The following is a 70,020-nucleotide window of genomic DNA, read 5'->3' on the forward strand; positions in this document are numbered from 1 at the left end:
GTTGAAGTCTTTCATGTGTCTGGCATGTGTGCCTAAAATGGGTGCCCCTTATTTATATTTTACTTAATATTTTTCATAAGAAACCCATTAAGAATAAATATAACCTCCAATTCTCGATGAACTTATGTTTGCAACCCTTTTGGCCCATGTATTATTCTAGTTAAGAAATTTAGTGGCCCAATAAAAATTATTATCCAACCTTAATAATTAACTATATTAACATACAGATTAGTTAACTAAGGATCGATTCAATACAATCGATAGGTTAAGTTTCAACCCCGTGGGGTGCCAAGCTATAACTCGGGCTCTGATGAACTGATTTTGAGTCATGAAAACATACACATCTTAGAGTCACTCCATGCATCATTTTATTGTTCTTATCTCTATTTTTGTATAAATTCCCATTTCATACATTTATTTAGGAGTAAGATTAAAATAACCCTTTTTAATAAAAATTTCTACCCAATTGTAGAAATCCATTTATCCCATTTAAAACATGTTTCAAACTATTGTCTTTGATGGAACTAATTCTCGCACAAGTGGGCATTGTACGTTTTTTAGGGACAAAATTTGATGAATAATAATAATAATAATAAGTTTTTTAAGAGGCCAACAGCCAACACCTGAGCACGACGCTAGCAGTGCTCACACCAGCCACAAGTCGGTGAGCGTGGAGGGCTCAAGCCAGCCTGTAGTTGGTGTGCAATGCCATGCCCAAGGAGCCACATTAGGGTTCCTTGAAAGACCTGCACAAAGAGGCCACAAAAGCCCAACACAAAGATAGCTCGCACGTGCACATGGGGAAGATGATATTTTAATTCAAAGGTTATAGAAAAATGGAATTTATATAGTAACACTACTTTTTAATGTTTCGATACGGAATTATTACCAACCAGTTCTATTCAGCTGCACACAATCCATGCCACTCTAGGCCAAGTTTAAGTTGCCCACACAATCTCGATCGTCTAATCCCCTTAAGGAAGATTGGATGGTGAGATCTAAAGAAGAATATTGAATTTTTATTTTATTTCTTTCTTTTATTTTCACGCTCTTGATTGGTCGTGACCACAAACACACAAGATGTGTGACGCGATGGATGAAAAAGAAGCAAGAAACGGGATGACATAGATAATGACATGGCTAATGATATGGTTGGGGTACACCAAATTTAAAGGGGTCCACATCTGTAATTTAATCGCAGCTGTGAACCCCCACTTGTATGAGATCCAAGGGCCAAGGGGCAGATATGTCCTCCACCCCTTTGGTCATTATCCTCCTTCGACTGAATCATGGTTTCTGGCCAACGGGGGCTAGAAAGAAGAGAGAGAGAGGAGAGAGAAAAGACCGAGGGGCCTTGATCTAGATGAACATAAGTATTCCATGCATCAAGAGACTTGTAATGAAATCACAATGACATCAACAAAACCATGAACAAGATCACATTTGTGATTTCTTGGATCTTGGAGTGAGATGAATCAAGCTGCTTATGTGTACAACCTCTAGATGTATCCATGCAGTCCAAGGCATGTCGAATGACCTCCTTTGCCTTGATGAGCTCTGTTCACCCTCTGTCATTGTCGTTATGCCATCACGGTCATATCAAGAGCGGAGTGGAGGTAACGGGAGAAGGAAGAAGAAGGGGAAAGCCCCTTAACCATTCTGGCCTAGATCATTTTCGTTCAGGGCCTTTCCCAATCTATACTAAGTGGGTGTCTTTTTTCAAAGCTGATAACACCCTAAATTTGGTATTTAAATCAATAAATTAGCGTAATTTTATGCTTTTAAAGAGTTTAAAATAGGATTGTTATCATATATTTACATGTTAATTAATATTTCCAAGTAATTTCTGATTATTCAGTAATTTATGAAGTTTATTGAATTTATTTAAGCTTGGAATAATTATATTTAAATGGAAATGGCAGGTTTAAAAATTAATTTTAATGTTAATTAATGTGGGGACAAATTACTGGATTTTCTAGATTTTTCAAGAATTTTATTGGATTCTTTGTGAATTTATTTGAGGAAGAAATGAATTTTTAAATAGAAAAAGGTTATATTTATAAGAAAAAAAGAGTTTTAAACCAATTTCTGAAGTCAAAGGGGTTTATCTTAAATTTTTGTTGCAATTATGCCCTTAAAACAGCTCTCGGTCATCCATTGCAGGCATAAATATAGAATTAAAATGGTTGCAGGGTTTTATTGAAATAAATCAAGATTTTTCAATGGTTTTTTGAGGAAAAAATGGAAGAGAGAGAAACTGGAGGGGCATATACATAAATACTTTTGGGTAGCATCAAATTGCGCATGCAAACTATAGGAGGGACCTAAGCGCAAAACTCCAAGACAAATTTTCAGGTGCCCAAGTGGAAAAATCTCAGCCGTCGGATGTGAATCCTACGGTTTAAATACTACCAGATTTTATTTATCTAGAGGGCGGAAAGTTGACCGCCCATGACATGCATACAATACGTGTGCACGGGGGGTGACATGGCGCATTCTGATTGGGCAGCGCTAGGAAAAAAACTAGGTAAGTGTGTTTTAAATGTATTGTGATTATTTTTTTGATCTTTTTTTTCTTTATTTTGATTTCAGGACAGGGGATACGTGGCGCGCCGAGAATGAGCCCACCATTTGAAGTTCAAAATGCATCAGCCAATCAGCAAGTGACATGACATTGCGTGTAGACAAAAATTATATTAAATAAATGAAAATTGATCCAACGGCTTAGTTTGGTCAATTTTCATTTATTAATAACTTTTGATCCTAAAGTCTGATTGAGGTGATTTTTTATGGATTTTCTGGTATTAACTTCCTATTTATAATGTACAATTGGATCATTCAGATCAATCCTACATTGATGGATAAAAATTAATTACTGATTGGGGATAAAATGGTAGTTTTTACCATTTAACCTAAGTATAAAAGCTGAATTTCGAGAGGAAGAGGTCATTCTGGAGGTGGATCTTTCACAGCTTCAAGATAGAGAGGAGCTTCATCCTGGATCACTTGTATTTGGTACTGTTTTACTCCATTGTATTTGATTTTTACTGTGATTTGGATTAAGTTTAGTGAAACTTTTGATTATTCTTCTTGATCTTGGTCTTAATTTCCAAAATCGCTAGACGTGAGTGGAATGTACAAGTCCTTACTAGGATCAAGAGGAGTGAGCATTGAGTTGATCTTCTTATTCTAATTACAAATTAAGAACTAGAAAAAATTATTAAAAAAGTAAAAATTCTAGGAAGATTAAGGTGTGTCTATGAGATAGTAGTTAGTGAATTTGGTTTCCAAATCCCCCCAAAATAAATTAAGGCCAAATATCCTTGTTATCCCTCTAGTTGACCCCTTTGATCCTTTTTATTGGATAGAAGAAGTCAATCTAGAGCTCCTCACTTCTTCTAATCTTCCAATCTCTTCTACCCCCTGTCTGAATCTTTCATCTAATTAGGGTGATTTAATCTTCATCGAAGATTAAATTAACTCTAATTAGGATCGAATTATCCAAGGGGATGATTAATTGAATGTCTTACTAGCTAGCTTCTCTTAGACGATAACCATACTTATCACTATACATCTTAAGTTAGGGTTTTACAAATTTTACTGTATAAGCTAAAATCAACAACAACTAGGGATTAAAAATTGCAAAATTCACCCCCATTTTTGGCTTATCAAAGCCCCCCAAACTTAAGGTATATCCTCTGAAGTCCAAAGTTCATTTGTGTGCGACCCTCTAGGCCCATGTATCAATCTAGTGAATAAATCTAATGGCCCAATAACCTTTATTGACCTTCAAAATTAATTAACAATCGATAGGTTGAGTCTCCATCTTGTGGGGTGCCACACCACTACGCGTGCTCTAAAAGATACGGAAAAGTGTGTATTGACTCACTCATAGAACATTTTCATCATTCATTACCATGTATGTTTAGTCCCTCATCCACTTACCACTCCTCGGATAATTTAGGGTGTGGTCAATGATGGATATTATGTGGCCTTCCAGCCAAATCACACCACCATGTTCATTTAAGTTCATTGAATATCATATTATTTCATTGTGATGTTTATAATGAAGTCCATGAATACATGCAATGACATAGTAAATTATAATGAGATCATAATGTAGTGATCACTAGTCGTTAAACATGTATTCTAAAATTCTTATTCGATGGATAGTCGAGATGGACATCAAATTATCCAGATATAATAGCACTAATTGATCCTACTGATACAATAAGTAGAGTTGAACCTATAGATATTAGTGTACACTAAGGACACATAGTGGGTGTTCTTCGGGGAAAGAGTTCATTGAATTGATCTATAGGAATTGCTAAATGGTATTATACCTTATCGTGAATCAGGTTGATTCATGTCATGGGTGTATAAGGGATCCACTGACCTGAGACACCAAGGACATCTCATAGATCGACAACTATGTTTTGACCACGTCTTATGACTCTTTAACCATGTGATTCAAACAAGTCTTAGCTCGGTTGTAGTAATAAGTACACATAGATGATTGAGTGGTAAAGATGATATCATACGCCCTCGATATAAGAGTAGACTGATCTGAAGGAAGACATTTAACTTCTTTAACTAACAATATTATCATACTAAATTCCCCATCATCCTAACTCAATTATTAAATTCACCTTTGAAGGTCAGTCTCTGTAGTGCATTCCTACTATACATTTGGAGCGAGTTTTTTATTTTATCAAATTTATTTGATTGAGGTGAATTAAAAGTACAACAACACTAAAATTAAATAATTAATTTGCTGCCATCAACAATCACATCCGTTCTGTGATTTCCATCACACCTTATGCCCCTTATATCAGTGTATTACATCATCCTGCCATTATCCCATTTAATTAAATATCTATATTCTCACATACCTATCTTTCTTTGTAGCTATATTATTATACTGTCATTATCACTTCGTCTTCATTTCTCACACCACAACCTCCAATCTAATCCACTTTATATTCATCATCTGAATCTGATTAAATATTAAGTATCATGATCATCTTCTTAACTGATCATTATGCTTGTCTTTCTACCATATATCTTATAAGTATCTAAGAACACATTTTTACACTTTATCTCAATTTTTAGGACTTCACAAAAAAAATCATTTCAGTTCTTTTGATTCAAGATATTCCGCATAATTTACAGATCAAATTTTGATGTGTTAGTTCAGGAGTTATTTCCGTGAGATGATGAATGTGCCAGACAAAGACTATAGAGAAAACTGACCGAATGGTGGTGCCATGTAAAAAATGACACGTCATAACCTATACTAGTCAACATAAACCATTTACCCTAGTCCTAGATGCCAAATTGTACTACGAGAAGGCATATGCAATTGTCAAGTAAGGTCCTTTAAGATAGTTTGTAGCATTCATATTATACTTTTGTATATATGAATTTATATGAGGAAAATTTGGTACATAAAATTAGTATTTTTTATGCATGTTATCATCTAATTTTACTCATATGCATTCATCATCTGTAATCTTTGTTAAGTTTTAAAGTAATTTATTCAAGTTCGATTTAAACTTTTATTATTATTGATGTTAGGAAAGCCAATTGGATATCTCATTATAGTTTAAATGAGAATGGCCTTGGGAATGGAAAAAATAAAGTTATATTATTGTGAAGTCTCATTGGATTTAGACTTAACGAGTCTAGGGTTAGCAGAAGACTACATTGATATCTTATATGGAATATAGTTGTCTTGCAAGTCAATCATCCACTACATATATTGTTCAATATTCATGTATATAGTACATTCATTAAATCGCATGTGTAATGATTATAGATGAAGTCCATGAATGCATGTAATGACCAATTGAATAATAATGAGATCACATTAAGGTGATTATTATTCTTTAAACATATGTTCTAAAATTTTCAATTCAAATGTTACTCGAGAAGGCCATCAAAATATCCAAAAATAATAGCATTGTATAGTCCTAATATGATAAGTATATTCGATAATGTAGCCATTAGTGTGGAGACACCAATGATAGATAATATGTACTCTTCGGGAAAGAGTCCGCTGAAATAAATCTGTATGAATCTGTGAATGGTATTGTATCTAACATGAATCAGGTTGATTCATATTACAGTTGTGTAAAGGGTCCTTAAACCTGATATACCAAACACATTGTGGACGGACACTTTTATTTTAATTATAGCATTTTTATAAACATAAGATTCAAATCAATTCTAACGTGCATCCAACAAGAAGTCTACGAATCATAGTATAATGGGATTGTATGTCCTTAGTATAACAGAATATTGAGTCATGGAAGAAGATGATCCAAATCTCTGTGCAAGGTAATGCAATATTATAGGTGTTCTCCAATGATTTACTACACATGTCACCACTAACTAGAATAATCGATTAGATTTTGATGGTTAAGTGTACCTTCCAACATTCAAGAGTCTCGCATGCATGAAGGATAATACATACATAGTAATCGGTGATTGTAAAGGTTCCATAAGAGAGTTTAGAGATTCCTTTGTATATTTTAAAGCATGAGGTGTAGCTAATATGTACACTAATGTAGATAATTATTAAGACATGTCAATAAATATTAGTGAGATATTAAAAGTTATTAACTCGACTGATACATGGGTCTCACACATACAAAATTTGGATGTTAGCAAATATAATCAATTATTAGGAATATGCCAAGTCCACCAAAGAGTACAAATAAGGGGCATCCATTTTTGTTAATCATTTAGATCAGGCTTCAGAGCAAGGCCCCCCCACATTCTTGCTTTCTTCTCTTCCTCTATAAAAAATCTCTCTTCTAGTGAGATTAGATGGTGAAAAGATCTTCAAGGATTTCAAGATGTGTTTTTAAAGAGAAAAAAGAGGAGATCCAACATTCTCAATGTTCTATGGACACATCTAGAGGCCGAACATATGAACAACTCAAAGATACTCATATAAGAAACCGATGGAGGGCAGAATATTTTTTGTACTAGGTGATGTGATCATCCATCATTTTTCATTTAATATGGTTTGATTTGTATATTTTTGCTGTGAAAATTTATCATTCACCCGTAATTACCTATAAGTTGTCCATGTTATGGATAGGTTATTGGTCCATCTTGCTCGCAAATATTTTAGGAGTTTAAGTATTCACAGAAAACGTCTTATTTTTTGTTAATATTTTCATCGTAAGGCTGATAAATTTGTCTTGTAATATTTAAATTTGTTGGATCATTTTTATCATATAATTTCATCATAACAATATTTTTAAGATATTTTTTTTGGAAGTATGTCTTAGAAAAATGATCATGATGTTGAAACTTATTCTGGATTGAATGTTGTGGTGGATTATTGTGATGTTATGAGACCTATATTTAAAATGTGGTTGATTTATGTTATTAATATGATACTTACCTTTGAGAAATGTTAAGAGAGAATTGAAAGTATCTATGGCTATGAGCAAATTGAACATTTCATGTCTCATTTAATATTCATTGATACAATGTCATTCATTATTTATCAAGTGCTATGCTTATCAATCAAGTTCATGAATACATAAATGAGTAAGCAAATTAAGATGACTATTAAATGAGACATGCATTCTAAATCTTAGGTCATGAATCGCAAGAATTGAGAATTCCTCTAGGTGGGAAAGAAAGGTTCAAAAATGGCCTAACTGGAAGGAGGTTTTTTTACCTGAAACAAAAGCGCGAGTTTACGAGCGGGAGTGGGTTCTGATTTATTTTAATTAGAAGGTTCGTCTGATGAATCTTCATCTTCATTGACTTTGTAACATTCAGATTCATCTTCATTGAATTTTTATCAGATTAAGATTAATTTCTTGCTCCTACTCATAGCTCCTAAAGTCGCACCTTGAAGAACGTTCTTCGCTCCGTGATTATATTAACTCATAATAAAATGATCACTAGTCTTTAAACATGTGTTATAAATATTAATATTCAAAGAAACTCGAGAAGGACATGAAATATCCAAACATAATAGTAATATATAGTTACTCTCATATGATGAGTACGGCCAATCCCATGGTCATTAGTGTAGAGACAGTTGAGACAAGTAGTGGATGCTCTTTGAAGAAAGAGTTCACTAAATTTATCTGTGTGATTACCTGGATTGAGTTATACCAAATTGAGAGCATGTTGTTTCGTGTTGTGGTTGTATAAATAGTTATTAAGTATGAGACACCAAAGACCTCTTATGGATGGACTGTTGACTTTGGCTATGACCTATCCATCCCTATTCATGGAATTCTAAACTTTCTTCTTTAGATTTTAGCAAGCTCTAGGTTTGGCCCAACTCTATTTAGGCTTTATCGGAATGGGCCTAAAATATTTAGAAGAAATAATATGGATGTTTTCGTACTTAAGCTTCATACTTCCAAACTATTCATCCATATATTCCTTGAGAAACCCTATTTATGACTTCCCACCTTACGAAGTGAGAGAGACCAAAATGCTAAGAGATTTGGGGGAAGGAGAGCAAGAGAGAGATAGAGTGAGAGAGGAATAAGGAGAGAGAGAGAGACTCTAATAGAGTGTGTGTGTGTGTGATAAGGAGAAAGAGAGAGAGAGACACTAAGAGAGATAGATTGTTGCTAAGAGAGTAGTGATAAGGAGAGAGAAAGATGCTAGAAGAGAGAGAGAGAGAGAGAGAGAGAGAGACTATGAGAGAGAAATAGGGGGAGAGAGAGGATAAGGAGTTAGAGGGAGAGAGAAAGGATAAGGAGTTAGAGGGAGAGAGAAAGGATAAGGAGTTAGAGGGATAGAGAGAGAAACGTCAAGACAGAGAGGCTAAGAGAGGAGAGGCTAGAGAAAGAAAGAGAGAGAGAGACTCTGAGAGAGAAAGAGGGGGGGAGAGAGGATAAGGAGTTAGAGGGAGAGAGAGAGAGGCTTGGAGAGAGAAAGAGGGTGAGAGAGGTTAAGATAGAGAGAGGCTAAGAGAGGGAGAGGCTAAGAGAGAGAAAGAGGGAGAGAGAGGTTAAGATAGAGAGAGGCTAAGATAGGGAGAGGCTAAGAGAGAGAAAGAGGGAGAGAGGTTAAGATAGAGAGAGGCTAAGAGAGAGAAAGATGGAGAGAAAAAGAAGCTAAGAGGGAGAGAGATAGAAGTTAAGAAAGAGAGAGATAGACACTAAGAGAGAGAAAGAGAGGAGAGAGAGAGAGAGAGAGAGATCCACAGAGAGAGAGAGAGGTCCACACAGCCCGACAACCAACCAAACGTGATTCCAATAAACGACGTGGAATTTCCCCGTGACGGATCTTATTATTCCCCTGAACGATATCCCACCGGGTCCCACCCCCCCCCCCCCACAACCCGACCCTATCCCAGCCGTCCGATCCAGACCCCTCCCATCCAACGGATCCAAACCCCTCCCCAATGCCCACCTCCCATCGGGAGCAAAAACGATTTTTCGAGAATCCATTCCCTGACGTGGCAGCCACCAGCCAATCACGTCCCGCCATTGCGGGCCCCATCCCCCACCACTATAAATACTGAGCTTTGCCAGTGTGGTTATTCCTCTCTTTCAAAAATCAGACAGGAGATAGAGAGAGAAAGGAGTAATGTAGAGAGAGAGTGGGTCAGAAAAAGAGGCACAGCAACAACCTCCATAACTCTCTCCCGCGCTAGCCCGAGCCATTTGCGACGGCGGGGAGAAATCTGTGGCGTTCTTCGGCCTTGGAAACCCTAGCTGCTCTCGCCAGGCAACTACTCTCTTCTTCTCTTCGTCGATTTTCCGGTTTATAGATCTCTCCGCTTCGTTTTTACCTTCTCAGATCCTTCCTAGTCGTTCATTTTCTTGTGTTTTTTTCTTGTTTCTCCTCCGATCTGCCTTTTCTGTTGATTTTCCAGTCCGCACTGTCTTTCTCTGATGAATGCGGCGAGTTCTGAGTTGAATTTCGTTAAATTTCGGTTAGATTGTGCTTTTTTTATGTGTTTATTAGTTTGTGTTGTTGTGCGCAGAAGTTGTCGAGTGGAGCGGGGTTGGATTGAATGGAGCAGGTAAGTCTGGAGATGTTTTCCGGCGACGTGGCTGAGGAAGTGCCCGTGGTTTAACGTCTTTGTGGATGGGGTTGTATCGCAGTACGAGAAGGTCGAGAAGATTGGAGAGGGGACTTATGGCGTGGTGTACAAGGCCCGGGATCGCCTTACCAATGAGACTATCGCTCTTAAGAAGATCAGGCTGGAGCAGGAAGACGAGGGTGTCCCTAGCACCGCCATCCGAGAGATCTCCCTGCTGAAGGAGATGCAACATTGCAACATAGTCAGGTATGGTTTAAATTGGCCTTAGATTATCCTATATTCTCCCCGGCTAGGGAGTCTCTCACAGGGAGGCGTTCGATTATTGTTATTTTTTGGGCGTTTATCGAGCATATCCGTGGATGTTTAGGAAGGTTCAGTCAAAATGCCGTCAAACTAGCTTGATCCGTGGCTATTAATGTCTGTGTACATGTGATCAAATTTAGAAGTATCAATCATATTTTTGTTAACGATCACGGAATAGCATTTGTGGGTATAATTGAGTTGTTGTCATGGCATAGCGTCCAGTCTATGATAGTCCAGGGGGCGTCTTTGGCGTTAATCCGTTATCCCCCTTGGATACTATGTAATAAAGCTAATTATTTTATTAAATTTTCTAATTGATGTCAATTAGATGTTGTCACTTTGGATGATAATATGCCTTACGGGTGCATTACTTTCCCTGGCTAGAATTATCAGCATGTCCAATTGCAGTCATGTGACACTTGCACTCAAAATGCATAGAGAAAGAGTGGGCAAATGGTCACTATTTTTTATCAACTCTCCTCAGCCAAACCCTAGCCAACAAATGGTGAGGAGGAGAACCAACAGAGAAAGAACAAGACAACAATAACTTTTCTTAGTTCAAACTATGTCCTGCATCTCTTATATAATGGAACACAGGACAGGTTACACGCCATAGGGTTCCAAAATATCTTATTGCATTTCATATAAGAGAAAGTCTAATAAAGGAAAGTATGAGAATGGAAAGTATGATAAAGGAAATTATGAGAAAGGAAAGAATGATAAATGAAATTATTATAAAAGAAGGCTCGCCAGCTAACACCCTCCCACAAGCTGGTAGGTAGATGCTTATAACTCCCAGCTTGGAGATCAACTTCTGGGATATGCTTCTGGCAATGTTTTTGCTGAGGTCTACTACCTGCTTGGTATTGGACAAATACGGCAGCGTGACCAAATTCTAAACTATTTTCTCCATGATGAAATCCTGATTAATTTCAATATGCTTTGTCCTGTCATGATATCCTGTTTCTTACTCTTCCATTATCTGAGATTACTTCATCTATGATGTCAATCAGTTCATTCTGCTCATTAAAGGGTGAAATCCTCAGGTTCCTTGCCTTGTCATAAGCAATTGCTAGTATGCATCCAATATCTTGAACCATACATTCAGGAGAAATTATCTGAGCCTTCAAGCTAGTTACGTGGTGGACATTCTTAAAAGGTGAAGTATCCACCTTTGCATCATCAATACATTTACTGGTAGCACTTCTCCCTCAGCAGTAAAAACTATTCTATCTCCATCATATGAAGCATAGGTGCAGAATTTTGTGCCATGAGGAGTCATATTGTCAGTAGCCTCAGAGTCAAGAATCTAGTTTTAGTATATTTGACTTTCAAAATGTGATAAATTACTTAGTCTGGTTACTGTTCTGGCCATGCAAGTGGAGCTGACCAAGGAATTTAACTTATCAAGTTATTTCCTTAGATTGCTGCCTTCATCAGTGTTGTATTTCGTCACATGCTTCATTCCGCCCTGACCTGATGACTCTCCATCTTCTAGGCCACTTCTTCCAGTATGCACGGATTGAGCTTAAATTCTGGGAGGTGTCGGTGAATATCTGAGCAGTTTTCTTTTGTATGCCCCGGTTGTCTGCAGTAATGACACACAACGTTGTTTCTGTAGACTTTGCCTCCCTGATTCCTAGGTTTATATCAGTCCTCTCCTGCACATTGGCCTTAGTGATGCCTTTGGAGTTGAGATTTGCTGCAATCTTCTGACCCTTCGCCTTAAACATCCATCCCATTCCATTCTCCTATTTTGATACAGTACTGGCCACCTGCAGTCAACCTTCCTCTAACATATTATTAATATCCTGTCCAAGATCAGAATTTTTCCCTATTAAGAATCTGACTTCTTCCTGACAAATATTCTGAATTTAAACCCATCTAGAACATAAAACCTCCTATCCCTGAGTCTATAATCCCACTCATCCAGTGTTTGAATTGGCCTGCAGTGGTCTAATTCTAACCAAATAGCTTGAAATTCATTCACATCATCTGTTACAGTCCTGTCACCTTACTGTAAGCTTCATGTCTTGATGATGAGCATATAGGTCCTCCAAAGATTGCTATTCTTTAGTGCATTCTTCCAAACATAGTCACAAATTTGCTTGGCAGTCTTCTAAAAGGACATTTTTGGAAGCTGGTTCTTTGTGATACTCCCAAGAAGAAATACAAGAATATTTGCTTTGCTTTATCTCACATCCGGACCTTGCATGATGCATCAGATGGATCCGCTTCTACAATCAAGAGCTTCCCTGACTCCCACCCAATTAGAGTAATCTCCACTTTCTGACCCCTGGGGCAAAGGTCGTTCCATTATACAAAAGTGGTTCAGCAACAGGAGGAATTATGTATAGTACAAGACTGTAAAACTCCCCAGAAGCTCCATGAAGTCCACTCTCTCCATTTAACTTCACCAGATGTGTTGAAGACGTTTCTGAGCGCAGATGTAGAGGTCAAAGTGCACGTTGATGGGGTTGGTATATCTTCCCCATATCAATGCAGATGCAGCGTTGACAATATGGATGCAAGACCTGGGTCTGTGTTGACTGTATAAATACAGCAGCTCAAATACGTGCCGACTACATGACTACCAAGCTTCACTCCAAGGTCACGACAGCGACCTTGATGGCGACTTTGACGGCACACATCTTCTTGATTGACAATGTCGCTAGATATGTCAGGATGTGATACTAGGTAGTTGAGAATGGCTTGTAGATTTCAGCGTGGTCCTCAGAGATCCTGCTCTGTTATAATGGTGAATTCTCGGCGAAACCCTAGCCGAGAGGTGGAGAGGAGAACCAACAGAGAAGGAACAAGAAAACAATACCATGTCTTAGCACAAATCTGATCCCATTCACCTCTTATATAATCGGACATACGACAGGTTACCCACCACAGGGTTTGCTAATGAGCCTATGAGATGCCATATAAGAGAAAGTCTAATAATCAGTATTCTTATTTCAACTCGAGCTTTATAATTTGTGCATCTTATATCAATGAACCTCTTAATTTGGTGAGTTTCACACCCTTTTGGTTTGATTACATCGAACTATTTGATTAAAGTTCATTAGCTTCTCTTTTAAATCACTCCACCCACCGTCTTAATACCTCTATTTTCTCTTGAATATTAGTCGGTGACCCTTTTCTGTATACAATTGATACTTAAGTTTCTCAGTTTAATCGATTATCTGTGCCTTATGGTTGTCTGTGCCTTAACGATGCTGTTCTGACAGACTTCAGGACGTGGTGTATAGCGAGAGGCGATTGTACTTGGTTTTTGAGTACCTAGATCTGGACCTGAAGAAGCACATGGATACTTGCCCTGACCTTGCGAAAGATCCTAGGTTGGTGAAAGTAAGTACTTCCTAATATTTCACTATCTTAAAAGGATTATTCTTAAACGGAGTCTTTTCTTCTTCTTTTTAACTTCTTTTTTTTTCTTCTTTTGTTTCCAACGGTCTTTATCTTCTTTTGTAGACATTTCTCTACCAGATTCTCCGGGGTATAGCCTACTGCCACTCGCACAGGGTTCTTCACCGGGACCTGAAGCCGCAAAACCTGTTGATAGATCGACGCACGAATGCTCTAAAACTTGCTGATTTCGGTCTGGCCAGGGCATTTGGCATCCCAGTCCGCACATTTACCCATGAGGTAAACACCCTTCTGGAGACTCTCTCAGTTAATCTTTCACATTGTTGATTTTGAGTTTATTTCTTTGGTCTTTGTAATGCATTTAGAGTCTGGTCCTGATCATTCGTCTTGTATCTATTGGAGGCCTTTTCTTTCTAGATGTTCGGCTAGAGTTTCGAGATCCATTCTAAATGGTCCCATCACAAGCAGATTGTCTGGATAGATCCGATTGTAGATCTATCTAATTATTTCGGTCAGTAAAAATGGTAATCTCTGTATAAATGTCACACTTTTGGTCCTTTTCTCCTTTTTTAAACCACAATTTTATAAATTTTTCTACCGATCTAATTGATTGGTCGGATGGATCAGACTGATGATCTATCAATGACGATTGATGGGTAAAATAAAACTTCAACTCATTTCCATCGGATGGATAGAGAAGGATCAGCAAAAGTCCATCTCGGACTAATAAAGACCAATCAATCAAGATAGGTCAATCGTATACTGATTTTCTGGTCCAAGACTTAATTATTTTGATTGTATTGGACCAGCAGAATGTGCTCTGACTAGCCCTTCTTGACTTCATAGATTGATCAGATCCAATCGACGAGGATCATTGAGAATTGAATCGATCGATCAGGATAAATTGATCAACTACCAGTTTGATCATTATCACGTTGAATCTACGTATGACTGCTTCTTGGTGTGTTTCTTCGTCATGTCCCAGGTGGTGACCCTCTGGTACAGGGCGCCGGAGATCCTTCTCGGATCCCGTCATTACTCAACTCCTGTGGATGTGTGGTCTGTGGGCTGCATCTTCGCCGAAATGGTCAATCAGAGACCGTTGTTTCCTGGCGACTCCGAGATTGACGAGTTGTTCAAGATCTTCAGGTCTGTTGGTGCTCCTGATTTTCATTTTTCTGATTGTTTTATTCATTTTAAAAATGTATTTTTTTTGGAAGAATTACGGGCACGCCAAATGAGGAAGTCTGGCCTGGAGTGACCTCTTTGCCTGACTTTAAGACCACCTTCCCCAAGTGGCCATCAAAGGTATTTCTTTCTATGAAAACCTCATTAAAGAAATTTAATTTTTCTTCCAGAGACCTTATTCCATACTCTCATATTCACTAATTACGGTTATTTCTTATGAAGGATCTCTCCGCCGTCGTCCCAAATCTTGAACCCAAGGGCGTTGACCTCCTTTCCGTAAGTGTGCTCACCCCGTTGGCTGACCTCACTATAAATATCCAGTTTTCTGTGGAAAAATATTTCTCTCAATGTTTACCATATTATGTTAATTATGAAACCCTCACGGTAGGGAACGCCACGTCCGGGACGTGAAGCCCGTGACGTGACGGGACGGATGACGACCCGTGACAAACGGGGACGCGTCAAAATGTTCGTCACGTCACCGTCACGTCACGTGTCCGAGTATTTTCAAAAATATCCATCACGTACCCGTCACGCGTCACCGGTGACGCAAATAATAATATTTATTTTATTATGTTAATAAACATAGTCGAAGCATAATATTATTTATTTTACTATGTTATTATTTGTAATATTTATTTTTTATCTTAATCCATCACGGTCGTGATCCGTGATGGACCTGTCGTCACGTCACGCGTCCGGGGTATCCCGTCATTGTCACGTCACCGTCACGCACAGACCGTCATGCGTCACCGTCACCGTCATGTCCCATGCATTCCGTCACCGTCACGTCATCCGTGACGTGTCCATCACGGTGACGTGTGACCTGATGGATGACGTTTGCCGATCCCTACCTCACGGTTTCATGAAGAAAGTCTTCTACCCAGAGTCTAACTGAAATGTGGCCCTAAGTTCTCCATGTATTTATCTAAGTGCATTTCCTGATAATTGTTGACCTTCTGATCTTGGTTTTCCTTTTATTGCTAGAAAATGCTGTGCCTTGATCCGACCAAAAGGGTTACGGCTCGGACCGCTCTCGAGCACGATTACTTCAAAGACCTCGGCCTGGTGCCCTGACCCTTTCTGCTTCATTCCTCTTCTTGTACAGAGCCACCACTCTCTCTCTCTCTCTACTTTCTCTCTCTAGAATTGGTGTGAGCTGTACCCTCTTGGGCGGTTTCCGGGGGCAGATCGGCATGAAGAAATGAACCTGCATGAGCAGTTGAGCACTCTTCCCTTTTTTCAAACCTACCTGCGCCTTTTTTATGGAATTTATTCGTCTGCTCCCCCCTCTCAATCCACATAGCCAAGCACAAACAGTTTGTGATCGAGGTTAGTCCAACATAAATCAACTCGTCGTCGATTCAGATGATTAAATGATGGATCTGATCTGATCTGATCTTCAAACAAGCTAAAACCCTGTTTGATGGGGGGGGTATGCCTTGAGAGAAAGAAAACTGCAAACGTTGTGAATCAATTGGGATGAGCAAATTGGTTTGGTTAGTCGGATCTTTGATTTGCCAACTTACGCAAGTAATTTTTGACAGCTCAGGTGAATCGATCATTTGACATGGCCAATTTGATCTTTGATCAAGATCATAATCTGATCACTTTGGGACTCGGCCACGAACTGCCTGTTTTGTTGGAGTGATACAATTGATCCCCATCCAATCTAGGGTTAATTTAGTCAAGTTAGCCCACTAGGGGCATTTCGGTCATTTGGACCCAATATATTTCCTTCAAATGGGGATACCCTCCTCGAAGGGGAGGCCAAGAAGAATGAAGCTAGAGTCATCGGACTCATCTCTCAATGTCTAAGCACCCTCCCCATTTGCAATCTCCGTCCTCCGTGATTGTATCTACCTCGCTGTGACTTCAGGCGGCTTATCTCCCGTCGGTACCTGCCTTGTCTGTTTGCCCTCTGATAGGATCCTGGATAGGATCCTCAACCTATCTTGGGGTAGTCTCGTCGTATTAGCCCATAAGGGCATTTTAGTCATTTTGCTATTGTGTAATTCCTTAAGATAGAGATGGCCACCCTTTAGGAGGGCAGCCATGAAGAAGATTGAAGCAAGGTCTCCTGTCTCCCCTCTCCAAGTCTGGGTCCTCTTTCCCTATCCACGATCCCCATTCTCGTGATCGTCTCTAGCTCACCACATCTTCAGGCGGCTGCTGATCCCTACCCCTCTGTTAGGCCCCCTCTCACGTCCTTCCCGTTTCTTCTCTCTACCCTGGGAACTTCTACCCGCCTCGTCCGTTTGCCCTTTCCTCGGATCATTCATGTTTAAAGAATGATCTGGGGAACACCTACAGCTTATTTAGCCCCTTTCCCCGTTACAAGCCTATATCAAAATTCATATCATGGAGCCCTGATTGAAGAACTCTTCAAACTTTGGCAGTTAAACTGGGACAAGACGATTGCCTTATCCAACCCAATTTACTCCAACTGGCCTGAAATCGGCAGTAACAAGAAGATCGCTGCAGATCGCAAAGCAATGATCAGAAAACAGAAGGAGAGAAGCTCCCAATTCACATGGAGACTAACGAGCTGATCTAAAGATGGGGAAATTCAGGGGATTCAGTAGGCTGAGACTCATTCATCACTTGGCTTTCTTCAAGATGGTGGAGATGCGGTACTCCGCGTCCTCCCTGGCGAAAGTCCACCAGAGATAGGTGAGGGGGACGGTGCTGGCGTGCCACGCAGCGTGAGCATCCACGTGCCCCCACAACGGGGGGAAGTCATAAATCTCCAGCAGCATTGCCAGCGCACCTCCAATCACCACTGTCCATACCTTGAACCTTGACGGGTGTTGAGTCATTCCGGCCCATACAGCCCACACCGCCATCTGGGCCAGGCCCATTCCCACGCACACCCGCATATTCAGACCTGGCCAACACAATATAAAAAGATTCATTCTTTTTTTTTGAACAAGATTCATTGTTTATCTTTACTAAGGGCTACACATGTCTGGATGAAGATGACGGCATGAACGGCGGCGTCATCTTCACAAGTCCAATGGAACAAAACAATTCTGTCATCCATGACATTGACGCAATTACCATGTTCAACCAGAATTTAGCAAGGTTTCCATATGACGATGACAGACGGTTTACTTCAACAATGAAGCCAACCATCAATAATTCATCAGTGACATCGTCATTTTCAACAGTTGACGTGGATCAACAGCGTTGACACAACAGTTGACGTGGGTCAACTGCGTTGACAAGCGGTTGACGTGTGCCAAAGGACAGTAAATAAGGAAGAAAGATGAATTGAGTACCATAGTCAAAATCATAAAAATTCAAGTAGAGGATGTGGGTGACGACAAAGGCCAGGAGTGGCGCCGCAACCATGACCCGGGAGGCTTCATCCCTCACGCTGAACGTCCGGAGGACGCTCAGAACCAGGGAAAATCCTAACAAAGCTACGGCTGCAGAGTAGTCCAGCTTTTCTGTTATATCAATGTCCCTGCACACATTTGGAATCGATTTGTTCATGCAGAGAATTATCTCTGATAAATCAAGTCGTCGTGATTCAAGCAGAGGAAATGGAAGAAATAAACGGATTTTTTACCGACTGTGGAAAATGGCGCTCCAGAACCATGCATTCATGGCGAGAAGCCCATACACATGCCATAAACCGGTGTACTCATAGTAGGACCTCTTACTCTGGGTCATGGGAAGCTTGTAGTAGATGTGGAGGAAAAATGACAGCCATCCGTTGAAGTGCATGATCAGATTAAGGGCAGAGAGTGCTGCCGACACTGGCTCCTGCAAATGTCCAGAAAGAGACAGTAAGATGAATGATGCGAAGATGACAAAACTGTGCCGACGAAAGCAGAACAGCTTCTTCGTCCTATAGTTCGTCAGATGGAGAGAAGAACATATGATTAGCTTTTTGTGAAATTTCAATGAAATCTTTCAATTTCTTATTTTACTACAATACAACTTTATGTATTCCTCTATCCATAGAGTACATTGCATACACAGATACACCTATATCACAGTGGCCACAAATTACGCATAAGATCTAGAAACTTTTTTCATGGTTCAGCTCAGGATGCCATCCAGAGATGAATGGATAAATAAACTTTCTGGGATGAAGTTAGTGTGGAACGATCTTGGACGATACAAAAACTAGGATAATGGACGAGGAAGATCCTCGTCCCGAAACATCTTATCATCTCGCCTGGGACATTAGCATACTTTAACAATGACGAGAGGATGAAGGATTTGCCATCGTCATTGCCATCTGTTTTTTGGTACATGACAAAGCAATGACGAGAGGGCAATGTGAAATTGACAAATTCGTCATCATCATCAATATTGTCGGTTGTTTTCATCACAAGACGCATGACGAGACGATGACAATATGATAATGGACTCATCATCAGATGATTCAGATGTAAGATGACACCAAACTCTAGCTGAGAGAACTTAGTACCCTTGTTGAAGAAGAGGGCAGAGGAGAAATCCTTCAAACCTGGAAGACAGATAGACGTATGAAGGGCCATTTCCCATGGTATTTCACGGGTTCGAGGCCGAGAGCCGTCCTCTCGCCTTCTCTTTGCATCATACAGTGGTACCGGCAGTCACTTTTGCAGTTGACCTGCTTCCAGCGGAGGTATAGCGGTTCTTGTGTGTACCAGGGTCCATCAAGGGGGAGGCCGTCAGAAGAAAAATTACAATGGCGAAAGGTGAGGCTTCCGAGTTGACCAGTTTCTTCACATTGGTCCACACAGTTCCTGCCATAATTGAGTTAATACAAAATTCATCAAAAGTCTATCAAAATCACTTTGCTGTCTTCAAAGGTGTTATAACAGGACGTAGAGTAGATCTAGAACACTTCAAACGTTTAAAACCGAAGATATGTAGAGGAGAAAAACCAACATGATTTGAATCGACGAATGGAATTGCAGGGTATCAAAACCTTCTACAAAATGTTCAGATAAGACCCAAAAAAAGTATGCCAAACTGGTCAACGATGAGAATTCAGGCATTAGTTCTTCAACGTTAACTTTTTTTGAAGATTCCTTCCATAACAATGTTTTTCCTATACTTAAACGTAGATAGTTCTGTCTTCATTTATTGTCACAACTACATTTGTTTCTTCATCCAACAAGGTAACAAATATATGATACGAACTTGGACCTTTTGTTTCACCGTAAACAAATATTTTTTTCTTTTTGAATAATATAGAAGATCACCCAGCTTGGTGACCCTCTGTACACATGGACGGGTCTAGGCCAAAAAGCCCATCCTTCCGCCCCTATCCACCCCCTCATCCAGGACCAAACCAACAAAAAACCAGTCTCTCAACATCATTTTTTGCCCTTTCCACCGGCATTGCCGCTACCTTGAAAACGACCTCGTTGCGGTGAGTCCATATAGCCCAAAGCACCGCGAATCTTAGCCCCCACTCCTTGTCAGTCCCCTGCTTGCGCCGCGGCAGTCTGGCCCATAGCTGCGAGCTCGACATAACCTCTGCCAGCCCCTGGCTAGCCCACAGCGCCTGAGCAAGCCGACACTGGAAGAACAGATGCTCGCACTCCTCTTCCTCTTCCGTACACACAAGGCATAGTGAGGATTCAGCAGGGAAGAACCTTCGCCGTCTCACACGGGTCATTGTCCGCTTCCTGGCGAGCAACCATACAAACACCCTAACCTTTAAGGGAATCTTTTGCCTCCAAATTGAGCGACATGCCCTTAAGATGATTGGGTCCTCATAGTGGTGTGGTCTCAAAATCTGGTAAACACCTCGGCTGGAGAACGGACCCGATGCCCATACCCACCCATCTGTCGTCCCCTCCATTGGCCTCCAGTTGCTCAGAGTTTGCTGAAGGCGTAAGAAATCCTCCACCCGTTGACTAGATAAGATGGCCGCAAAAGTTGGACACCACAATCCATCCCAACACTCTTCCACCAAGGCATGCCGGTGACGGGCAAGGGAATATAGGCGAGGGAACAGATCACAGAGTCGTCCATGCGATGACCAATTGTCCGTCCAGAACCTGAAGCCGGTGCCATTCCCCAATTGAGCCCGGAAAAACTCCTTGACCACTGTCCATACCTTCCTCAGCCCTCTCCAAAAAGCCGACTCCCCTCGCACATTACGCATCATCTTCTCCCAATCCAAATTGGATCCGTATCTGTCCCTCACCACCTCCTTAATCAAGTCATCCTCCGGTCCCACAATCCGTCTAACCCATTTCGTCAATAATGCCACATTTAGTGTATTTAGGTCAGGCACCCCAAGTCCCCCCTGTTTAGTTGGCGTGCAGATGTCATTCCATGACACCAGCGCCATGATCCGTCCTTCCCCCGCATTTGCCCCCTTCCAAAAAAATCTCCGCATGATCCCGCTCAGGCGTTTCTCAACACCCATCGGGATTTTAAACACGGATAGATAAAAAGTTGGAATTGCTGATAATCGATTAAAAGTTGTCTCAAAATCTGTCATAATTTTTTGTTTCATCAATTTTTTTTCCTAATTTTGGCAACCAAAGATGCCATTGCCCCCTGAAATGTCTAAATAAAAGAAGGCTATTGGTTGTCTGAAAATGAAATATCTTCTAGATATGTTTGGCAAGAAACAGAAACAGGTCACAAAAATTAACTACTCACGGTCAAGAATTTTGAAAATGAGTTGTGTTCAACCCACAAATGTAAATGACAAAAATCACTAAATCCGATCCAGGGATGAGAAATTTCTAAGTTCCCCACATAATCAAATGAATAAATGTAAAATACGAATGAAGCACAAGATGCACATCCTCAAGGTTCAAGAATCTGCCCCTTCCAGATATATAAATGAAAATTTAAAATCTGCCTTTTTGATCGAGCTCATTGACAAGTCGAAAAACCCAGAAATAAGCTCCGGATAAGAATTACAACATGAGAACCATTTACCAAATTCTATAAATCATCCAGCCCGTAGACACGATCAAGGAAAGAACAGCTCAGATCAGTTAATCGAACTCGATAAATTCATCCCACCCCACAGATGTAAAGAAGGAATCAAAAAGACGAAGAAGAAACTGTAATGTTTCACCTGTAGAGCGGATCGACATCACCAGCGCTGGCGCCAATTCGTCCAAGAAAGCATCCCAACCCAATCAAAACGAGGAAAACAAGACGCCGAGACAGTCCCCGCGACGCCATCTGACAAGGGGAGAAGATAAATTCAGAAAAATTGCTCCTCGGAAGACAATGAGCAGTCTAAGGAGAACTGAGGCAGACCATGGACAACTTCAACCGAGAAAAAACCCTCAATCGCAGCCTCCCCCGCGGCAGACCCGCTTTCTGGACAGGAATTCAAGTCAAGAACAGCAGAAAGAAGAGAAAATCAAAAAACCATTGTGAATTCGGGGATGGAGAGTTGAAGAATCGATAATCTTCCTCGGAAATCGGAGAGAAAATGGGATAAAATCGGGCGATCGCGCTTCGCTTACCTCGGCCTTGTTCTTCTGATTTGCGCTTTAGTCTCATCTTCCCCGGCTACGCCTTTTCATGAGTAGTCGACTTCGCCTGTGTTGGGTCGGGAGCGGACCCGATTACTGTCCGGATTCGGATCCGTAATTTTGGTGAAAGTGGAGGGCTATTTGATTTCATCAAGCTTCTTCTTTGCCTCTCCATTTTGGTCGTCTCCAACGGCTACTTTTCCCCGAGGTCCCCGTTCTCTCTCTTGCTCTCTCTCTCTCTCTTGCTTTCTCTCCCTTTCTCTCTCTTTCTCCTTCTTGCTCCCTCCCTTTCTCTCCACTTCTCTCTCTCCTTCTTGCTCCCTCCCTTTCTCTCCCTTTCTCTCTCTTTCTCCTTCTTGCTCCCTCCCTTTCTCTCCACTTCTCTCTCTCCTTCTTGCTCCCTCCCTTTCTCTCCATTTCTCTCTCTCTCCTTGCTCCCTCCCTTTCTCTCTCTCTCTCTCCTTCTTGCTCCCTCCCTTTCTCTCTCTCTCTCTCTCCTTGTTGCTCCCTCCCTTTCTCTCTCTCTCTCTCTCTCTCTCTCTCTCTCTCTCTTATATCCCCCTTTCTTTCTCTCTCTTTCTCTTTCTCTCTCTCCCTCTTCTATCCCCCTTTCTTTCTTTCTCCCTCTTTCTCTCTCTTCTCTCTCCCTCTTGCTCCCTCCATTTCTCTCTCTTCTCCTCTCCCCCTTTCTTTCTCTCTCTCTCTCCCTCACTCTCTTATTCTCTCTCTTGTTCTCTCCCTTTTTCTCTCTCTCACTCTCTTGTTCTCTCTCTTGTTCTCTCTCTCTCTCACTCTCTTGTTCTCTCCCTTTCTCTCTCTATCTTCCTCTCTCTCTTGCTCCCTCCCTGCTCTCTCTCCTCTCGCTTGTCTCTCCCTTTCTTTCTTTCTCTCTCTCCTCTCCTCTTCTCTCTCTTTCTCCCTCCCTTTCTCTCTCTATTTCTCTCTCTCACTCTCTTCTTCTCTCTCTTGCTCTCTCCCTTTCTCTCTCTTGCTTTCTCTACCATTCTCTCTCTCATACTCTCTTCTTGTCCCTCTTCCTCTCTCTCCTTTCTCTCTCTCTGTCTCTTTCTATCTTTCTCTCTCATTCTTCATCTCTCTCTCTCTCTCTTGCTTAGTCTCATTTTCTCAAGAGCTCTGCCGATCTCTGTCTCGGCATTGTTCTCTCTCTCTTGAACTCCGTCAATATCTCTAGAGCTCTAGAGAGAGAAAGCATATGGATCGCGCGGCGGCGTATAAGTTTTTCATAGGAGCTCGTAGGCCGGCGCCGGAGATCTGCCGGTTAATCTGAACAACATTTCAGGTGCGACAAACTGAGTAACCCGTAGAATGTATTATAATATTCTTCCGAGTTTTTTTTCGATCGATTCGATTATACCTTTGAATGAGAACGATCTAGAATACTGTCGCGCGAAACCTTATTTTAGATCATGATGATGATGGAAAACAAACGGAAAGTTTCTCTGATACGACACGAAAATTACGATCTTATGAAATATTGATTAAATATTGATGATCTTATGAACTATTGATCGAGGTGCAGTATGATTATACGTATGTGATCATTGAAAAGTATCGCCGTACCGACATGAGATCGTTAAACATGAAGAACACCGTCTCGATGCAATTTTTTGTGATAAGTTTTTAGATGCTAATATATGATGATTAATGCGAACGCTATTTTTTATGATCTTTTTTCCTGTGTTGAAGTTATTATTTAGAGGAACTTCCGGTGGAAACAGAAGGAATGTCTTAAAAAAATTTGTGCGTCTAGACTCCTGATGTTGTTTGTTAATTATGAGGCACTAGTGAAGCTTTTTTTGCAATTAGAACGTATTTTTAATCTAGTATCAGAGCTTATATGAGTTAACTTTGATGTTATTTTGACTTTCAGCCGCGTATGTAATGATGGCGACAATGAAGAAATGTATGAACTGGACAATTCTTCATCAGGTTTTCTTCCAGGTAAGAAAGCTTCGTTCAACTTCTTTGACGAGTCGGCATACCTAATGAATCCAATATTTATCATTTTGGACATTTGAAGTTATTCTCTTGTATATTTTTCCTGATCAACCTTATGAAAATTTAGAACTAGTCATTTTTTTTCTTCTTTATTCCACCAGACGGAGTACCATTCATTTAATACCGATTCTTAGTTTTTGTCATCAAACTTTCGTCCCGTGTCTGCATTTTTCGGGTTCCATTTTGGAGTCGCAGGTATTTTATTTTAATTTATGTTCTGGAGGGATCACTTTGATGATCTATTGAAGAATTGAGAAGAAATAGGCGATCTAAAGAACCTGCGATGACTGAGGAGAATTCGCTTCTGTCAGGTCTCTCCTCACAGAATATCGATGGAGAGGGAGATGATGAACAAGATCGATATCACTAACAAGAATCAAGTTTCAATGGAGGAATTGTAGTCAAATAACAGGATGAAGAAAAGTGGAAGAAATGAAAAAAGGAGAAGACCGGACTGGCTCTTCTACTTCGCCGGATCAGGAGAGCTCTCCTGGAGTCCTAGCCCTCCATATATAGGCTCGAAGTCTCAGTCCAAGCATTTCGACCTGCCCAGTCAATGTGTGGTCAAGGTTGTTTGAGTCTTCTTAGCTCGTTTCTTCTGATGAACAAGATTGATATCACTAACAAGAATCAAGTTTCAATGGAGGAATTGTAGTCCAAGAACAGGATGAAGAAAAGTGGAAGAAATGAAAAAAAAAAAGAGAAGACCGGAATGGCTCTTCTACTTCGCCGGATCAGGAGAGATCTCCTAGAGTCCAGCCGTAACCGCCGCAACTGAATTCTTGATGCCTTCGGATCCGAGCCCTCCATATATAGGCTTGAAGTCTCGGTCCAAGCGTTTTGACCCGGCCGGACAATGTGTGGTCAAGGTTGTTTGAGTCTTCTTAGCTCGTTTCTTTTGATAGGACCTAGGAAGGTTCCTATCACGTTGCATCTTATTAGAGCAGCTATTTAAAGGCAGGGAAGTTTAGTGTTCTTAGGCCAGCCGTTGGAGGTCTCAGTAGTCTTTGAATTCGGGCAGAGCAAGATTAAGCAGTGAAATGTCCCATATAGACCCTAACTTTAGATTACACTAAATTTATACAAAAAGTGGATAAATTATGTCGCAAGTGTCCTAGAGCCCCCAGCCGCAGACAGAATCCCTGCAGAAGGGAAAGCTCAAAAATGTTAATTATTTGAGATGAATGCCTTATGGACAAGACAATATTAGCCTCATTGGACTTGGGGCTGACCCAATAAGGTTGTGTAATTGACCGGGATCGTATCGAAGATGGGGTGAACCCTAGCGGAGTGGACGTCGCCGGAGGCCTCGATGGAGTGGACATCGTCGAGGGAGAGAGGAGAAGAGACTACTAGGGGAAACAACTCAATACTTCATGTCCTGCCCTCCAACAAGGAGGGCTACAAACTAAAGGAAACCTCATGGAAATGTAGAAAGACAATAATACCCCTAGTGGGCCCAATGAGTCGTAACAGTAATTGACGGATTGACCTGATTCCCTTGAGCTCAGCATCAATGGCAAAAGTGGAACAAGAGAAGGTAGATAGAACAAGAGAAAAAGACTTTCATTCAAGAAAAAAGATAGATACAAATACATCCCCTATGAAGGGGTTTTTATAGAGAAAAAAAAAGGATGGCCGTTGGACACTCCAATGGCTCTATTTTGGCAATTCCAACGGCTAGTTTAACTAGCCGTTGGCCTTGGGAATTGGGCCTGATTTGGGCTGTAAGTGGGCCCGATTAGGAGTGTGTTTGGGGCATGATTGGGAGCCCGTTTAGAGGCCGAATTAGGGCCGATTAGGCTCTTATCTTTGACACTCCCCCTCAAGTGCTGGAATGGATACTGGTCATTCCAAGCTTGGACACCAGATGTTTCAAACTGGGAGCCCCTTGGTGAAGATGTCAGTGCACTGTTCTTCAGAACTGACGTGTTCTGCCTTGAGTAGTCCTTGCTCCAGATGATCTTGGATGTAAAATCTATCAATGTTTACATGCTTCATCCGATTATGATAGACTGGGTCATGGGCAATACTGATGGCAGACTTGTTGTCGCAGCGGATAATAATTGGGTTTAAGTACCCAACCTTCAAGTAGTCAAGTATGCCTTTGATCCACATTGCTTCTTCGATCCCTTTTGACATTGCTCTGAACTCAGCTTCAGTGCTTGACTTTGAGACCACAACTTGTTTTTTACTTCGCCATGTTACCAGGTTCCCTCCCAGGAAAGTACAATATCCTGTAGTAGACTTGTAATCAAGACGAGAGCCAGCATAGTCAGAATCGGTGTACAGAATCAGATCAAGCTTACCTGTCTTTTTGTATGCAATGCCCAGTCCTGCAGTTCCCTTCAAGTACCTGAGAATTCTGTTAACAGCCTGAAAATGGGAATTTCTTGGGGAATGCATAAATTGACTGAGTACATTTACCGCATAACATATGTCTGGACGTGTGTGTGAGAGATATGACAATTTTCCCACAATACTTTAATAAAATCCTACATCTACTTTAGGGTCACTCTCATCGATAGTTAGCTTGTGATTAGCTTCTGTCAGCGAGGGATCTCGTCAAGCTAATATATTTTCTTTATGTTCCTTTTATCTTATTTGTATTTCCTTTTTAAGTACTTTCTATGTATGAGTGTTTTTAGGCCCAGTAAGTGGGGCCCACCGTGTACCCATAAGACTATGGGAACGAATTAGAAAAGTAAGTCTTTTTTCTCTCCAAAACCCTAGCCGACGACTCTCTGCTGAGAAGCTCAACTGTGAGCGATCTGGACATTGTTTCTCACATGGTATCAGAGCTCCAGGCGTAGGACGCCCAGAGGAGAAATCTCTCTTCTGCTTCTCTCCCAGTTCCCGCCACGGTGAGGAAGCTCTTCAGCAGGATCGTCTTCTCTGTGGTTCATCTGCCAACGCAGGAGAAGAGTCGAACTTCGACAGAAGTCAAAAACGAATCTCTGTCGAGTACCTGTGGTGGAAATGTTCCACAGCAGACTGGCAGAAAGCCATTCAAGGCACCACTGGCAATACGTACTTCCGATTTAGGAGGCTAACCACATAAAGTCGACTTGGCTCAAGAAGGTCCTATCAACACAGGCGACTAGGTCTCAAATATGGCTGGGGAAGCAAACCAGGAGGTTATCATTCAGACTACTGAAGCTGGACGAGAGATCTTGAACCAGGTAATCTTTCCTATTGTGCCGGAGACAGTCAAATTCAATGGCTTCAACCTACTTGATTGGAGCGAATATGTTGAGATGATTCTTGAGAGCAGGGGACTCAATGATCACCTTACTCATGAGGTCGACTCGAGTAACCCGAGATATAAAGCCTGGAAACGTGAAGATGCAAATGTACGTCAGTGGTTGCTGAGCAGTATGGCTGGAGATCGATTCCGGAAATATTTATATCTGAAGACGACGAAGAAAATTTGGGATCATCTTCAGAAGAGTAATGTGAGAAAGAGCCACACCTGGAGAATATTTGAGCTAGTTACTAAGGCAACTACGCTGGTGCAGGGTGAGATGTCAGTTGCAGAATACGCAGAAGAACTTCAAACTCTGTGGCTAGCAATTGACCATTTCAGACCAATCAAAAATCCTGAGGAGTGGCAGTCAACCCTACAAGATCGTATGTTCAGATTCCTGATGGGACTGAACAAAGAATACGAGAGTTTACTGAGTCAGATTCTCAACCGTGAACATGTACCCAATTTGGAAGAAACAATTCAGATTGTACTTAATGAAGAAACCCGCATCAAGTTAAAGGCGAAGCAAGCACGGGGGCATCATCTGGACATGAAGGTGCAAGTGACAAATATGACAAGAAATCAGGAGAAGATACTCAAAGTCAGAAGGGTCAAGGTGGCAAATATAAGTCCAATCTTCACTGCTCATATTGTAAGAGGAGAAATCATACAAGGGAACACTGTTGGATTTTAAATCCACACCTCAGGCCTGTCCAAGCTCATGCTACAGATGCTAAAGAAGCAGATTCAAGTGCTGGAGAAGGACAAGGAGACGGTGTCAGAACGGTTCAGATGGAAGAATATGATAAATTGACGGAGGAATTCGACAAGCTGAAGACTATGATCAGCTCTACATCTATGGCCCGAGTGGGTGAGACTACTTCTTACTCTAATTTTTATTCAGACTGGATTATTGACACAGGTGCCATGGATCATATGACTCCCTGCTATAAGAAGTTTCATAATTATGCTCCTTATGAAGGGAGTAGACGGGTGTTTACTGCAGGAGGAGAGATGTTGCCGGTTACTGGGATAGGCGATGTTAAAATCGCTAATCTGGGTATTATTAAGCAAGTCTTGCATGTCCCAGGACTTCGGGCACAGCTCATATCTCCTCAGAAACTTGTTAAAGATTTACATATTACTTTTATGATGGCGTCTGATGGATGTTTTGTTTATGACAAGGCCAAGAACCTGAGGACTTCATCTTTTAACGAGAAGAATGGGCTGGTGTACCTGAACGACCGTGTTGAGGAAGCCTATACATCGAACTGCAATGCTCGGGAGCTGAAGTGTAGCAGTCAGTTGGAGAATATTAAGCTGATGCATTATCGTCTTGGACATCCGTCATTTGAACTTTTGAAACTTATGTTTCCGGTGTTCTTTAAGAAAGTAAATTCTTCTCATGTCTTGTGCGATACGTGTCAATATGCTAAACATAAGCGCGTGCCCTTTCCTGGGAAAGGAGAACGAAGTACAGAACCTTTTTATCTCGTTCATTGTGATGTTTGGGGGCCATCCTCAACCACAACTTTAACGGGAGCAAGATGGTATCTAATATTTGTAGAAGATTGTACCAGGCTAACATGGGTTTATTTACTGAAATCCAAATCTGAGGCTGCTGAAGTAATTGGTAATTTCTTTCGTATGGTGAAGAATCAATTTGATATTTCTATCAAGCGACTAAGGTCGGATAATGCCAAGGATTTTTTCAACAAGACCCTGTCATCTCTATTTGCTCAGGAGGGTGTAGTACATGAATCGTCCTGTGTGTATACTCCACAGCAGAACGGGGTAGCAGAAAGAAGGATCGGTCATGTAACTACAATGGCTCGGTCATTGCCCTTACATTATGAAGTGCCCAAAAGTTTCTGGGGGGAAGCTGTCCTGACAGCCGTGCATATAATTAATAGATTACCATCAAAATCTTTTGACTACGAAAGTCCCGTAAACCTGATGATAAAATTTTATCCACATGCTCGGTTGAAGACTGATCTGACTCCAAGGATATTTGGCTGTACAGCGTTTGTACACATTCATAATCCGAGAGATAAATTCAGTCCTCGAGCTGTGAAATGTGTGTTTCTGGGTTATTCTCATACTCAAAAAGGGTATAAATGTTATGATCCGTTTTCAAGGAGAATGCTGATATCGGCGGATGTTACATTCCATGAAAGTGTGAGTTTCTTCAAGGCACAAGAAAAGCTGAATGAAGAAATCCGTGAGCCACCTCTGTCTGGCATTCAAGAGATAGTCATGAGTCGTAGCGCCCTGGACAAGCCTCAAATCATATCTGACATTCGAAATAAAAGACTCCCAAGGACAGAATATGATCAGGAAGAATCATCAAGTGAAGTTGATGAGAATGGACAGGGTGAAGTTGAAGAACCCTCAGAGAGGGAGGCAATCAACACTCTTGATACAACAGCTGAGGTGGAAGAAGATGATAGTGGATAGCCTATTGCTCTGAGGAAAGGAAAAAGGCAGTGTACTCAGAAGCACCAATATCCACTTTCCAATGTGGTAAGCTATCAACATTTGGGATGTGCATATAAATCATTTATTACAGCTCTTAATTCCATGTTTATTCCAAGAACCCATGCTGAAGCACTAAAAGAGAGGAACTAGAAGAAGGCTATGGATATTGAGATGGAAGCACTAATAAGAAATAACACCTGGGATATTGTTGATGCCCCACTTGGTAAACGTCCTGTGGGTTGTAGATGGGTATTCGCTGTGAAATATCAAGCTGATGGGACTCTAGAGATATATAAAGCTAGACTTGTCACCAAGGGGTACACACAAGCCTATGGAATAGACTACGGCGAGACCTTTGCACCAGTCGCTAAACTCAATACGGTACGTATTCTTATTGCATTGGCAGCTAATTTTAATTGGGGGTTATGGCAGTATGATGTAACGAATGCATTTCTCCATGGTGATTTGAATGAGGAGATTTATATGCAGCTACCACCTGGACATTATATGACAGAATCAGGAAAAAAGGTATGCAAGTTGAAGAAAGCCTTGTATGGACTTAAACAGTCCCCAAGAGCTTGGTTCGGCAAATTCTCATGCAGCTTGATCAATATGGGATACAAACAGAGCAACCGTGATCACACACTGTTTGTGAAACGCTCCACGTCACAAAAAATCTCAATATTACTTGTTTTTGTGGATGATATAATTATCACAGGGGACGATGAAGTTGAGAATAGAGCCTTAAGTGGCAAACTATCAGAACTCTTTGAAATAAAAGCACTCGGAAGACTGAGATATTTTCTTGGAATTGAGGTGGCGTATTCTCCAAATGGGATATTTCTATCACAACATAAGTATATCCTTGATCTTCTAAAAGAGACCAGAATGGGGGGATGTAAGCCGTCTTATGTACCCATTGATTCCAATGTGAAATTGGGATTATGTGAAGAAGAAGCATCTGTGGACAAAGGGCAATACGAAAGACTGATTGGAAAATTGATCTATCTCAATCATACCCGACCTGATATAGCATTCGCAGTTGGGCTATTGAGTAGATTTATGGACAATCCCAAGAAATCTCACTTAGAAGCCGCTTATAAAGTAGTGGCGTATTTGAAGGGGTCAGCAGGCCATGGAATTTTGTATCAAAGCCATGGAGGAGCAGATATTGAAGTATACACAGATGCTGACTGGGGAGGATCACTGATAGACAGGAGGTCAACATCAGGCTACTGCTCATTCATGGGAGGAAATTTGATAACCTGGAGGAGTAAGAAGCAACAGGAAATTTCGTTATCCAGTGCTGAAGCAGAATATAGAGCATTGGTGAAAGGTATCTGTGAGACATTGTGGATTAGAAACATTCTTACTGAACTTGGGCTGGAGCAAAAGGAACCTACTGTTTTGTATTGTGACAGAAAAGCAGCAATTGATATTGCCCACAACCCTGTTCTACATGACAGAACAAAGCATATTGAGCTAAACAAGCATTGGATCAGGGAGAAGATCGACCAGGGTCGTGTTCTGATTAAACAAGTCAGATCTGTGAATCAAGTTGCAGACGTCTTCACCAAAGGTCTGACAAGAGCACTGTTTGATCATATACGGAGCAAGCTTGGGATCAGAAGCATCTGTTCACCAGCTTGAGCGGGGGTGTCAGCGAGGGATCTCGTCAAGCTAGTATATTTTCTTTATGTTCCTTTTATCTTATTTGTATTTCCTTTTTAAGTACTTTCTATGTATGAGTGTTTTTAGGCCCAGTAAGTGGGGCCCACCGTGTACCCATAAGACTATGGGAACGAATTAGAAAAGTAAGTCTTTTTTCTCTCCAAAACCCTAGCCGACGACTCTCTGCTGAGAAGCTCAACTGTGAGCGATCTGGACATTGTTTCTCACAGCTTCAATGGGAATTTCACTTACACGACAGTTCATATGTTTAGTTTTATTTAGGATATCCAAAATATATTTTTGTTGTGTCATTAGTATTCCTTTACTTGATCTAGCGAATTCAATACCTAAAAAATATTTTAGAGGTCCTAATTGCTTAACTCTAAGATTTTTGTTTAAATGGTTTTCAAGGTTACTAATTTAATCGTTATCCCTTTTTCAGATTTAATTTTAACAAACATGGTATGTTCACCATTACTTTGACTGTATCCAAGTTCTTTCATTGCTAGTGTAAATTTTCCAAACCATGCTCTAGGTGACTGCTTCAAACCATGCAAGGCTTTTCGCAGTCGACATACTTTACCTCGACTTAATTCATCCTCATATCCAGGTGGAATATCCATGTAGATCTCTTCCTTGAGGTCCCCATTAAGGAAAGCATTCTTAATATCATACTGATTCAGAGGCCAATCTAAATTTACGGCTAATGAAATAAGGATCCTAATGGTATACTAAAGGGAGACATTCATAAAGTTTAAATAATTTTCCATTGGATACCGTATGGTGTTGGCACATGTTCGTTTTCCCTTTCTGAGGGCAATTGACCAGTCAGTCTGAGCATGATCATGTTCTATGTCAGTATACTGATCTTCTTCTCCCCCTGCATTCAACTCCTCAAACACAGTTGGTTTCTCCTTCTTTCTCTGATAATACTTTGGATATGGAGTCAACTGCTGTACTCCTTCCATTTCCTTTGTCCCGTCTCTAGTTGACAAACTAGGCGTAGGAATCTCTATTTCATGTGTAGGTTGATCTGCCTCAGTGGAGTTAAGAACAGGACCATCTTCCTCTTTCCCTTCTTCTAACCCAAACCTTACACATGATTCTTGATTTGTATCCATATTTGGTGTTGTTGTTGCTTCACTTTTGAGCAACTGGGTTATGTCTTGATGAGTTTCAGTACCATGCGGCTTATAATAGAAGGATTTCTCATCAAAGACAACATCTTTGGATACAATGTACCTTCGGGTAATAGGATGGTATAGCTTGTATCCCTTTTGTGTGACAGAATTACCAACAAAGACACATTTCAAACCTTTTGTAGTTAGTTTATTCTGCTTATAGGCGTGATTGTACACATAGCCTATACATCCAAATACCCGAACAGGTAGTCCAGTCTTCAAATGTACACTTGGATAGTATGTTTCAACTATTTCTAGTGGACTTTTGAAGGCCAAGACCTTAGAGGGAAGTCGGTTTACCAAGTGAGTAGCTGTCATTATTGCAAATCCCCACAGATTTGCTGGGACATTTCCTTGGATTAGTAAGGTTCTTCCCTTGTCAACAATATCACCTGTTTTTCTTTCAGCTACTCCATTCTGTTGAGGAGTATAAGGGCATGAGGTTTTATGTCTGATGCCTTCAGAAGTGACAAATTCAGAAAATTCCTTATTCAGGAAATCTTTTGCATTGTCCGTTCTAAGGCCTTGTACTTGATTACCAAATTGTCTTTGTATTAATGCACATAATCCTTTGATATTTTTGGTTACTTCAGATTTGTGTTTCTGGAGGAACACCCAGGTGTATCTGCTATAGTCATCTACGCATACTAGGAAGTACTTAAATCCCAGTATGTCCTGGTGTGGAGATGGTCCCCAAACATCACAATGGATTATTTGGAAAGGATGAGTAGTAGAGGAGTCACTAGGTGGATATGTAGTGCGCTTGAATTTTCCTAGTTGGCAAGCTTCACATATCAAATTTTCAACAACAATGTTTTTGAAAAGGTGAGGGTACATATGTTTTAAGAGATGGAAGGATGGATGACCCATTCTTTGATGGATCTCCATGAGTGAAACATTTGGTGTGACAGTAGCCGCCACATGTGTTTGGCCTCCTTCTATGTGTCGAGGATGGTTCCGGGGAAGATAGTAGAGGCCTTGTTGGACTTTAGCTAGTCCAATCCTCCGCCAGAGTTCCTTATGGCATAAATATGCATCCAAATTATCAAAAAGAACAGTATATTCCTCCTTCTTAACTAATTGTTGTACTGAGATTAAGTTTACCAATAGTTTAGGAACATGCAACACTTTTTGCAGTTCTCCAATGGGTTGTATACTCAAATTACCAATTCCCACTACTTGTAGTAGTGTTCCATCAGCAGTTTGTACATGCTTACCAGGAGCAATTTTTTCATATGTCATGAAGGATTCTCTCCTAGATGACATATGATCCGTAGCTCCTGAATCTAGGATCCAAGCAGTTGTAAGATCCTTAGTAAACAAAGCCATTTTAGGTAAAAAATTATTGTTACCAGAGTTGGCCATCAAGGTAGAGCCGATGATGGATCCAGAGTTCACCAGTTGAGACGACATTCGTTGAAATTCTTCCTTCATCATCTTCTGGAAATCCTGCATGGAAGGAATGGTATTACCCGAATTTTGCTCTCCTTGTAGTGCTAGATGTGCTCTAGCAATGTGTGGAGGTGCAGCTTCCAGCATTTATCCTTGGTGTGTCCCCTCTTTTTGCAGTAATTGCAGAAAATGTCTTCTTTGGGGGGCCTGATTTCAACAGGTGCCGTTCTCTCTTGGTCGCTCTTCTGTTGGGTCTGCCCCTTCGTGAAGTAAGCAGTACTCTCTACAGCTTCCTTGACAGAGTTCAGACGACTTTCTTCTTGCATAGCTTTTTCTTCTGCCTCGTCGTATGAAGGTTCTTCTTCACGATTGAATAGCTGACTCCTCAACATCTCAAACTCCGGTCGTAGCCCATGAAGTAATTGACAAAGGCGATTAGTTGCTTCATAAGCTCGAGCTACTGGATCAGTAGAGGGTGGACGACAATGATCTAGCTCATTATGCAGATCCCTCAGCTTGTTGTAGTATGTGAGAACATCCATGTCGCCTTGCTTAAGTTTGAAGGCTTGGCAGATGAGATTGACGATCTTGGTCTTGTCATGTCTCTTAGAATGATTTCTATGGATAGCTGCCCATAGATTCTTTGCGGTTGCATAGGAGTTGTACCTCGTCAATTGCTCTGTGGAGATGGAATCAAGCATCCATGCAAAGACAAACTCCTCCTCCATAGTCCATATCTGGAAATTTGGATGGTCTTCACTTGGGCGGTCTTCCTTCAGATGATGACGGAGCCTTCGAGGCTTTAAAGCAGCTTCTATTGTTCTCTCCCAGAGAAGAAGATTACTTCCATTGAAGATGTTGCATTTTGCCAGAACAGGAAGGTGTGTCAACCATCAATCCGGTACTATCAAGGTAGGCCCGGTTGATGTAGGTGGCACACTAGGCGCTTGGAGCTTCATAGACTCGTCAGCCATTGCTTTAGCTATCCTTTAAGATAGTAATTTGCCTCTGCAAATCGTGATCCTCCCGTAGGATGACCCTAATGCAGCTGAAAGAGAGCAAGCTCTAAAGGAAGTTGAAAGAATGATCAGACCTGCTCTGATACCATGACGGATTGGCCTGATTCCCTTGAGCTCGGCATCAATGGCAAAAGTGGAACAAGAGAAGGTAGATAGAACAAGAGAAAAAGACTTTCATTCAAGAAAAAAGATAGATATAAGTACATCCCCTATGAAGGGGTTTTTATAGAGAGAAAAATGGATGGCCGTTGGACCCTCCAACGGCTAGTTTAACTAGCCGTTGGCCTTGGGAATTGGGCCCGATTTGGGCTGTAGGTGGGCCCGATTAGGAGTGTGTTTGGGGCATGATTGGGAGCCCGTTTAGAGGCCGAATTAGGGCTGATTAGGCTCTTATCTTTGACAGTAATTATATCTTTCTGATGTTTCAATCAGAGTTGGAGATGTAATGAGATGAGGGAAGAGAGATGAGAAGGAGATGATCGACTGTGAGATAGGGAAAAGATCAACCCAGAGGGAGCTTTCTGGAGTTCCTATGATGGAAGACTATTGCAGGGAGAGGGGATCATTGAAAACAGCAGTGAAATTGGACAGGTGGGTTACGAACGAATCTTTCTTGAACTTTCAATGTCAAAATGATTCCTGCTCTCCCATGAGGGCTTATGTTTTTAAGGGCTAAGATAGCCCTAACAAGCCACTGAGGTCAGATATGACGGCCATCTTTGAAATTATGCATCACTTAATGTGTTTTCTTGTGTTATTTTTTACATTGAAATATTATTTTCAGCCATGATTCAAAATATTGAAGAAATAACGTGCCTTTTGATATTGCCGGCCAATGTTCTAAGCATCAAAATCTACATCTGATTATTAAACTGCTCATGAAATTTCAGCAGGATTTGTTTGGAAAGAAGACCAAGAAAGGTTTCGCCATTATGATGGGGCTTGTTGCAATTGCTTCTGCAACATTACTGGGGATGTACATCTGGTTCATTTACCTGAAGCAAATGTCGAGATACAGCATTTATGTGATGAACAATAAAAGTATTCCGGAGCATGGCATGAGTGTTGACCAGTGTGCAGTCTCCATCACTCAACCTGAAAATGGCAGGTTGCATTATCCAAGACCAACGACCTTTGACAGGTGCATCATCACCGTAAAAATTCCTCTCCTCTTATCTGTGTTACTTAATATTACGATCATTTATTCTGTTGACAGGGCGGAGTGTGCTTGCAATCCTGTCCGCTTCTTTGCAATTTTGTCCATGCAGAGGTCTGGTAGTGGGTGGTTTGAGACGTTGTTGAATAGCCATCCCAACATCAGTTCCAACGGGGAGATATTCTCAGTCAAGCAGAGACGAAGTAATGCCTCATCTGTCTTGCAAACACTAGACAAAATTTACAACCTTGACTGGGCTAGTAGTGCTTCAAAGAATGAATGCTCAGCGGCAGTTGGATTGAAGTGGATGTTTAATCAGGTAGGGACGAGAAGCAGGTTCTAACTCTTGGTATTAATTATGAATTCTCATTTATTATCTCGTATTTCTGATTTTTGTATTTTCTCATCACGTATTTCTTTGGTGCATTGTGGGATTACCTTTGGCATGTGCCTCCTCCCCTAAACATAGTACTTCAAGAACATTAATAAAATGATCCACGTTCGCATTTATATTATACATCATTTTTCTTAAGAAAATAATTCGCATTTGAATGTGATCTTTCCAAGATGGCACGGTTTGGTACATCATTCTGATAATTTCTTGCTTCGTTTATAATTTCAACTTCTGATTACTTGTATCAGATGAGTGATTTTTAATTTCATTAGTGTGCCTTTTAAAACTATGTTGTTAGGGAACATTTTCACTCAGGTGGAGGGTAGGATTTTAGCTTTCATTTGAGACATTGAGAACTATCTGATGGAACCCTCTCGCGATAGCTTCCTGCTGTAGGACTTGGCTATGCCGCAAGTAGCTCAACTAGATAAAACATTCCGCAGTAGTTATGATCGATAAAATCAGACAAATGCGGCATGTAATTCCTCTCGGTCGACATGTATAGGAACTATAATCTCCAGAAACATAACTCAATCCGAAAGAGAATAGCGATGAGAAATAGGAACTCTCCAACGAGTCTGTGAGAATAGAACTTGTAGACTGGATAGGGTCCCTCCTTGCGATGGCGGTGGAACGAGCTGAATCGGCCCTTCCCCCCCGAGAGAATCTCCCTGTAACTAACTCTGGAAGAACACGCACCAATCTGCTTCTGCTGCCCCCCTTTTTATTCTCTTCTGCTCATGGTAGTACTTGTCACTTTGGGAAAAATCGAAGATAAGGAGAAAAGAATAATTTTTTCATTCAAAAGTCTCACACTACAGATGTTACATGTCCCCTTTTAGAGGGGCTGCATATTTGACCGTTGGAGAGTATGACCGTTGGAATCAACGGTCATATTTTACAATGCTCGGGCCCATTTATAGGATATGGGCCCAATGGTACATTTTGGGCCACATGCTCTAACACCCCCCTTCAAGTTGGGTATAGATGTTAATCATGCCCAACTTGGACACTAAGGCTTGGAACTGTGGACCAGGAATGCCTTTGGTGAAAACGTCTGCAATTTGCTCCAAAGACGGGATGTAGTGGGGTATAATGAATCCCGCATCAATACTTTGCTTGATATAGTGTCGCGCCACCCGTGCATGTTTCGTCCTTTCATGTTGAACTGGGTTTTTAGCCATAGCAATTGCCGATTTGCTATCAGAGTACAGCATCATCCCTCTGTCAGGGAACACCTTCAAATCCTGTAAGATACCTTTAAGCCACATTCCTTCACATACTCCTTTCTTCAGTACTCGGAGTTTGGCTTCTGCGCTTGACAAAGAGACCTTTTTTTTTTTCTTACTACGCCAGGTGACGAGGTTCCCTCCGATAAAACTGCAATACCCAGAGGTAGACCTGCTATCTTCAAACGATCCTGCGTAGTTAGAATCCGTGTAGAGTGATACGCTTGGCTCATTTCCTCTGTTAAATAGTAGGCCAAGTCCAATTGACCCTTTCAGGTATGCTAGGATGCGATCTGCTGCATTTTGATGTGATTCCCGAGGATCATTCATGAACTGACTTAGAGAGTTCACTGCGAAAGCTATATCTGGCCGTGTGTGGTTAAGATAAAGTAGCTTGCGAATAAGTCATTGAAATGAAGTCTTGTTTACCGGTGCGTCTTTGTCGTCTTGTTCAGCCTTTAACTTAACATTGTTATCCACTGGTGTAGCTGCTGGTCAACAATCCAATTTTCTGGTTTCTCTTAACAGATCAAGAATGTACTTATGCTGAGAGAGTACGATCCCCGACCGAGAATAAGCCACTTCAATTCCCAGGAAATATGTCATTTGACCTAGGGCCTTGATATCAAAAGATGATGAAAGATGTTGTTCCAGATTCTGGATTTCAATGTGGTCGTCTCCAGTGATGATGATGTTGTCCACATATACAATCAGGATTGTGATCTTCCCATCCTTGCCATGTTTTATAAACAAAGTGTGGTCGCCCTCACTTTGAAAGAATCCAACTGCTAATATAACTGTTGAAAATCTCCCAAACCACGCTCTCGGCGATTGTTTCAGTCCATATAAAGATTTCTTGAGATGACATACATCCCCTGAATTGTGACTTAGACGATACCCAGGAGGAGGTGCCATAAAAACTTCCTCTTTCAATTCTCCATGTAAGAAGGCATTTTTCACATCGTATTGATAAAGTTTCCGATCAAACATTGTTGCAAGTGCGATCAAGACCCGGACCGTGTTTAGCTTGGCAACCGGGGCAAAGGTCTCGTTGTAGTCAACTCCATAAGACTGAGTGTATCCCTGTGCCACCAACTGTGCTTTGTGTCGTGCAACTGACCCGTCTGAATGATATTTTACAGTGAACACCCATCGACTTCCCACTAACTTCTTTCCAGGTGGGAGTGGGCCCATCTCCCAAGTGCCATTCTTCTTTAGTGCTGCCATTTCTTCTTCCATAGCCGTTTTCCATTCTGCAGACAACATAGCTTCCGTCACATTCTTCGGAATAGATACTGTCATCAGAGCTTGAACCACCCGATTATACTCTGGAGAGAGCCGGGAGTAGGATATGTAATTTCTGACTGGATAGTGTCAAGAGAGGAAGAGGGAAGGTGATGACATAACCTCAATGGAGTACATATGTGGGTATATATATACCCTAGGAGAGAGAGAATGATAAGAGGGCTAATGGGCTTATAGAATAGGGCCCATTAGCCCATAAGGCATAGTATCGCACTAACACCCCCCCGCAAGCGAAGTGTGGATGTCATCCATGCCGAGCTTGGACACTGCACATTGCAGGAGAGGGCGAGATAGTCCTTTGGTGAGGACATCAGCAGCTTGATCAGCGGATGGAACAAACTCCAAGTCAAAGATGCCCTCGTCCACGCGCTCCTTGAAGAAGTAGCGGTGGAGTTCCATATGCTTGATCCGTCCCTGTTGGCCAGGGTTCTTTGCCAAAGCGATTACCGACTTGTTGTCGCAGTAGAAGTGGATCGGGCCTGAATACTCCACACGAAGGTCATGGAGGATCCGGTATATCCACTGGCCTTCAGAGGCCCCATCGGCAAGTGCCCGGTACTCGGCTTGAGCACTGGAGCGGGACACTTTGTCCTGCTTGCTGCTCTTCCAACTGACAAGACTGCCGAAGACAAAAGTGCAGTACCCCGTGATGGAACGACAGTCCACAACTGAGCCGGCAAAGTCCGCATTAGTGTACACCTTCACGGTCGACTCCATACTCCGAGGAAAGAACAAGCCCTTCCCGGGGCAGCCCTTTAGGTACGCAAGTACCCGGTTGGCCGCCTGACGATGGATCTCCCGCGGAGAGTGCATGAACTGACTGAGGAGGTTGACAGCGAAACTGATGTCGGGGCGGGTGTGGGTCAAGTACAGGAGTTTCCCCACCACTTGCTGGTACTGATATGCGTTCACCGGTGCTGAGTCCTCCCCCTTACCCAACTTGATGTTAGGGTCGATGGGAGTACTAACCGGCGCACACTCGGTCATGCCTGTCAAGGCCAGTAGGTCGACGGCATACTTCTGCTGTGACACAAAGATCCCCCGGGGGGAGTAGGCCACCTCAAGGCCGAGGAAGTAGCGAAGAGGCCCGAGGGCCTTGATCTCAAACTCCTTGGCCAACGCAGACCTGAGGCGGCCGGCCTCTGCAGAATCGGACCCCGTGATGAGGATGTCGTCGACGTACACGGCCAAAATGGAGACACCCGCGGGACTGTGACGGAAGAATAGGGAGGCATCCCCATTGCTCTGAGTGTAACCCTCGGTCTTCATGACCGAAGAGAACCGACCGAACCACATCCGCGGCGACTGTTTCAGTCCATAGAGAGACTTCCGCAGCCGGCAGATGGTGCCCGGAGGGCCAAGTGTATACCCGGGAGGTGGCTGCATGTACACCTCCTCCGTCAAGTCACCGTGGAGAAATGCATTCTTCACATCAAACTGTCGTATCGGCCAGTCGGAGTGAGCTGCAAGCGCCAAGAGGAGACGGACTGTTTCCATCTTCGCCACAGGAGAGAATGTCTCGAAGTAGTCCACGCCATACAACTGAGTAAACCCCCGAGCCACAAGGCGAGACTTGAGGCGCTCGAGAGTACCATCGGCATGATGCTTCTTGGCATGAATCTACTTGCAATCCACCGCCCTCTTGCCAGGAGGAAGTGGAACGACTTCCCAAGTGTGGTTCTTGAGCAAGGACTGCATCTCCTCATCCATCGCCACTTTCCAATGAGGAGAAGCAAGAGCATCGGATAGGCGACGAGGAAGTGGATGCGACTCGATGTGAGAAAGAAAGGACCGGTAGGAAGGGCTTAGCCGGTCAAAAGAGAGATAGTGAGATAAGGGGTAGAGAGGTGTGCGAGTGCACTGACGAACCCCTTTTCGAAGGGCGATGGGCCATCCCAACTGAGCATCATCATCAGTAGGCGAGGGAGACGCATCGTCCGACAGAGGAGCGGAAGCAAAGGGGGGAGAAGAGGCTAGCTCCCCGGGGTTAGAGAGAGGCTCCCCGGGGGAAGGAGGTGCACTAGGAGAAGGATACGGTGCACCGAGAGTAGGAGGTAGCTTCCCGGGGTGAGAGAAGGACTCCCCGGGGGAAGGGGGTGCACTAGGAGGAGGATACGGTGCACCGAGAGATGAGGCGGTAGGGGGCAAGGGAGAAATGGACGTGGCGGGAGACAGTGACGGCGGAGGAATGGGTCCCACAAATGGAAAGGGTTCCAAGGAGTCGAAGAAGCCTCATCCAGCGGAAGGCGTGACGAGGTAGAGTCACCGAAATAAGACTCATGCTCGGCAAAGGTGACGTTTGCCGAGATGAAAAACCGCCGAGACGGAGGGTGGTAACATCGGTAACCTTTCTGGAGAGAAGCGTACCCGACGAAGACGCACCGAAGAGCTCTAGCGTCGAGCTTCGTGCGAGAGGGAGCCGTGTCGTGGACGTACGCCGTGCACCCGAAGATGCGAGGGAGTAGTCCAGTCCGCAGCGAGACATGGGGGAAAGCCGTGGTGAGACGATCCAGTGGGCTGACAAACCCGAGGGGTTGGGAGGGGAGACGGTTTACGAGATGGGTGCTCGTTAAGACCGCCTCACCCCAATACGCCCACGGAACAGAATAGTTCAGCAGAAGGGTACGGGCAGTCGACGTGACATACCCGATTCGACGTTCTGCCATACCGTTCTGTTCAGGGGTGGCCACACAGGAGGACTCGTGGAGAATCCCATGGTCAGCAAAGTACGTGGCCAGCTCGGTGTTGACGAAATCCCGCGCGTTATCGGAGCGGAACCGCTGAATACCCCGACCAAACTGAGTACGAACCATGGTGCAGAAGTGACGGACCGTCGGAGCAACCTCAGATTTGGCGGTCAACAAGTAGACCCATGTGTAGCGGGTGGCCTCGTCAACAAAGATCTGAAAGTATTGGTGGCCCTTGAGGCTGGCCTGCGGGGCGGGTCCCCAAACATCACTATGGATGCGAAATAATGGAGTGGATGAGTGTGAGGTGGACGGAGAGAAAGATGAACGACGGTGCTTTGCCAGCTGACAGGCTTCACACACAATAGTCTGAAGGTCCAATCCAGTACACATCGAAGGAAAGAGACGCTGTAAAACTGAAAATGGAGGGTGACCCAGCCGTTGGTGAGCCAACTGGAGACGTCCCATACGCTGCACATCCGCCGGTCGGAGTTGGCGGTGAAGTAGGAAGCACCAAGAGCGTCCAACAACAGCAACCCGTTCTCCCGCCTAGTCGGTGTAGTCCGACCCACCTTGTCAGACAGAAACATCCCATCAGGCTGGAGATGAAAGGAACAGGACAGACTGTCAACCAAACGCTGAGGAGACATAAGTATAGCTTGTAGGGCGGGGACATGAAGAACATTGCTGACCACTCCGAGGCCGTCTACAAAAACTGCCCCAATTCCAGCAACACGCAACCGTCCACCACCGGCTGTAAGAACTGTACGGTCCCCACTATGCCTTTCGTAGGATACAAACCGGTCATTGAACGGGGTCATGTGTTCGGTTGCCCCCGAATCAAGAACCCAGCTCGTATCCGATACGAGAGGCGAGTGGGGAGCCGTGTGACCACAATACCACTGTTCAGACGGAGAGAGAGAGAACACACCAAATCCACCAAAGTGTGCCGTGGACTGAGTTGGAGTCTGCATGGTAGCCACTTGGTCACGGAGACGGGCCAAGTCAGCTTGGAGCTGCTCGATAGTCGCCGGGCTGGTAGAGGGGGAAGAGGAGGCGGCTACCATAGCTTTCCTGACGGCAGCCTCCTTTTTCCGATTGTCGTACTGACGCTTCTTGCACCACTTGCGAAGATGTCCAGGCTTGCTGCAGTAGGAGCAAATCAGCACGGAGGGGGCCACCTCCGCGTTGGGAGTAGGAGCAGGCGAGGGAGGTCGGGCGAGGAGGGCAGTCGAGTCACGAGCTGCCTCCGGGGATAGAGTGCCAAGAACATGGAAATGGCTCTCCTCTTCCTGGAGCTCCTTCGCCAAGTCATCAATGGACGGAAGGCCTTCCTTGCGATGTAGGGCACGGCGCCGAGTGTCGTCATACTCCTTGTTGAGACCATAAAGAAACCCCAAGAAGCGGAGGCGAAGAGTGTTCTGGAATGACTTGCACGTCGGATCATCCGTCGGCAAGTAGTAGTCCACCTCGTCCCACAGCTTCTTGTGTTCCAGCGCATAGTCCGAGATGGACAGTGCGCCCTGGCGAAGGTTGCTGGCTTTGGCCACTAGCATAAAGAGGCGCCAGTTGTCCCTTCGCGTCGCAAAGGTGTTGGCCTGGTCCCAAAAGCCCTTCACGGTGGAGCAGCGAGGGAACCGGTCACGGAACGAGGGTGACAGGGAGGTCGTGTAGAGCCAACCAAGGACGAAGTGTTCCTCGGCTTCCCACGCCGCATAGTGCGGATGGGTCGATGGAAGAGGGGCTTGCGTACAATGCTTGAACAATTGGCGAGCCTTGAGAGTGGTCTCGACAAAGTGACGCCACTGTAGCAAATTCGGGCCCTGGAGACACGTCGAGTCGGGAACCGCCAGCAGGGAATGAGTAACCTTGTGTGACAAGGGTTCTCGTTGAAAATCTGCATCGGTGAAGCCGTCGGCTGTGACGGCCGGTTGACGAGTCTGACACGTGGAGTAAATTTCCTCCGACATCGGAACCGTGGCAGTAGCTGAGACTGCTGTTGTAACTGGGCTGCAACTCGTGCTGCGGCTTCAAGCTGCGGCTGCAGCTGTGGCTAGGGCTGCGGCAGCGGCTGCGGCTAGGGCTGCGGCTGCGGCTGAGGCTGCAAGCTGCGGCTAGGGCTGCGGCTTCGGCTAGGGCTGCGGCTGAGGCTGCAAGCTGCGGCTGCTAGCTGCAGCTGCGGCTGCAGCTGTGCGCGGCCGCGGCTGGCGCGCGGCTGCGGCTGTGCGCGGCTGCGGCTGGCGCGCGGCTGCGCGCGGTTGCGGCTGCGGATGTGCACAGCTGCGGCTGGCGCGCGACTGCGGCTGCAGCTGTGCGCGGCTGCGGCTGGTGCGCGGCTGGTTCTCCGGAAGCTCCGCGGGCTGGCTACAGCTCGCGCTGTGGCTGATCCGTCGGTCACGCTCCGGGTTCGCTAAACAGCGAGAAGGTGATGTCAAACCCTAGATGGAAGAGCTCTGGAGCTCTGATACCATGTCAAGAGAGGAAGAGGGAAGGTGATGACATAACCTCAATGGAGTACATATGTGGGTATATATATATCCTAGGAGAGAGAGAATGATAAGAGGGCTAATGGGCTTATAGAATAGGGCCCATTAGCCCATAAGGCGTAGTATCGCACGAACAGATAGAGTTTGGTCTTTGTACAGCTACAAGTTCCCTTGCTTATAGCAATGGACCACCCATCATTTCCTGAGTCTTCTTCACTTGCTGGCATTGTTTCTTCACTGGAATCATCCCATGGTCTGTAAGACTCCTCCTCCTCCTCAGGCGGACTTGGAGGAGTGCTTATAGCCACGATCGTATCTTGGTTTTCGGATGCTGAGGAGAGACTTCGCTGTATACTGTCGCTTCCTGGCTCAGTGGACTCTAGATACGCTTCTGACCGTTCGGAATGAGCATGGAACATTCTGATTTCGTCAAATTTCACGTCTGCAGTGAAGAAGATCTTCCTGGAGCTTGGATGATAGCATTTATAACCTTTCTGGGTTGGCGAATATCCCAGAAACACACATTTTAGGGCTCGATGATCCAATTTCCCTGCATGATGCACTTGAACATACACAACACAGCCAAACACCTTGGCTGGGAGGTTAGTCCTTAAGATAAATGTGAAAATTCAGCAGATAATAGATCAATAGGAGCATGATAATTCAGTGTTTTCGAAGCCGTTCTATTTATAAGGTGAGTGGCCGTTGCAACTGCCTCAGTCCAGTAATTCTTGGGGCAATTTCCTTGAAACAAAAGGGCTCGGGCTGAAGACATTATATGGCCAATCTTCCTCTCAGCAAGACCATTCTGCTGAGGGGTATTTACACATGAGGACTGGTGAATTATTCCTTTTTCTTCCATGTAATTATTTACTTTTCCGCAAAAATATTCTGTTGCATTATCTGATCTAAATATCTTGACTTTCTTCCCAAACTGTGTGTGAATCATTTCACAAAACTTAATGATAACAGATGGAATTTCAGTCTTGGATTTCAGTAGATATACCCATGTATATCTAGAGAAATCGTCCACAAATAGGATGAACCATTTGTGATGGGATAGTCCGAGTATGGAGCAAGGTCCCCATACATCACTGTGGATACATTCAAATGCTGATTGCATTCTGTGGTCTGAAAGTGGGAAAGAGGATCATTTGTGTTTAGCAAACTGGCAACTTTCACAATTTAAATAATCAAAAACAATCCCTTTAAATAAGTGGGGATGAGAATGTTTCAGAACATGGAAGGAGGGGTGTCCTAATCTCCTATGCAGGAGGGTGATCCGCTCTTCACTCTGGACGGTATAAGTGGATGTCTGCTCTTCATCCTCCTCCAATCCATCTAGCAAAAGAAGCCCTTCCTTCCTCTTAACAGATGAAATCTTCTGTCCGGTTTCCTTAAGACATAGGAAACAAGAATCTGAGTCTAGAATAAACCGCCAGCCAGTATCATTTACTAACTGAATTAAAGACAGTAAATTCGCTTTTAATTCAGGTACATGTAAAACCCCTTTCAGTAATTTTCCTTTAATTTCAATTGACCCCCTTCCTGCCACTTCTAATATCCCCCCATTTGCGGTAAAAACTCTGAGATTACTAGTTTTTGATTCGTAATTTTTAAATAGCATTTTGTGGGGTGACATATGGTCTGTCTCCCCAGAGTCTAAAATCCAAGAAACTGTAGCAGGTGTATTTATAATCGTAGCGAAAGCAAATTTCATACTTGACTGTACGAGGGATGTGGAGCTAAATTTTTGGAGAATTTTTTTCACTTCCGACTGAATAAGCTTCTGAATTTCCCCTCCGTCCTCCCCCTTCCTGGCAGTAGATGGTTCCTCTCCTTCACTAGCCACATAGGCTTTCTTGTGCTGCCCTGGGTTCCACGTCCCTTTCCGGATTTGTTCTTCCTTCCAGGCTAACTTTCTGCAATCCCTTTTAAGGTGGCCTGGTTTCCTGCAATAGCCACAGGTAAGTTCTGAAGAGGTACCTTCCTGTGGAGTGGACTTCTGGTGCTGGGAATTGGTAGAGGACGTGGCTGTCGTATTCACGTTGCTCCTTGGTTCTCCTTTCTTAGCCAAGTGAGCCATTGAGACAGGGGTAGGTGTCACGCCATCTTTGGAATTAAGCTTCTTTCGCCGTTCTGCCCCTTGTAATTCAGAGATAGCTTCCACCAAGGTGGGAAATCTTTCTCTGTGCAGCAATTGACTTCTAAGATTTTCATACTCTGAATTCAGCCCCATCAAAAAAGTGAGAGTTCTAAATTTGGTTTCTCTGAGATAGGACGGTGAGTTCTTGTCGCCTGTGGGCCAGAGAAGGTCCAGCTCCCTCCGTATGGCCTTTAATTTCGCAGAATAGGAAGAAATTGACAGGCTTCCCTGTTTCAACGCTTTTTCTTGTTCTCGAAGGTCATAGACCCGGTAGTCGCTATGAGTTTCGGCACATGATCTCTGAATTTCTTGCCACAAGTCTCGTACGCAGTCAATAAGTAGATAGTCGTCTGCCTGGTCTGATTCCATATTCTTGATCATCCAGTTGGTGATAAAGGCTTCTTCAGATTCCCAAATTACTCTTTCGAGCTTGGGAGCGTCTTCTGAAGGAGGGTCTTCTGTCAGGTGATTCCCCAAGTAGATAGCTTTGAGGGACCTTTGGACCAAAGTTATCCACTTTTGTCCATTGATCCCATTATACTTGATGTCAAGATCTGGTAAAATCAATCTTGGCTGAGTAGGTGTCTCACCGGTCTTAACAGAGGTTAAGGAGGTGATTTCGGATTCCTTCTCAACCATCCTGGATTTTCCCATCTGAAATGAGTAGACGGAGTCTTTCTGAAACCACTCACGGAGTCGTTAGTCTCTGAAATCACCACTTCCTTCTCAATCGCCGAGCTCGCAGAGTGATGCTGCCGAAATCACCGCCGAAGGGCGCCGAGATCGTCGCCGAACTTGCCGAGATCGTAGCTGAAGAAATACCGAAGGACGCCAAAAGTCGTCGCCGAAGAAATGCTGCTGAAAGAGGCCGCCAAAAGTCGACGCTGAAAAACGTCGCCGAACTTGCCGAAAAAACGTCGCCGAAGAAATGCTGCTGAAAGAAACGCCGGAAGTCGACGCCGAAAAACGTCGCCGAAAGTCGTTGCAGGAAGAAATGCCGCCGAGAGTCGTCGCCGAAGGACGCCGAAATCGTCGCAAGGACGCCGAATTTGCCGAAACCGTTGCTGAAATTAGAAGAAATGCCACCGCCGGAAAAACGTCGCCTAAGGACGCCGAAATCGTCGCCAAACGATGTTTCCGATCTTGCAAGAAGAACTTGTTGCCGAAAAAGAAAAAAGAACTGTCGCCCTTTGGTGCCTACAACCGCTGCTCAGATAGCATGTCACTTTGGGAAAAATCGAAGATAAGAAGGAGAAAAGAATAATTTTTTCATTCAAAAGTCCCACACTACAGATGTTACATGTCCCCTTTTAGAGGGGCTGCATATTCGACCGTTGGAGAGTATGACCGTTGGAATCAACGGTCATATTTTACAATGCTCGGGCCCATTTATAGGATATGGGCCCGATGGTACATTTTGGGCCACATGATCTAACAGTACTCATTCCGCAGCGCTCATGTTCCACGCTGGCATGTGACGTGGCTTCTCCCTTCTGTCGTTTGCTTTGATAAGTCCTAGGGAGGACTGTATCACTATCACGCTAAGTTTGAGTGTTGAACTATCAGAAGCATCAATTCACTAGCTTGAAGGGGGGTGTCAGTAGTAGAGTGCTTTCCCCATCTATTTTTCTCTATTCTTTCTTTTATTCTATTTCAATATATCTCAGTGGACCCATTAATATCCAGGCTCACTTGCAACCCGAGAAGTATGGGGAGGACGATTGAAGTTAGTATATCTGTCGTCAAGTCCTCCTTTCCAAAATTCTAGCTGCTGCCAGGTCCGCCGCCAGCCAGAGAGTGTTTTTGAAGGTAGTATATTCTTTTGATCTGCTTTCAGATCACTGGCAGGAAAGGAAACTCAAGAGGCAAATTATAATTTACAACCCTACATCTAACAGCAGCACACAGTATTCAAAGTGCAGTATTTCTTTCTTCTGTTCAATTACTAATTTTAACCCGTTTACAATCCAAGAGGTGTATTTTTTTATTCATACTATTTTGGGTGGTAATGCAGGGGGTTCTCAAATACCATGAAGAAATAGTCGACTACTTCAAGCGGAGAGGAGTCTCTGGAATATTTCTTTTGAGGAGGAATCTCCTGAGCAGGATGGTCTCCATCGCAGCAAACGCATATGATCAGACTGCAAAGCCACTCAACGGGACTCATAAATCCCATGTCCATTCCAAAGCCGAGGTCTCTCATCATTTCTTCTCTCTAGTTATAAAACAAGTCATGTTATCATTTAAAATTCTTGATTATTATCACTATTTTCTTGCCCATGTATACTTATCCATCAAACCAACCATAGTGCTATTGTACCTTTGCTAATTCATGGTCAGGCTGAAGTGCTTGCTACATACAAGCCGAGGATCAATGTGAGCTCTCTGATACCTGATCTTAAAAGAGCCGAAGAAATGGCAGCGGAGGCAATAAACTACTTCAATCCCACCCGCCACATAATCCTTTACTACGAGGACGTAGTAAACAATCATACGGTATTTCCAATCGCCTAGGCGTAAAATTATTGCCCAAATCTGCAGTCCTGATTCTTCTTTTTCTTCTTTTTTATTATTAAATTCCTCCTGATGTTTCAGAAACTGATGGAAGTCATGGATTTCCTCGAAGTTCCCACAAGGAATCTATTCAGCCGCCAGGTAAGGATCCACACCAGGCCACTGTGGGAGCAGGTGGAGAATTGGGAACAAGTCAGAGATACATTAAATGGCACCAAGTATGCAGAGTTCTTGGGCCATTACCCTTCCCTATGATCATCTCTCATGTAGCTTTCTTTCGCTCGTATCTCGTTACTGGTCTGTGTATAGAAACATGCTTTATTCATTCATTAATCCACATTCACTTCAATTCCATGCGCTTTATTTTCATTCTTTCCTAAATATTATGAAGAAAATGCAGAACAAACTTTGCTCCTTGACTTTTGGATGGTTTGAGCACAAACCATCTTTTGCTGACTCATTAATCCTGATACGTACCTCCTTAAGAACAGATCAAGAAACACTGAAATATGAGAGAAAATACAGTACACCAAGAAATACAGTAGGACTGAGTCTATGCGCTAAGAAAAATTCCAAGAACTGTGAAAAGAATAGTTCACAAGATGGTAAAGGAATGATACGAACCTTGTTCTAGGTTTGTATCGGAAGGGGTAGAGGACGAGACGAAGTAGGAATTCCCCGGGTGGAGAGGTGAAACGGGAAGGGTAGGAGAGGAGGCCGAGCTGAGGGGGTAGGGATCGGCCTAGGACGAGCCACATGAAGACGCGGTGAGGTAGAGACAATCACGAGGACGGGGATCGTGGAGGGAGACGGAGCGTGGATATAGGAGAGACGAGAAGGGAAGGAAAACCAACTATCACTTAAGAACCAAACATTCAGTCCCCTCTCCCCAGGAGGCTTGGGCTATTAAAGGAACATAAAAGGGAAACATGAGGAGAATGCCCTCGACGCGGCCCAAGAGACGTATCAAGGAATGATAGAAGGATAACCCCGACACTCCGGGATCGGATGTGTCCTCGCCGTATCGGCTGGACCTCTGCTGGATCTTGGAGAATCTACGCCGCTCCAGCCCACTAAGTCTGATATTAGTGCGCCTCTTCAAGCACTATTGGGGAGGTTCATATCAAATCCACAAACGATTTGATTGGTATTGGTGTGACCATGTCAAGATGGTTTCCATTTTTTCATTCAGAACAAACCTTAGTTCGTGACTTTCTGATGATGGTTTGTGTTTAAACATGTTTTTTATTCAGTCATTAATCCCATTTTAACTTGAATTGGTCCTAATATGCTCATACCAAGATGTTTCCTGTTAAACTTTTTTTTTTTTTTTGAAATTTCCTGTTAAACTTTAATGTCCCCACGTCAAGTTGTTTTCCTTATTTCATTCTCACCTCCAAACAAATCGCATGTCGGAAGTTTTAAGAACATTTTAAAAAATTTGGAACAAACTTTGTTTCATGAATTTCTGATTGTCGTTGTGTGACACGTGCTTTATTTATTCATTAATCCACATTCACTTTGACCGGCACTAGGTTGCTCTTTTCAAGATATTTATCTATTCTCATCCTTCGTACTAATTACAAGTTGAAACAACTTTAACAAAATTTGGATCCCATTTTTTTTATCCAAGTCTTAGGGAAAAGAACTTTAGCACATTCTAGCATGCAGATTCTGGCAATAAATTAAGAACGCATGTCTCAATCCAGCAAACAATAGAACGATGATTTTTCTTGACCAGCTAAAACATCTTTTCATCACAGCCATCAAAAGAGCAATAATGAAGGAACAAGTAACAGTAGACAGATGATTGAAAGAAAAAAAAGATGACAATTGAAGGGAAATAGAAAGAAAAACCTCAGGCAGAGTCGCGGTTCTTGGCATATGGCTGGAAGACGTAGCGGAGGAGGGATTCCTTGATGGAGAGCAGCTCCGGAAACTCGGCCTTGAGCTTGGACGCGTCGAGCTCGTTGTTGCTGCGAGGCGCGACGATGACGGTGGCTTGCTCTTCGAGGGTGAAGTTCTTCCAGGTGAATGCCGGGTCCACATACTCCTTGTACATTTCCAAGATCTCATTGTGGCTGACCACCCCCGGGTTTGTGAAGTTCCATACCCCGGTCAGATTCCGGCGCGCCATCTCAATTGAGATGGGCAGCAGCTCGTCCAGTACCGTCATCGAGTTGGGGATGTCCACCACCTTGTCGTACCGCGTTATCTTCGTGATGAAGTTCCTCGGGTTCTGCAGATCCGAGGAGATTGGCATCCTCACCCGCAGCGTGCACACATTATCGTAGTTCCGAAGCAGCTCCTCCACCTGCCCAATGCACAACAAACACACCGCAGATCATCCATCATCATCTTCTTCTTCTTCTTTGCTATCACAATCATCATCATAACTATATCATCACTATCATCATGTCTCCAGTATTGTCACAATCATCACTAAGATACACAACCATCATTACCATCACCATCATCAGTATTGCACCACTATCATCATTTCCATCACGGAAGTTACAATGGCTACCATTATCATTACCATCAAGTCCTCACTATCAAACATTATCATCACTATAATAACTATTGCTACCGTCATCATTATCACCAGTAAAATCACTGTTGCCATCATTATCATTACCATCACAGTCGTCGCTATCAATCATTATCATCACCATCATCATTAGTGCCACTATCATCACTATCATTTAAAAAAAAAGAGGAAAGATCATTACTATCATTACCATCATTTTTAATAATAAAAAAAGCAACTATCACTAGGAAGCATCTTAGTCATCAATATTATTAATATCAAGACCATTATCAATAATGTGAATTGCCACGATAACTTAGGCTCAAATTTGGCCAAATAAGAGAGGAATCGCTAATAAAAGCCAGGAATAAAATCTAGATAAAGAGGGGGACATTACTGGCACAAATCAAACAAACCGAAGGAAAACAGATAATCTAGGCAAAAATCTAGGAGAAAGGCAAACATTACAGCATTCACCTAACATCTAAACCCATTTTCAACCCAATATGAATCGGCCACGCATAAAATTGAGCAAAAAAGGGGACATTATGGCCACCAAATCATTCACGAAAACAGCTGATCTGAGCTAAAATCTAGGAGAAAGGCAAAATCTAACGCCAGTTCATCTAAAATCTAACGCCAGTTCAACTCAAAACCAATCGGCCAATTCTAAAATCTAGACAAAAAGGTGACATTATTACTTCCAAATCAAACAAACAAGCTAAAGGAAAACTAATAATCTGGACTAAAATCTAGGAGGAAGGCAAAATTACAGCATGCACACTGCATCCGCCGAAAATCTAACGCCATTTTCAACTCAAAACCAATCGGCCAAGCACGTAATCTCGATAAAGAGGGGACATTCTTGCCACCAAGAAAATAGATAATCTAGGCTAAAATCTAGGAGAAAGGCAAAATTACTGCAGTCACACAAAAAATCTAGCTTCATTTTGAACTCAACCAAACGGCCAAGCATAAAATCTAGACAAAAAGGGGACATTATTACCACCAAATAATTGAAGAAAACAGATAATCTACGTTAAAATCTAGAAGAGGCAAAATCACTGCATTCACACTCAACAAAATCTTTTCAATTCAAGCCCACCCGGCCAAGCATAAAATCTACAAAAAAAGGGGGCCAGTTTTGCCACCAAAGCAGTCAAACAAACCGAAGGAAAGCAGCCATTCACCTAAAATCTAACGCCAGTATCCACCCAAAACCAACCGACCAAGCATAAAATCTACAAACAAAAGGGCCATTATTGCCACAAATCACTCAAACAAACCGAAGGAAAATAGCCAATCTAGGATAAAATCTTGGAGAGAGGCAAAACTACAGCACCCACACTCCATTCACCATAAAATCTAACATCATTTTCAATTCAAACCCACCGGGCCAAGCATAAAATCTATAACAAAAGGGGCCATTATTGCCACAAATCACTCAAAACAAACCGATGAAAAACAGCCAATCAAGGCTAAAATCCAAGGCAGAGGCAAAACAACTGCACCCACACTCCATGCACCTCAAATCCAACGCAAATTTCACCTCAAAAACCAATAAGACGAGCGAAAACTCAATCAATAAAACAAAATCCTACTTCAAAAAAGAGAGAAGATGAAGAAGAAGAAGAAGAAGAAGCATAAAACCTACAAAAAAAAGGGCCATTATCATTATTGCCACAAATCACTCAAAACAAACCGACGGAAAACAGTCAATCAAGGCTAAAATCCAGGGCAGAGGCAAAACAACTGCACCCACACTCCATGCACCTCAAATCCAACGCAAATTTCACCTCAAAAACCAATCAGACGAGCGAAAACTCAATCAATCAAACAAAATCCTACTCCAAAAAAGAGAGAACAAGAAGAAGAAGAAGAAGAAGAACATACCGTGGCCTTGGTCTTGGAGTAGAAGGAGCCGACAAAGTTGGGGGAGTCGTCCTCGGTGAAACCCACCCCGGAGCCAAGCTTGTGGCTTTCATCGTACTCGAAGATGCAGCCGGTGGCGAAGTTGACGACGAGCACGCCGCGCAGGCGACAGACGTCGACCAGCGTGAGGGTACCGACGACGTTGGCTCGGATGGTCTCGACCCGGTGGCTCTCGCACCAGTCCACGTTGGGCCGCCCCGTCACGCCCGCCGCGTTCAGAACGTGGGTCGGTTCCGCCTCGGCGAGATCGGCTTCGAGCTTGGCGCGATCTTCCAAACGGGCCGTTCCGTAGGCAAAGTCGACGCCTTTCTCCTCGCAGAGACGACCCAGAAGCCCCCCGATCCACCCCGTCCGGCCGTAGATCAGAATCTTCACCCGCTTCTCCGTTCCGTTCTGCACAAAACCCATCACTCTTTCTCTCTCTCTTCCTCTCTCTTTCTCTGTCTCCAGATGCTGGGGAGATGCAGAGAGGCAAGAGAGAGAGAGATGTGAGGAGGAAGAAGAGAGATCTGAATTCTGCGAGGGAGGAGATCTGGGATGGAAGAGATCTGAAACGAGAGAGAGAGTGTGAGTGAGTGAAAAAAATAGAGAGAGATAGAGAAACAGAGAGAGAGAGAGAGAAATAAAGAAAAGATAGAAAGAAAGAAAGAGAAAGAGATAGAGAGAGAAACAGGGAGAGATGTATCGAGAGAGAAAGAGATGGGCAATAGAGAGAAAAAGATAGAGGGTGAATGAGAGAGAATTAAAGAGAAAAAGAGATTGAGAATGAAGAGGAAGATAGAGAGAGAAAGAAAGAGATAGAGAGAGAAAGAGAGAGGAGCAGGTGCTTACATTTGGGAGGCGGTAGGCGCGGTCGGGGTGAGGACGACGGATGAACACGTCGCCAGATTTAAGTCGTCCCGCTAAGAATGGGCAAGATGAAAGGGTTCTCTTTTCTTAGATTTACCCGTCAAAAGTTTTTTACGGAATCACAAGCACTCAGGAAGAAACTCCAACCGTAAGATATACATTTACAGTTGAAATTTTCAGCCCAAAACCCACAATCATGCGAAGGAAAATTCTCTGCAGCGGAGATTTGCAGGCAAAAATTGGCTAAATCTTTTACAAACAATCGCACCTTCGCTCTACTGAGAGAAAGCCTCGGCTTTGATCAGGAAGCTCCGGGCCTCCTCATCGGACGCATCGCTGCTCATAAAAAAATAAAGAACTATCAAGTAATTTATTCAGAATTTAATCAAGATAATAAAAATTATAAAAGAACCTGGCGGGGGACTCTGTCTTGCTGATCAGAGAGATGTTCTTCGATGCCAGCAACTCCAAGAAGCTGCGAAGATCCGTCGCCTTCCACCTATCGAAGATCTCCCGTAGAAATTGATTGAACTCCTTCGGCTCCTGGAGAAAACAAATTATGATTATATGCCGAAAAAAATACATTAATTTGATTAAAAGAAACGCGCCTGTTCAAGAACGCAGGCCTTTCTGAGGGCCAGAAGGCAGTCCATGGCCTTCGGGTACGCGTCCCCTTCGTAGGAGTTCTCCAGAAGGTCGTGCACGTAAATTTTCATGCTTCTGATACCCCCCACGGCCGAATCTGAACCGTTCACGTGTCCCATCATCGCTTCAAACTCTCTGACAGGAGACTTGTCCCCAATTTTAATTTCTGGGTTTTCATCTGCACTGCGCTTTGAATCTTTCCACTGCAACAAAAAGTTCTTTATTCCAAGACGGATAAAGATAGAAATGGAAATAGAGAGATAGAGATAGAGAGGCAGACAGAGACAGGCAGAGACAGAGAAAGAGAGAAAAATAGAGATAGAAACGGAGAGAGATATATATAACCTTTGGACGGCGCTTTATATCGAAGAGTAAACGAAAATCATTCAGCAGAGACTTATTACTTGATAGAAGATCTGGGTCAGGTTCAGTGATCTCCCTTAAGGTTGGGTCAAGAGGGGGCACTTCCGTGTCAGGATTAGTCGACTTCAGCTCAAGAAAGCGGAAGAAACGCTGCCACGAGACAAGCGTAAAAACACAGCATGGATCAAAGTGTTTTTTTTTTTTGAAAAGCAGCATGGATCAAAGTGTAGACATTGAAGCATGGATCAACTGTCGCATTTAACTTCAAGCTATCACTATGACTCGAATTTAACTTCAAGCTAGGGTTACTCCATCACCCCAGAGTAGGACGACGATCACCCATTATCGTCCTTTTCATTGATGATGATGATGAGTTCATCATCCTCATTGCGCAAAGTAAGCAAATTGCTGACCAATGACGATAACTTGTCATCATTCTCTAGTCAATTTCTCTATTTTTAATCTTTCAGATGACGAGAGCCAATGATGATTCGCCATCTTCATTCTGGCCACAGATGACAGATGACGACGATGACGCATCATCCACAACATCACTCTCTGGAGATGATGAAATCGTCGTTCATCATCAGCAAACCCTGCCTTTGCAGGTCTCTGTCAACTATCTGCGATCCTCCGTCAAAGGCAACATCATCATCAACGTCGATGGCATTCAATGATGTTGACGTTTGACAGTTTCTGAACCTTAATTTATTACCCATTAAAAGGAAACTATTATGTGTCAAATACCTCTAAAACTGGATTGGGAGTCAGATCTGGCATCAGCATTTCCCCTCTTCCCTCAGGCGCGAGGTCGAGTGACTTAACCAGATTGTCAGCCGCTTCTTGCTGTTGCTCATTGGGTAGCCACGACGTCGGGAACCCGCTAAAAGACGGAAACTGAAACTCTCGAACATCTTCAGCAAAAGGGAGAACGTTGAAATAGAACGAGTCCGGCTGTTGCACAAATGAACGTTGGGTCAACTGTCAACAGAGGTATGTAATTTAGAACTACAACAGATGAATTACCATAGTTTCCTGTGATGATAAATTAGGAGTTAATACCCCAACCGTGACACTCCCTTGGCCCTGTCTCCACACACACCGCAAAATGGCAACTTTTTCCGTCTCCCTCATCGCTCTGGCGATGGAAGATACAGCAATCGCAGCTTTTTTGTTGCCCGGTTCAGGAATAAAGGAGTAGACGTCCTTCAAAAAATAATGCCTACATCATTGTGAAATAAAAATAATTAGAATCAGTACTCCATGGACCCGGAATAAGGACCATCGCCTCCTCACTCATCGAGTACCAAAAACAGATGATGATGATGATGATGAATTCGTCACCATCTCATAATGAGTCTAGTAAAAAAATTGGATGATGATGATGAATTCATCATGGTCTGGTGATCATTTTGGCATCGTCTTACCATTCATCCAGTACCGAAGACGAATGAGGATGACAACGATGATGATGAATTCTTCATCCTCTCTTCATCATTATCATCATCATTGTCATTCGTTTTCCCAATGAGATGAATGACAAGACAATGACAGATTCATCATCATTGCCGTACGTTTTTGGTTGGAAAGGAATAATGAGATGCATAATAACTCATTGTCGTCATAGTTATCGTCATCCATCAGTGGTGATGCCAAGATGATCACAAGGCAATGATAAATTCATGATCATCATCCATTGTCCGTTTTTGGTTGGAAATGAATCCGTCATCGTATGCTCACCCAACTCATGTGCATACTATTGAGGGTGCCACATAAGCAGCAACACAGTTTTCCACTGCGGGCCAGCTGCCAAAAATTAAAATAAACAAAATACTGCACAATACCCAAGACGAATTTTGGAGTGAAACTACACACAAAAAAGGAACTACCTATGAATGTTAGATGCATCGGTAAATCCCAGAAGCTTGACACTTTTCTCAGGTCGGAATTTGACTGCCTCCCATTCATCCGATGAAACGGGAATAATTTGTGGCCCGTATCGGTAGCCTCTGATTCTTTGCTCTGGAGGAATAATTTTGTTAGGATCCTCTATGCTTTTATATTCATAATCCAATTTTACTTCGTGAGTGGCAAATCTATCGCTTCCCGGGGCTTTATCCGAGTATTTCTTCAATGTGGGAAATCTTTCCTCAGAAGTTTTCTTGTATACCCAAATCTAAATAAAAATATAAGATCAGTTATGAGAACAAGCTTAAAGGCTACTCTAGTAGCAAACAAATTTCATCTGCCTGGAAGAAACAAAATGAAACGAAGAATCACATTAAAACCCTTTTTCGTCTCTGAAAATTCAAAGAGCTCCACAGAAACAACAGGGACTGTTAGCTGCAATGGACTTCTATTTTTAGATTTCTGTATTATACTTTCCTTAAGCACTTTCTTTAGTTTCATGGTGAATACGTGGCGAATATTAGTATCCCTGCATATAAAGGGGATACGTGTGTGCAGTTAGCGCTACGTAGTGTTTTTTTTGTTCCTTCTCCACCTGTCAGCTACAACTCCACCGCTCCAGAACTGACGGAGGCAAAATGTTGTTCCACTCAGAGACAAAATAAGAATAAAAAATGTATTATTCAAGTTCAATTTTGCACTAAACGTTAATCCAACTTTGCGGGACTCTGATAAATAGGCAAGACAAAGTAACAGAAACTTGGGATGAAAATCTGTAAACAAAGCTTAGTCAAAAATCTGCTTCAAAAAGTAATTTCTCTCCAACAAACGTACAAGAAATCAGTAAGATCGCCTCACCTTGATTTTCATTGTTGAGCTCAGTTCAAAATCTCCTCTAAAAACAGTGACAGCAGATATATTTCTTGTTCGAAGCGCCCCAAGAAGTGCTACCCTTTGGGTCAAAAATGTAACCTTTGCTTTTCCTTTGTTGGAAAAACTAAAGAGAAGAGAATCATTCTCGGCAACTGCCTCCTGGTCAGCCAATCCAGATTGAATCCTGGTAATTATACAGTCCAATTTGATTCCATGTGACTTCAGTTGCTCAGAAATTATGGATACTTGATCTTCCTTTGTACCCTCATAAGGCTCCTTTGTGGGGTTTTGGGCACCTGTAATAAGGCATATGCGCATTTTGCCCCTATTTGTTGGGCCAAACTTCCTTATTAAAAGATCCATTCCAACTACAATGGCATCCAGAACTGCCATAACGTCATGGATAACAGAAAATCTGAAAAGACCAAAATAAACCAAATATTTCGAACACGGTTTAAATAAAGTGCGTCATTCCTTAAATCAAACGCTTTTGTAAGAGTCACCTGGGAATGATAATATAAGAAAAGATTGACAGCTTTTAATAGAAAATTCGTGAAAAAAACTGAAATCTTGGTTCTGTTTGTTGCTTTCTGTTGTTCATCAATGATGTTCATACAGCATTCTATTGTCGAACAATATCCTTGGCCAAAAGATCAGGCCATGGTCACATCCCCTTTAAAAGGCTTCAGATCGCAGGTTTCTGTAATCAAAACGATTGAAATTCGAACTTATAGAGATCATGGTATCGAAGGATACAATCACCAGGAGCATTCCCTCTAGGAAGATTCTGAAGAATTCCAGAAAGATTCTTGTTGACTATGCTGATCCCACACAGAACCATAATATATTCGTAACCTCCAACTTCCTTTTCCAAATCATTGTTTGTTTCTGAAGAATCCACGGACCACGAGAAAAAAAATACAGGTGAGAAAATATTACAGCTGACACTTAGAAATGGAGAAAAACATAGAGATAATGCAAAAAAATAATCAGCCAAACATATACTTGTGTGAGAATGTTAATGGATTAAAAAAAACAAGATAAGAAGAACGATATTTCCTATATTACAACAGAAGTACACACCATCCGTTCCAAACAAAACAACTCCCACGTCGTCACTCCATCCGTAGATTAACTGCACGGAGAAAAAAACCCGAATGAACAGATTAAAATTAGCAGGAAGCGAAAATTCAAGAGCGCGGACTCCGTAAACAGGTTGGTTTCGTAGTTGTTTTAGGTACGAAAAAATTATTTCCAAATAAAATTAAGGAAAATAATTAGAAAAACAACTTGCCTTCTTCTGCACCAGAATTGAGCAGATTTTCTCGACATCAGGGAGAACGTGGTGCATGGATGGCCCAACGTCAAGCAGTAAAACAAGCGATTCCTGTGAGATAAATAGGGACATGTAGAAGAGAAAATAAGCCAACGGTACCCAACGAAGCGATCGAATGCGCAGCTCATTGAAAGTTTTAAGAAAATTATGCACGATCGATAAAGAGCAACAGTTAAAATTAAGAAAAATTGACGATCCGGACCTTATTACGGGCCATTTCCAAGAACAGGAGAGCAAGCCGCGAGCGCGAATTCTCAGTGTAGAAAGCCCGCGAAGAAAGCACCCATTTTCAATTATCCCCTCTTAACCTATATATCTAATACGTGTGTGAATCTATATAAATTAAAGTATATTTTAATATGATTTTCTTATTTACTGGGTTCCTTCAAGATAGTCATTTTGCCTAAAGTTTTTACATGTGAGGTTGTATAAAGTCATTGGAGCAAATATTTATAATGTTAGACTCATCCGACATTACATTTTATGTTTGTGGATTTGAAATATAAATCACTTGTGATATTTAAAAAATAAATGCTAAATAATTACTATTTTTGAACTGGTGATAGTTATATTGATTACAAAATTGGGGCTAGGTTGATTACGTGTTTATGAGCTGAAAGATTTAGGGATAATTTAATTTTAATTAAGGTTTCAAAATAACGAAGAAAGTGATTGTTCCAACTTCCAAAAATGATGAACGTTGATGATTGATGATTAATAATTGATGATTGATGATTGATGCCAAGGGAAACTCAGAGGCTATGCTTACTGGCTTCGACGGTTGATGGCTGATGATGATCGCATGAGCAAATGGATTTGAATGACAGTGGATAAAGCATGTAACTAATGATGACTGAAGTTTGCAAAAAAGTACAGTAATGATCCCAGAATGTATTGATTAAATCCAATAAAATTAGTGTAACATGATAAACCAACATGTTTAGGGAGAATGATAGACTATAGGTTGAGAGAAAGCACTTTTTACTGGCAGCGAGATGAAAAAATACTCATTTAGCTTATTATGAAATAATTTTTGTACATTCATAAAAATCTTAAATCATATTAAAATTATTTTAGCTACTGTGATACTACCCTTTGCATTTAGAAGAATAAAATGTTTCATATATTCAATTTATATCGTTATGATAATATGGAAATAATGTGTGACGAGTGATATGAGCTGACGATTTTATTTTCAGGAATTGACATGCAGTTAACTGATATACTATTGAGCATCTTGAAATATGATGATCTGAACTTTAGGGTGTTTAATTGTCCTTGAAATTTCTGTAAATAAATAATATTTAAACATAATATTGAGTTTTAAAAATTATGATTAGTAATAGTCATTTCTGAAATGAATATATATTATGGAAATGTGTCTCTTTTATACGGTGATTTGGGGATGAGAAATGATAGTTGATAAGAAATTTTGAAAATTTCAAATGACTGTGCATGCAAGAAATGTTAAGGTGATAAATAATAATAGTTAGTACGAGTGCATGCATGAAATGTGGAAGGTTGGAGGGTTGTGGATAAAGGAATAGCTTGCGCAAATGATATTATGATTTAATTGCATAAACCATAAATTATCAGAAGATTGATTAGGAGATATAGGTAGACATATGTATATAAATGTATAAAAATTGATTGGTGGAATCGTGGTCACAGAGGATGGATGATAGACAGTGGGATGGGACAGATCGAATATGGACGAGAGGGATAAAATTAATATGGATGGATGGATCTGAACTAAGGATCTAGAAAAGAAAATGACATTCTAGATGCAAAAACGATAACATCATTTTGAGTTGATAAAAATGTGATTTCTATAATTCATTTTTGGTGTTTATTTTTATGTTACGCACACATTTTCCACCGTTTAGGGTTAAAAGGAGAATATTCTGAATTATTTTTGTGTATTGTATTGGATTATGAGACTAAACTTGTTAAACTCCTCAGGGTCAAGTGGATTTGGAATTGTTTGGATGAAAATTCATAATTACAAAAGAATGACAAATATTCAAAAGAAAATATGCTGACTGATACTAAACTCTACTAATTTGTTATTTCGTTTAAATAATCTCTTATCGCATACGTTGATATCATTCTATGCAATATTAAAAGCCTTAGGATCAATTCACAGTTTATCTTAATTTTTTTCTGATCTCCTAGCGTCTCACAAAGTTTTAGTTAAGATTAAGGACTTTAGATAAATTAAAAGGTGATTTCTTGATAATAATGGGATAAATAGACGCCAAGCCATGTCGCGTGCCAGAAGTGTGGAGCCAAGTTATGACCTGGACCTGAAAAAGATACCCAATATACAAAAAAATTTAGATCCCATTTAAGCATTTTTAAGAGTTAGGTAAAATAAACGTATAAAATGCGAAACTAACATGTAGTTTTGGAATTCAGAAAATTCAAAATAAACTCCATGAAATTTACCAGATAACATAGTTTAGATCTAAAAAATGAATTCAATATATTTTCTGACTTAATAGTATATTCTATTGAAGAATTGAATGCCAGGAAATATAAAAAATATTAAGACATAAAAAAATATTTTGATATAAAAATCTTAAAAAATATTTTTTGACAAAATACTAGTTTCTAATAAATTTCATTGTGTATATATTCACATCATGATAGTATTTTAATAGTCCATATTTATAAATTATGGAACAACATTTTTTGTAATAGTCTAATGATATATGTATACACATTAATGTTAAAAAAATATTTTATTCTTGAATTTGATGACATAAGTTTCCATAAACAACCCAAAATTTCATAAAAGTCGTATAATTGATCATTTTAAGCTTGAAACATTTGCACATAATCATGTTAGTGAGAACTAATTATGAAAAACTCTTTATATTAATCCAATAACCAGTATGATATCAACTCTCCATATTGTCTCCATTGTTTTGAAGGTCTCCCCTGAAACAATATTTTCACTTGCTCCTCCAAACCTCTTGTTGCATCACCAGAATTCGGTTTATTCCACGTATTCACCTTCCATCTCGATAAGCCAAAAAATAGGGGTGAATTTTGTAATTGTGTAATCCCTTGTCATTGTTGATTTTAGCTTATACGATAAAGTTTATAAAACCTCAACTTAAGATGTATAATGATAAGTATAGGTATCATCCAAGGGAAGCTAGTAAGGAATTCAATTGTTGTTCTACTTGAATAATTTGACCCTAATTAGAGTTAATTTAGTCTTCAACGAATATCAAATTAGCCTAATTAGACTAAGAATTGAGAAAGGAGGGTAGAAGAGATGGGATAATTACAAGAATTAGGGAGCTCTAAATTGACTTATTTGATTCAATAAAAAGGATGAAGGGAGAAAAATATAGATTAGGGAGATTTGGTCTTAATTTGTTTTGGGGGGGATTTGGAAACCAAATTCACTAACCATTGTCTCATAAGCGCACCCTAATCTTCCTAGAATTCAAACCTTTTTATAATTTTTTTGTTCTTAATTTGCAATTGGACTTGTTAGATAACCTCAATGCTCACTCCTCTTGAGCCTAGTAAGGACTTGTACATTCCTCTCAAGACTTGCGATTCAGAAATTCAGACTAAGATCAAGAAGAACGATGAAGAAATTCACTAACATATTATCTAAATTACACAAAAATTCAACTACAATGGCATAAAAAGTACCAAATAGGCTTAACCCAGGCTGTTTCTACTCTCTGTTTTGTAGATATGAAAGATCCCCCTCTAGAATGAGCTCCTCAACTAAAATGATAAAAATTAAAATTTTACCTCCAATAAGAAATTAATTTTTATCGATCAATGTAGACTTTATCTGAATGATCCAACCATATAGATAGAAAGAGGAGGCAAAGACAAGCAAATCCATAAATATTTGACCTCAATCGAACTTTGGGATCAAAAGTTATTGATAAATGAATTTTGACCAATCATAGTCGTTGGATCAATATTCACTAATTTAATTATTTTTTTCCTACACGCAATCACGTGTCGACTACTGATTGGCTGGTGAAATTTCAATTCAATTTGCGGTATGTCCCTGGCGCGCCACGTACCCCCTTGCTAAAATAGAAAGAAATTAAAAAACGTGATACATATTAAACGCGCTTACATGTGCGTTGTGACTAACGCTTCCCAATAAGAACTAGCCACATCACCTCCCATGTATGTGCTTTATGTTGGGTTCTATAGGCCTTGACACGGATGAAGATGAGGATTCCACGCAGCGGAAGTCACGTTGCGGAATCGTAATGTCATCATTCAAATCATAAAATGAAGTATCTTTGCATGGATTGCATCAGTGATTTCTTGGATATCGGAGTAAGACAAGTCGAGCAGCTCAAGTGTGCAGCCTCTAGACGTATCCACACGATCATCGGCACACTGAATCTCCTCCTTCTCATTGACTAGCCCCGTTCAATCTTCGTCATCGTCGTTACCTTGTCCGATCTCATCGTGGATGGAGAAGGGGTGTGGGGAGAAGGCAGAAGAAGGGGAAAGGTCCCTAAACAATTCTGGCCTGGGTTAATTTCGTCCAGGGCCTTCCATTATTTATACTAAGTGGGTATTTTTCATAAAACCCCCCAAAAGTTAAGTATATCTTCCATCGTCCAAAAGACCATTTGCATGTGACCGCCTAGGCCCATGTTTGAATCTAGTTAACGACTCCATCGGGCAATAACCTTTATTGGCCTTCCAAATTAATTAATTATATCATCATATAGATAAATTAACATCGGATCGATTTAACTACACGTGGGGTGCGAAGCTACACCCCGTGTTCCAGAAGATACAAAGGAGTGTATACCGACTCACTCATGGAACTTGTCCGTCATCGGTTATCGTGTACGTATAATCCCTCATCCACTAGACGTATCTTGGATGACTTAAGGTATAGTCAACTATCAAATCCTAATCGGTCATATGAGTTAGTACTGATGCATTCGGAAATCATCTGAGAACACTTCTTTGTAGGGTCTGTCCTTTCGTGCAACCGGTGCAAAAAGGGTTTGATGTGCGAATAGGGTTCGATTTTCCAGACCGCACGTCGAACAGTTCTACAGTCTTTTGCACCGCACATTGACCATGGGCCTGTGCGGTGCGAATGTCTGGTTTAGTGTAATGTGTTAAGGCTTTCAAATGAACTCTCTTCGTCGTCCTCTCTCGTGCTCTTCTCTCTCTCTCTCTCGTTCCTCTCTATGTCGTTCCTCATTCTCTTGTCTCTCTCTCGTTCCTCTCCCTCTCCCTCGCAGTCTTTTCTCTCGTTCCTTGCTCTCCTCTATCTCCCTCTTTCTCTCACATGCTCTTTACTCTGTATCATTCCGCTCTCTCCCTCTTTCTCTCTCATGCTCTTCTCTCTCTCTCGTTACTCACTCTATCGCTCTTCTCTTTCTCTCTGGTGCTCTTCTCTCTCTCGTTCCTCTCTCTCTCTCTTTTATTTCTCTCGGGTGATCTTCTCTCGCTCTCTCGTTCCTCTCTCTCTCTCACTCTTTTGGTTCTCGTTACTCACTCTATTGCTCTTCTCTTTCTCTATGGTGCTCTTCTCTCTCTCTCTTGTATGTCTCTTTGGGCCTATGGCGTTCTTCTCACTCTTTCTTTGATTCACTATCGAGCTCTTCTATATCCTCTCTATTTCTCTTGTTTAAGACAGTTAGACGACGCTCTCTCTCTCTCTCTCTCTCTCTCTCTCTCTCTCTCTCGCTAAGCTCTCCCATCCTCTTCCTTGCTCTCTCTCACTCTTGCCTCTCCCCCTCTACCTCTATGTCTCTCTTCTCTCTCCCGCTCACTCTTCCCTCCCTCTCTTGAGTATGCAGTCCAGTCCTCTCTTGTTCTCATATTCTTCCCTCCCGCTTGTATTTTGTCTGATCTTGTGTGATGTGCGGTCCGATTTCATCGCACAAATTCGGACCGCACATCGATCAATGCTTTTGTGCGATCGAAAAAATTGCACGCTGGCCAAAAAAATAGGACTGGACCGCACGACCTTCCCTACTTTTCCGATATTTCACTGCCTTAGCCAAGGACTTCATCGCATTGTCTTCCTTGAGCTGTCACCTCTTATATCGAGGGTGGATGATCCTATTTTGACCACTCAATCATCTTCGTGAACTTATTGATGTACCCGAACTAAGCCCGTTTAAAATCCCATGATTAGAGACTCGTTGGCCATAGTTAAAGTAAAATCATCTGTCCACACGACGTCCTTGGTGTCTCAGGTCTAAGGACCACTTACACAACTGTGATGTGAATCAACCTGATTGACCATTAGGTATAATACTGAGGGCGGATGATCCTGTCTTGACCACTCAAGCTTCATACTGATGGATATATGTCGCTGTCAAGCCAATCACACTACCATGTTTATTTAAGTCCATTGAATAAAATATTTACGTTCATTATTATTCTGTGTGATATTTATAATGAAGTCCATGAATATGTTCAACGACTTAGTGAATTATGATGAGATCATAATACAGTGATCACTAGTTTTTAAACATGTATTCTAAATATTCCTATTCGAGGATGGTCGAGACGGACATCAAATTAACTTGATAGAATAGCACTAGCTGATCGTACTTATTCGATAAGTATAACTGATCTTGTGGCTGTTAGTGTGGCGACACTAAGGGCAGATAGTGGGTGCTCTTTGGAGAAAGAGTTCACTGAATTGATTCGTATGAATCCCTGAATGGTATTATACCTAAACGTCAATCAAGTTGATTCAAGTCAAGGTTGTATAAGTGATCCACTAACCTGATACACCAAGGACATCTCGTGAGTGGATGACTACATTTTGACTTTGACTTACGAGCCTCTAGTCATGGGATTCAAATAAGTTATAGATTGGATGTAGTAAAAGGCTTACGGAGATGATTGAGTGGTCAAGATGGGATCGTCTGCCCTCGGTATAAGAGGAGATTGACTCGAGGAAGACGATGCAGGAAAAGCCTTGGCCAGGGTAGTGAGGATATTGGAGAAGGCGTTCTCCAATGATCCTCGTTACGCATCAGTATTTATCGAATGACGGATTAGGGTTTGACGACAAACCATGCTCTAAGTCGTTTGAGAGTCTCGCACGGATGATGGATTATACATATATGGTAACCGATGATAGTTAAGGTTCCATGAGAGAGTTTGAGACTACTTGGTATCTTCTAGAGCACAAGGTGTAGCTTGGCACCCGATGGGCTGGAAACTAAACTATCGATTGGGTTAAATCAATCTTTATTTAATTAATCTATATGTTGATATAGTTAATTAATAAGGTTGGTTAATAAATGTTATTGGGTGATTAAAGTTATTAACTAGAACGATACATGGGCCTAGAGGGTCGCACGCACAAGGTCATAAGGGCACTGGTGGATATATTTTTCTTTGGAGGGTTTTTGAGAAAAATCTTAAGTGAAATATATAGAGGTAAAGGGGTCTCATTTTAAGCACCCATGCAAGCCTCATTTGAGAGCCCCCCCCCTCTCCACTCTCTTCTACACTCATCCAAGGAAGAGTGTCTTCATGGTGAGGAGATCTTCAAGATTCTCAAGAAGAAGTGAAGAAGAAGACGTGAAGATCCAAGCGCCGAGTGATCGCGTGGACACTTCTAGAGGCCGAACACGTGAACGGCTTCAGAATGATCTCGGAGCGGCAAAGTCAAGGGTGGAACGAGTTCCTCAAAAGGTACTACAAATGTTTTGTTTTATAGATCGATTGAAAATTGATTGACCACGCTTCCGCATCCATGGAACGTATTTTTCCATGGATGAACCAAAGCACAAAACCCAACACATACTACATCTGAGCTATGACTTGTTTGAATCCCATGATTAGAGGGTCGTAAGTCATAGTAAAAATGTAGTCGTCCATTCACAAGATGTCTTTGGTATTTTATGTCAGTGGATCACGTATACAACCGTGACATGAATCAACTCGATTGATGTTTAGGTATAATACCCTTTAGGGATTTGTACGGATCAATTAAGTGAACTCTTTCTCCAAAAAGCACCCACTAGCTGTCCTCAGAGTCGCCACACTAATAGCCACATGATCAGATATACTTATCGTATAAGTAGGATCAACTAGTGTTATTCTATCCGGATAATTCGATGTCCGTCTTGACTATACATCGAATAATAATATTTAGAAACATGTTTAAAGACTAATGATCATTGTATTATGATTTCATCATAATTCACTAAGTCATTGCACGTGTTTATGGACTTCGTCATAAAGATCACACAGAATAATAATGAACGTAAATATTTTATTCACTGAACTTAAATAAACATGGTAGTGTGATTGGTTTGATGGCTACATAATATCCATCAATATGAGTACGTACCATGCTGGCCATCCGCCATACAAATTGGAGGAGAGAGCAAACAAGAGGAGATCAAAAATAGAAGGAGGGCGAAAATCAGATGACTTAGATTACTCCAAATTCAACTCATGATACCTGACGACTGAGGAGGAGTTTTCGGCCTGAAAAAATTATGGTAGTTATATGTTTCCATCCTCTACCCATTCACCATTTTGGATCTACAAATACAACGCCCAGTCATTTTAAAAAAGGAACCCTTGTATTTTTTTTCTAATTATGATTTCCATAGTGATTTTCTGATTTAAAGTATTGTTTGGGCATGTTATTGTACTCCAAGAGTGAAGGTTTGAATGAGTGATGTTCAGATCAAGATACCTGAAGAAAAGACACACTTGTCCCATGAGACATGTTGCAATGAGGTTAGTGTAATCTTTGTGATTTTCTAACTCACATTTCTGTCTTTTTTTGTAGGTCATCATTAGGGGTAGCCAACAGTTCCACTATAATGCACACCACCCCCATCTCCGCCGTTTGTTAGAGCCTATACCCATTCGTCTCTGTTGCACCAGCGACGTTAAAATCCTCATCATTCGTCCCCCTCCGCTGCTTGTCAGCGCATATCCGTCATTGTCTTCGTCACAATATCTCTTTCATCCGCTCCACTCCACTCACATCAGTCTCTGTATGCCGTCACAGGAGCTCCCAAATCACTGCCCAAGGTGTTTTAGTTTATAATTAAGTGATAATTTTCTACTATAAAATTATATAAAAAGTTCTCAATATTATTTCATATAATATGAATAAATTAGGTTAAACGAGGTGTAAAATATCTAACCCCTCATAATTAAATTAAAAAAAAGAACTTGAGGTTTTTGAACAGGAAGTTATGACAATTAAAAAAACCAGTAAAAAGATGAATTTAAAAAATAATAAATATTCAGGTATAAAATTGGAATTTTGAAAAATCTCTAGCCCCTCATAATTGAATTAAACAAAACAGGAAATAGAGATTTAAACCGGACCTTATGAAAATTTCAAAAAAACCACAAACTGACAATTTTTTAGATAAGGACTATTCAGGTATCAAATCAGAAAATGTGAAAAATATCCAGCCCCTCCTAGTTTAACTGCTCAACAGAGTAAACAGGGATTCTGAACATGAAATTATGACAAATTTAAAAAAAGTAATAAAATGACGAATTTGAAGAAAAAAAAATAGTCACGTACAATGGCAGAAGTTATGAAAATACAAAAAACCAATAAACTGACAAAATTAAAAAAAGGAATATTCAGATATCAAAGCGGAAAATGTGAAAAATATGAAGCCCGTCATAATTTAACTACACAACACAGAAAAGGGGGATTTTAAACAGGAAGTTACGAAAAATAACAAAAACAATAAAGTAATGAATTATAGAACAAGAAATAGTCAGGTATAATAGCGGAAGTTATATAAGAAAAAACAATAAACTGACAAATTTTTAAAAATAAGGAATATTCAGGTATAAAATCGGAAGATGTGAAAAATATCAAGCCCGTCAAAATTTATCTACACAACACAGAAAACTGGGATTTTAACCAGGAAATTACGAAAATAAACAAAAATAATAAAACGATCAATTATAGAAAAAGAACTAGTCAGGTATAATAGCGGAGCTGCGGAAGTTATGGAAATATAAAAAAACAATAAACTGACAAATTTTTAAAAATAAGGAATATTCAGGTATAAAATCGGAAGACGTGAAAAATATCAAGCCCCTCGTATTTTAACTACACAAAACAGAAAACAGGGATTTTAAACAGGAAATTACGAAAATCAACAAAAATAATAACATGACGAATTAAAGAAAAAGAAATGGTCAGGTATAATAGCGGACATTACGAAAATTCTACTGCCCCATATAATTACGCAAAATAAAACAGAAAAACGAGGATTGATCTATAATTCAAAAAAAATAGTAAAATGGCGAAT

At 41.8% G+C, this 70,020-nt stretch overlaps 6 protein-coding genes across 8 annotated transcripts; 2 read left to right on the forward strand and 4 right to left on the reverse strand.

Moving 5' to 3' along the window:
- Positions 1-9,528: 9,528 nt before the first annotated feature.
- CDC2 (cell division control 2) lies at positions 9,529-16,176 on the forward strand. Its single transcript, XM_078586330.1, has 9 exons — positions 9,529-9,720; positions 9,980-10,018; positions 10,101-10,285; positions 13,579-13,699; positions 13,823-13,996; positions 14,703-14,866; positions 14,938-15,025; positions 15,128-15,181; positions 15,893-16,176. Exons 2-9 carry the CDS (start codon positions 10,010-10,012, stop codon positions 15,980-15,982), a joined length of 885 nt encoding a protein of 294 aa, XP_078442456.1. The 5' UTR covers positions 9,529-9,720; positions 9,980-10,009; the 3' UTR covers positions 15,983-16,176.
- A 1,193-nt stretch (positions 16,177-17,369) lies between these two features.
- Positions 17,370-22,404, reverse strand: LOC144711609 (Per1-like family protein). The gene is made up of 7 exons (XM_078585593.1): positions 22,357-22,404; positions 22,145-22,207; positions 21,957-22,066; positions 19,389-19,650; positions 18,480-18,676; positions 18,187-18,374; positions 17,370-17,792 (listed from the first exon to the last, which is right to left on the reverse strand). Exons 2-7 carry the CDS (start codon positions 22,145-22,147, stop codon positions 17,506-17,508), a joined length of 1,047 nt encoding a protein of 348 aa, XP_078441719.1. The 5' UTR covers positions 22,148-22,207; positions 22,357-22,404; the 3' UTR covers positions 17,370-17,505.
- Positions 22,405-22,590: 186 nt separating this feature from the next.
- LOC144711608 (uncharacterized) lies at positions 22,591-49,635 on the forward strand. Of its 2 annotated transcripts, none has more exons than XM_078585592.1 (7): positions 22,591-23,665; positions 24,257-24,327; positions 36,266-36,513; positions 36,589-36,847; positions 48,790-48,969; positions 49,116-49,271; positions 49,371-49,635. In XM_078585592.1, the coding sequence occupies exons 2-7, from the start codon at positions 24,268-24,270 to the stop codon at positions 49,542-49,544; spliced, it is 1,077 nt and encodes a 358-aa protein (XP_078441718.1). In that variant the 5' UTR covers positions 22,591-23,665; positions 24,257-24,267; the 3' UTR covers positions 49,545-49,635. The 2 variants fall into 2 exon arrangements, with proteins under 2 accessions (XP_078441718.1, XP_078441717.1); XM_078585591.1 differs by having other exon boundaries at positions 22,608-23,665; positions 36,263-36,513.
- On the reverse strand, positions 44,625-48,035 carry LOC144711607 (uncharacterized). Its single transcript, XM_078585590.1, has 2 exons — positions 46,352-48,035; positions 44,625-46,025 (listed from the first exon to the last, which is right to left on the reverse strand). Exons 1-2 carry the CDS (start codon positions 47,427-47,429, stop codon positions 45,997-45,999), a joined length of 1,107 nt encoding a protein of 368 aa, XP_078441716.1. The 5' UTR covers positions 47,430-48,035; the 3' UTR covers positions 44,625-45,996.
- Positions 49,636-50,989: 1,354 nt separating the features above from the next.
- Positions 50,990-54,386, reverse strand: NRS/ER (nucleotide-rhamnose synthase/epimerase-reductase). Its single transcript, XM_078586764.1, has 2 exons — positions 53,713-54,386; positions 50,990-51,603 (listed from the first exon to the last, which is right to left on the reverse strand). The coding sequence occupies exons 1-2, from the start codon at positions 54,157-54,159 to the stop codon at positions 51,148-51,150; spliced, it is 903 nt and encodes a 300-aa protein (XP_078442890.1). The 5' UTR covers positions 54,160-54,386; the 3' UTR covers positions 50,990-51,147.
- Positions 54,158-60,024, reverse strand: KU80 (Ku80 family protein). 2 transcript variants are annotated; one of them, XR_013583800.1, is made up of 14 exons: positions 59,928-60,024; positions 59,684-59,776; positions 59,473-59,524; positions 59,146-59,277; positions 58,375-58,775; positions 57,498-57,784; positions 56,635-56,830; positions 56,356-56,562; positions 55,591-55,758; positions 55,209-55,448; positions 55,013-55,143; positions 54,869-54,936; positions 54,583-54,653; positions 54,158-54,299 (listed from the first exon to the last, which is right to left on the reverse strand). XR_013583800.1 is itself a non-coding variant. In XM_078586763.1 (12 exons), exons 1-12 carry the CDS (start codon positions 59,940-59,942, stop codon positions 54,876-54,878), a joined length of 1,983 nt encoding a protein of 660 aa, XP_078442889.1. In that variant the 5' UTR covers positions 59,943-60,024; the 3' UTR covers positions 54,663-54,875. The 2 variants fall into 2 exon arrangements, 1 of the variants encoding a protein (XP_078442889.1); XM_078586763.1 differs by lacking the exons at positions 54,158-54,299; positions 54,583-54,653 and having other exon boundaries at positions 54,663-54,936.
- Between the last annotated feature and the right edge of the window lie 9,996 nt (positions 60,025-70,020).

The sequence above is a fragment of the Wolffia australiana genome, chromosome 14 (assembly GCF_029677425.1).
Source record: "Wolffia australiana isolate 7733 chromosome 14, ASM2967742v1".
NCBI classification, from domain to species: Eukaryota; Viridiplantae; Streptophyta; class Magnoliopsida; order Alismatales; family Araceae; genus Wolffia; species Wolffia australiana.

Bases quoted from the DNA above. Each gene is read 5' to 3' on its own strand.
- LOC144711607 (XM_078585590.1), bottom strand. From the start codon at position 47,429: ATGGGAAAATCCAGGATGGTTGAGAAGGAATCCGAAATCACCTCCTTA. The intron at 46,026-46,351 runs GTATGAAATTTG...CTATGTCTTAAG, and splicing joins CACATCCCTCGTACAGTCAA to GAAACCGGACAGAAGATTTC.
- LOC144711609 (XM_078585593.1), bottom strand. The intron at 19,651-21,956 runs GTGAAACATTAC...CAATTATGGCAG, and splicing joins GATGTCGATCCGCTCTACAG to GAACTGTGTGGACCAATGTG. The intron at 18,677-19,388 runs GTTTGAAGGATT...GGACATTTGCAG, and splicing joins TACGTCTATCTGTCTTCCAG to GAGCCAGTGTCGGCAGCACT.
- LOC144711608 (XM_078585591.1), top strand. From the start codon at position 24,268: ATGATGGCGACAATGAAGAAATGTATGAACTGGACAATTCTTCATCAG. The intron at 36,514-36,588 runs GTGCATCATCAC...TTCTGTTGACAG, and splicing joins AGACCAACGACCTTTGACAG to GGCGGAGTGTGCTTGCAATC. The intron at 36,848-48,789 runs GTAGGGACGAGA...GTGGTAATGCAG, and splicing joins TGAAGTGGATGTTTAATCAG to GGGGTTCTCAAATACCATGA.
- KU80 (XM_078586763.1), bottom strand. The intron at 56,831-57,497 runs GTAGTTCCTTTT...ACAATGATGTAG, and splicing joins GATGCATCTAACATTCATAG to GCATTATTTTTTGAAGGACG. The intron at 55,449-55,590 runs GTTATATATATC...TTTTTGTTGCAG, and splicing joins ATATAAAGCGCCGTCCAAAG to TGGAAAGATTCAAAGCGCAG.
- CDC2 (XM_078586330.1), top strand. The intron at 14,867-14,937 runs GTCTGTTGGTGC...TTTTTTTGGAAG, and splicing joins GAGTTGTTCAAGATCTTCAG to AATTACGGGCACGCCAAATG. The intron at 15,026-15,127 runs GTATTTCTTTCT...TTTCTTATGAAG, and splicing joins TCCCCAAGTGGCCATCAAAG to GATCTCTCCGCCGTCGTCCC.
- NRS/ER (XM_078586764.1), bottom strand. From the start codon at position 54,159: ATGGGTTTTGTGCAGAACGGAACGGAGAAGCGGGTGAAGATTCTGATC. The intron at 51,604-53,712 runs GTATGTTCTTCT...TGCATTGGGCAG, and splicing joins ACTCCAAGACCAAGGCCACG to GTGGAGGAGCTGCTTCGGAA.